Genomic DNA, 72,089 nt, shown 5'->3' on the forward strand with positions numbered 1-72,089 from the left:
ACAACAAACAAACAACATTAAACTTCACTGGCAGAGGTAATAAATGCACGATTTAAAACACACACGCACAAACACACACACATACATCATCTTTATCAAAAATGTAAATTGTCAGGATTAATAGTTACAATTTATCTGCATATTATATTTTCAAACACTGAAATGAATTAACAACTCACCTCTGTTTTGTCGTGAACGTTCTCTTTTGATGTTGTTTCTCAGTTGTAGCAGAATTTTATTCAAAACTGAGCGTCTTTGGTTAATGAAAATGCTTTTTAGGCGGTGCACTCTTTGTTTGCGTCTGTTCCTTCTGAGGTCTTGCTTCTTCTGGTCAACGTGAGTGATGTTCGAGCAAATAAATATTTCTTCTGTCCAACGTGCGTGACGTAAGAGCGAACTAACCGTTATTGTGATGACCCAGGGGTCAAGTTAATGTCCATTAGATGTTTATCATGCTTTTATTTTTGAATTTCCTGTCAACCCGGAAGTACATTGAAAGAGACGGTACCGGAATGTAACTTGACACAAGGTTTGAAAAAAAGGTGAACCAAGCGCGAGAAGAAAGATGACGGAGACGAAATGAGGAAAGTTTGTCAACAGGAGTATGTTGTAAATATGTATAGCGATAAGTTTTTGGTACAGAGAAGAATATTAAGTTAAAACACTGAAAACCTACATTGGTTTGATAACTGTAAGCAACTAATAAAGTCTTTAAATCATCAGTCCGGGCGAACTAAATTAGACTGGATGTTACAATTATGTTCAATTTGTATTTTGATCACATGGGTTAATTTTTTTTTTAAATAAACATATTATTGTTTAAATAATAAAGCATTTAAATATGTCATGAAATAAACAAAAAAACTTATTAAAGTCAAATAATTTTTTTTTTAAATAACAAATGTGACACTTAAGTCACAATATAGAGTTCACACAAAGGCACCAGTACAAAGAGTTGAGCAAAAAAAGAAGGAAAAAAAAAATATCTTTACAAAGGTAAGTTATTAAAGTCAGGTCATTTTTTTTTAAATAACAAACGTGACACTTAAGTCACAATATAGAGTTCACACAAAGGCACCAGTACAAAGGACTGAGTGAAAAAAAGGAGAAAAAAGTGATATTAAAAATAAACAGAATTGCTGTAATTCAATGCCAGAATATAAATGGTTTAAAGGGCAACAAATCAAACTTGACCTGCCAGCAGGTATGCATGGGTTCAAGCTCTCTTTGCAGGCAACCTCCAGAGCCACCACGAGGCCTATCCCAGCAAACATGTCCACATTAGCCCCATGTGGGTGCCAATGCAGTTTTTGTTCGAGGGCTCAACCTGGGGCCGAGCTGGTTGGAGGTGAGCTTGAGCTAGCTCTGTTGAGCCTCATGTGGTTAGCCAACTGGACTACATATAAAGGTAAGAGGTGATTGGGCAATGGATTAAGATGAATATTTTGTTAAATATGATAATCACAGCATCAGTCACTTCAAGGTGCTTCATGTGAATAAGGTTTAATTTGATCCATTCCTTCTGCAAGCACACTGGCAACAGTGGTCAGAAAAAAAACTTCCTCAAGCATTGTGATGACAGCAAGAAACCTGAACTGCAGGAACCTCACCACAAATTAATGAGTCCAAAAAGAACTACAATATTTACTGGTCCATGTTTGACACATCAAACAGGCAAAGTCACCCAAACCACTGATGATCTTAAAACCTTACAGGATTAAATCTATAGCAGACGTTTTGATAAACTCATCTTGATTAATTAATCAACTGTCCCAAAAAAAAAGGCAGCAGAAATGATTAAAAGCGTTCAAAAAACTATTTTTGGGAGAGGTGCAACTCATGTTCATTTTGAAATACCTCATAACAATAAATCTGTAAACATTTGCACATGAAAATTTGAGCAGATCATAAAGTCTGTTTTGGTGATCAATAAAGCGTCCCCATCAAAATCTGCTTTGATTTTGGAGTTCTGTCCATATGGTCTTTACATGATCGCGGTGAAGGTCTGATCGTGGATTGAATGTTAATTCTTCACAGACAGACGTACAGACTCCTTTCTTGTTGAGGTCCTGCCTTAATGTCACATAGTCTGATATTCTGATTTCACTATCAGTGACTTTCAAGATTCAAACAACTTTATTGATCCCTAAAAAGGCAATTCATCTTCACACCCAATTACCTCAAACAAAAATACAGCAATTAATCCACAATTATTACTATTTGAACTTAATAATGGCACACATCAGAATGAAAACAACCGCACATATACATTTGATCATCCAGTAAGAACTCTGGTGTTCCAATAACAGCCACCTTGGACTTGGAATCTGTGAGTCTCACCCCTTCAGTTTGACAGAGTGAACTCTGAGCTTTGAGGTGCACAATGAAGTCTCTTCCAACCAAAACACTCAAATCTTGACTCAGCTACCTTGGATGGTGAAGTGGGTCAAACAAAGTTCTCTTCATCATCCATGTCCAAGAACGTGGATCCCGGTCACATGGCAAGATGGCATTTGCCACTGGAACAGGATCCGGCGTCACCAGCAGCCACCCACTGGTCGGACTGAGCAACTGGAATGTCCGGACACTTGACATGGAACCAAACCTCACATCCATCATAGGTCAGGGCCTTGCTGTTGCTTCTAACTGCCTTCAGAAAGAAACCACATGGATATTTGATTTGTCTCAAACGTCTTTCATTCAGACACACCACCTCTCATCAACTGTTCAGGCTCCACGGATCGGAAGAATTTTTATTTCATCGATAACAACACTCATAATTAATTATGCACAAAGCTGAATCTGGAGCAAAGATTGTTATTGACAGGCTGCATTTATGACTCATGGCTGTGCAGGTGCACAGAAACCTTCACAGAGCTGCAGCTTTTACCGTGACTGCATCAAAATGAACAGTTTTCACTTAAAAATGAGTCATCATAACACAGTATCACACTTATGTAAACTTTGGAATTAATCTGTGCCTCCATTCTTAACGTTATCAGCTACATTCCATTAAAGCGCACGCTGGGACGCTTCTCGTAGCAACATCACTTGTCAGAAATACCCAAGTACTCACGAGTACTTTGTTTTCTGACGTCTCCATAGCTGTTTGCTGAGAATGCCGTATACTTTGAAACTGGTCACGGAAGAGCACAATGTAATCCCAGTGGATCACTGGATGGCCACTAACAGCCTAAATGTAAATTGTTATGACTCTGTTGCGACATGTCCTTTAAACGCAGCAATGGATGCATACACTGCATCCGGAATGTATTCACAGTGCATCACTATTTTCACATTTTGTTATGTTAGACTTATTCCAAAATGACTGAAATTAATTTTACCCCAAAATTCCAACCACAACACCCCATAATGACAACATGAAAAGTTTTAATTAAATGTTGCTAATTTATTAAAAAAAAAACTAAGCAATCACGTGTACATAAGTATTGACACCCTTTGCTCAATACTTTGTTGCTGCAGCTTTGGCAGCAATTACAACCTCAAGTCTTCTTTAATATAATGCTACAAGCTTGGTGCACCTAGCTTTTGGTAGTGTTATCCATTCTTCTTGGCTGCACGTCTCAAGCTCCGCCAGGTTGCATGGGGAGCGTCTGTGCACAGCCATTTTCAGATCTTTACAGAGATGTTAAGTCGGATTCAGGTCTGGGCTCTGGCTGGGCCGCTCAAGGACATTTACAGAGTTGTCTGGAAGCCACTCCTTTGATATCTGGGCTGTGTGCTTAGGGTCATTGACCTGCTGAAGTATGAGACATTGCCCCAGTCTGAGGTCACGAGCGCTCTGGAGCAAGTTTTCATCTCGGTTCTGACATGCACTGTCAACTGTGGGACTTGTATGTAGACAGGTGTGTGCCTTTCCAAATCATGTCTAATCAACTGAATGTAGCCCAGGTGGAATCCAATTAAGGTGTAGAAACATCTCAAGGATGATCAGTGGAAACAGGATGCACATGAGCTCAATTTTTGAGCTTCATGGCAAAGGCTGTAAATACTTATGTGATTTCTTAGGTTTTTTTAATTTTTAATGACTTGGCAAACGTAAAAAAAACTTTTTTCACATTGTCATTATGGGGTATATTGTGTGTGGAATTTTGAGAAAAAAATTATTTCATCCATTTTGGAATAAGGCTGTAATATAAGAAAATGTGGAAAAGTGAAGCACTGTGAATACTTTCTGGATGCACAGTATTAACAAATTAAATTTAACTTGCCACACAAAAAATGAAATAGCTTTCATTCAGACTGCTTCTGACTTCTGATTTGGGTTTGTAATAAAGCAGTATTTTTTTTTCATGTAAATACATTGACAGCACCTCTGAGGTGATTGTAGTCTTGAAAGTGGAATTGTCATACACCCATCCATTCTGACACGGCACCACAGGTGCATCAGCGCTGTTGGAGGAGTTGAGCAGATGATACTGAGATTCTGTGAACATGTAATGTGAGCTTGGAGTCTCATTTTCTTGGACTGGAATGCTAACGGTCCGTATTTCTGCAGCAGATAAATTTCGAAACATGCTTCCATCATTCAGAGAGCTGAAGTTGCAGAAGAGCGTACAGAAAAGCTTCTTTTGAAATGACAAAAAATTTAAATAGATGTTACACTCGCAAAAGTGTGAACTCAGAACACTATTTCCCCATTGTGGGGCTATTAAAGGATTATCTTATCTTATGACTGCAAATGTGCTTCTAAAACCACACAAGCCAATCTGTGACCTGTGTCAACCAATAACCACTGGGTTATTAATTTATTGCAGGTTGTTGAGATTTGCTTTCAGTTTGAGTTTAAGGAAGATCACTTTAGAATTTTTTTATTTTTCAGTGATGTAAACAAATTAAAATGTGTGAAATACCAAGTGTTCCAATGCCTTTGGAGGGCACTGTATGTATGTGTGATTTCTTAATTTTTTTATTTTTAATAAATTTGCTAAAGGTTCAGAAAAACTTGAATGTCATTATGGAGTGTTGTGAGCATAACTTTGAGGGAAAGAATTTACTCCATTTTGGAATAAGGCAATAACATACAATGTGGAAAAAGTTAAGTGCTGAAATCACAGATGCACTGTATCTGAAAGAATGTTCTCGAACACTGCAGCCTCCCACTGCCCAGACCTGGCGCCACGAGGGGGCGTTTGGGGGCGACGCCCTCTCACGTCATCAACCCTGCCCCCTCGGATTATCAAAAAATGAAAATAAAAAAAAAAAGAAAAAGAAATACTGGAAAATATAGCAAAATATTATTCAATAATATCACATATTTAACAAATAAACCAAATTAACTAAAGTAATTAATTTTAAAACAAACGGATATGGCATGTGTCTGTGTTCAAGCGATTTGATGGGTTGAGGGTTGCGCTTGTCAGTATGGCAGAGGGCAAGGATCCTGAGTCCAGCGATTATGGCAAGGTGGACGAACTAAAGCATGGTCGACTTATTCAGACAGTGTCAGAGCTGGAGTTCCTGGGATTCGTCAAGTCCACCAAGCAAAAGGCAGATCATGCAGCACGACTCACTTGGGGAGGGTGTTAATGCTGCATTTACACATAACGATGACAAGTCACGAATGCCACGAAGTACACATTCTTGGCTGCTGATCACGAATGTGATGATTCGGGGCAGAGGCGTCAGGTGTCCTCAGGAACTGCTGCAACCTGTTACCACACGTTACGATTAATGGCGCGTGTTGCTGGAGAATTATCAGGAACCATTACGCACAGTCAAGAATAGTGTTCCGTGTTGTTGCGCGCTATTGAGCATAACAGCGCGTCGTTAAGTTCTGTCACGTTGTGAACGAGGTGATTTGTCTGCACACACACACACACACACACCCATATTCATCCAACCAAATTCAAATCGCTCCAGTTTTTCAGAAGAACTTTGTGACTGCATGCGTAGTTGGGCTCTGTGCCACGGAGTGGCGCACATGCCCAATTGCGCTGTGTTTGCGCTTGTGATGGAGGGTTGTATGTGGGGTTAATATACTGTCTCGTGTCATTTTGCAGATCGGTTGTTGGTTTGGTTTTGTGGTATGCAGGAGATCACTTGACCGAGGGTCTATACATTCAAATAATAATTAAAAAATACTGTCATCACTCTTTACTCTTAGTCTCTTACAATGGTGTAGCCTAAATACATGAGCTTTCCAGGAGCGCACCCAATTCATTACGCACGCTCAGAGGCACGTACCCTCCGGTGCGCACTTTTTTTTTTGGGGGGGGGGGGGCGACCCCGCCCCCTGTGATAAACTCATCGCCTCTAATATTTTTTTCCTGGCGCCGGGCTTGCCACTGCCTACAGAAAAGCTTCTTGCAAACAATGGAAATACAATGTGTTATACTCTCAAAAAGCATGAACTACACACTGCTTGGATATAGTGTAATCTATCTACTGTGTATATACAACCCCAGTTCCAATGAAGTTGGGACGTTGTGTAAAATGTAAATAAAAACAGAATACAATGATTTGCAAATTCTCTTCAGCCTATATTCAATTGAATACACCACAAAGACAAGATATTTAATGTTCAAACTGATAAACTTTATTGATTTGTGCAAATATTTGCTCATTTTGAAATGGATGCCTGCAACATGTTTCAAAAAAGCTGGGGAAGTGGTATGTTTACCACTGTGTTACATCACCTTTACTTCTAACAACACTCAATAAGCATTTGGGAACTGAGGACACTAATTGTTGAAGCTTTGGAGGTGGAATTTGTTCCCATTCTTACTTGATGTACGACTTCAGTTGTTCAACAGTCCGGGGTCTCCATTGTTGTATTTTGCACCACACATTTTCAATGGGCGACAGGTCTGGACTGCAGGCAGGCCTGTGTAGTACTCACACTCTTTCACTACGAAGCCATGCTGTTGTAACACGTGCAGAATGTGGCTTGGCATTGTCTTGCTGAAATAAGCAGGGACGTCCCTGAAAGAGATGTTGCTTGGATGGCAGCATGTGTTGCTCCAAAACCTGCATGTACTTTTCAGCATTGATGGTGCCATCACAGATGTGCAAGTTGCCCATGTCATGGGCACTAACACACCTCAATACCATCACAGATGCTGGCTTTGCACTGGTAACAATCTGGATGGTGTTACAGTTAGGCGTTATGGCTGCTAACTGGAACCAGGACTAAGGCGGACAGAGTGGAACCCCAGGATGCAGTTCAGCTCAGACAGAGAGGGTGGCGTTAAAGCACAGTTTTATTAAACACAAATGAGAATAAACAGTCAAGGGCAGAGACAAAACAGGTGGAGGAAATCCTTTTCAGAAGCTGGTGCAGCCACACTGAAGGATCATCATGCCAGAGTGGTGGAGTTCAAACTTAGAAGTGTTCTTTCTTCAAGGGAGGCAAGTGCAAACAAAACAGGCTTAAACTTGAATTTTCTTCTTCTTCATAAAAGGAGTGCAAGCTGAGAAGTCTGTCTTCAGAGATGGGAATCAACTCAGGAATCTTCTTATGAAAGTGACAAACAAACTGGAGAAGCTGCTTCACAGTAAAACCTCGGCCTTCATACAACAAAAGAATGTCCTTTTCCTTTTAGGAGTAGAATACACACTCAAAGACAAGTTTTAACCAACATCTGTTCTTCTTAACCAAAAGTTCAAACCCAGAGAACAGAGTTAACTCAGAAAATCTTTTCTTCTTCATAATGAGTTCAACTCCAGAGTACAAAACCAAAATCATACTCACTAGCAAAACTGGTAAACAGGAAACAGCCTGGAAACGAAGCTGTTGCACTATTAGACACCATAAACATACACTCAAAAATGCAATGGACCCGCAACTAAGGCCAAACAGGAGTCACTATACAACCCCTGGCAATAATTATGGAATCACCGGCCTCGGAGGATGTTCATTCAGTTGTTTAATTTTGTAGAAAAAAAGCAGATCACAGACATGACACAAACCTAAAGTCATTTCAAATGGCAACTTTCTGGCTTTAAGAAACACTATAAGAAATCAGGAAAAAAAAATTGTGGCAGTCAGTAACGGTTACTTTTTTAGACCAAGCAGAGGGAAAAAAAAATATGGAATCACTCAATTCTGAGGAATAAATTATGGAATCACCCTGTAAATTTTCATCCCCAAAACTAACACCTGCATCAAATCAGATCTGCTCGTTAGTCTGCATCTAAAAAGAAGTGATCACACCTTGGAGAGCCGTTGCACCAAGTGGACTGACATAAATCATGGCTCCAACACGAGAGATGTCAATTGAAACAAAGGAGAGGATTATCAAACTCTTAAAAGAGGGTAAATCATCACGCAATGTTGCAAAAGATGTTGGTTGTTCACAGTCAGCTGTGTCTAAACTCTGGACCAAATACAAACAACATGGGAAGGTTGTTAAAGGCAAACATACTGGTAGACCAAGGAAGACATCAAAGCATCAAGACAGAAAACTTAAAGCAATATGTCTCAAAAATCAAAAATGCACAACAAAACAAATGAGGAACGAATGGGAGGAAACTGGAGTCAACGTCTGTGACTGAACTGTAAGAAACCGCCTAAAGGAAATGGGATTTACATACAGAAAAGCTAAACGAAAGCCATCATTAACACCTAAACAGAAAAAAACAAGGTTACAATGGGCTAAGGAAAAAAATCGTGGACTGTGGATGACTGGATGAAAGTCATATTTAGTGATGAATCTCGAATCTGCATTGGGCAAGGTGATGATGCTGGAACTTTTGTTTGGTGCCATTCCAATGAGATTTATAAAGATGACTGCCTGAAGAGAACATGTAAATTTCCAGTCATTGATGATATGGGGCTGCATGTCAGGTAAAGGCACTGGGGAGATGGCTGTCATTACATCATCAATAAATGCACAAGTTATGTTGATATTTTGGACACTTTTCTTATCCCATCAATCGAAAGGATGTTTGGGGATGATGAAATGATTTTTCAAGATGATAATGCATCTTGCCATAGAGCAAAAACTGTGAAAACATTCCTTGCAAAAAGACACATAGGGTCAATGTCATGGCCTGCAAATAGTCCGGATCTTAATCCAATTGAAAATCTTTGGTGGAAGTTGTAGAAAATGGTCCATGACAAGGCTCCAACCTGCAAAGCTGATCTGGCAACAGCAATCAGAGAACGTTGGAGCCAGATTGATGAAGAGTACTGTTTGTCACTCATTAAGTCCATGCCTCAGAGACTGCAAGCTGTTATAAAAGCCAGAGGTGGTGCAACAAAATACTAGTGATGTGTTGGAGCGTTCTTTTGTTTTTCATGATTCCATCATTTTTTCCTCAGAATTGAGTGATTCCATATTTTTTTTTTCCCTCTGCTTGGTCTAAAAAAATCACCGTTACTGACTGCCACAATTTTTTTTTCTTGATTTCTTATAGTGTTTCTTAAAGCCAGAAAGTTGCCATTTGAAATGACTTTACTTTTGTGTCATGTCTGCGAATCTGCTTTTTTTCTACAAAATTAAACAACCGAATGAACATCCTCCGAGGCCGGTGATTCCATAATTTTTGCCAGGGGTTGTATATAGCCTGCCTTAATTGTTGCAGGTGCACACTCAAGCAGGTGCAATTAATTAGAGACTGATGATGTGTAGGGAATTTAAGAGAACACCAGATGGCAGTAAACATTCAGACATTACCTGAAACTGAAGATAATAAAAGGGAACACCAGATGGCAGCAGATAGCCAGACATTGCTAGAAACTGAAGGAAATAGACAAATGCAGAGACTACTACTTGACAAGATAAAGGTGAAAAAACAAGATGTGATGACCTAACAAGGAGACCAGAACTGAAAGAAGATATGAGTAGATACTCTGGGATTAACTGTGAGGACATAACGAAATGAGTGCAGAAATAAGACAAGAGTAGATGGGAGGTGGGGACAGATGTGAGAAGAAGAGACAAAGAGGAGACAAGAGACTAAAACTGCAACACTGACAGAACCACAACAGATTGTCTTTGTCCTCTTTTGTCCGGAGGACACGACGTTCATGATTTCCAAAAACAATTTAAATTGTAGACTCATCAGACCACAGCACACGTTTCCACTTTGTGTCTGTTCATTTCAAATGAGCTCGGGTCCAGGCAAGGCAGCGGCGTTTCTGCATGTTGTTGATGTATGGCTTTCGCTTTGCGTGGTAGTTTTAACTTGCATTTGTAGATGTAGCGATGAACTGTGCTGAGCCCATGCGGTATGATCCTTTACACAATGCTGTTGGTTTTTAATGCAGTGCCGCCTGAGGAATCGAAGGTCACAAGCATTCAATGTTGGTTTTTGTCCTTGCCGCTTACATGTAGAAAGTTTTCCAGATTCTCTGAATCTTCTGATTATATTATGCACTGTAGATGATGGAATCCCTAAATTCCTTGCAATTGAACATTGAGAAACATTGTTCTTAAACTGTTGGACTATTTTTTCATGCAGTTGTTCACAAGTGGTTAGTGGTTGAAGAGGGCTTGCAAATCATTCTGTTTTTAATTTACATTTTCACACGTCACAACTTCATTGGAACTGGGGTTGTATATTGTTATTCCACACAGAACTTGACTTTTGGTATTTTGGTAATTATTTTTCTTTTACCTTATTTTTGCATACTTGCACTGTTGTTATGTAACTGTCCCTGTGCTGCTGTAACATCATAAATTTCCCCTTCGTGGGACTATTAAAGGATAATTTTATCTTGTGACTGCAAATGTGCTTCTAAAACCAGGCGAGTCAATCTGTGACCTCTGTTATCTAATAACTGAGTTGTTGGATGACAGATGAAGGTGTTAGCAGTTTTACCAGGGTAGTGTGAAGCGGCCAATGAAGCTGTTCGCAAGGATGATCATCTGAAATGTTCCAAATCCATTTATTGTATATCTGACAGAATGTTCTCAAAGTTCACTGTAGCCTCCTACTGCGTACAGAAAAGCTTCTTTTGAAATGACCAAACATGTTACACTCTCAAAAAGAATGCACGAAAAGCATGCAACTCCAAACGTGCTTCTGAACCCAGACGAGTCAGACTGTGACCTTTGTAATCCAGTCACCCAGTGGTATTCATAATGACAAGGTAGGACCCTTTATAATTAGGGAATACATTTTATTTAAGAAACAAATAGTCTATTTTTTATTCTCCAACACCAAGGACATCAGAAATAAGTGACATGATCACATTCATGTTTTAATACTTATAAAATAATGCTGCCAGAAGACAAACGATTACTTTTTTGTTGGCTGCACAATCAGTTCCTGTGCCTAATAATCCAAGTGACTGAGTTCAATTTTGTTTTGATAAACTGATGACGAGACAAAAATCTTGAAAAAGATGAACAGAAACAGTTAAGAACTCGACTTCTCATAACACATGGAGACTGATCTTCTCCTGAAACACACAAAAATATATCAAATTGTGAACATTTTAAATGACACTGCAAATGTTTGGGTGCTGTTCAGATTAAGACTTGGTACCTTGTCTGTTCCACATCCTCGATCATTTCTGGTATGCGGACGTTACAAGTCTCGGGGAGGAAAGAAGTCGCTAACCCACCACTCAAAGCCACCAGGGTGAAAAGGGAACTGGGCAGGTAGACCCAAACATCTTCAAGAAGCATGATCAAGGGAGCTACAGACACACCTGCACGTGCCAGAAAGGAACAGTACCCCATTCCATTTTGCCTGAATTATGAAAGGAAAAAATGCAAACTGAAGTTCAATGATTGTATTTATCCAACCTGGTCTCATGCCAAGTCGTGATCCTGCAGCATGAAATATATATTAACCTATTGGTTTGTGATATTGTGATGAAAAGTGCCACATTTTAATCACGGCAGCATGAATTCATTCTAATTCATTCCGTGATGGCTGCACGAAATTAAAAGTGAAGCGGGGGGGGGGGGGGGGGGGGGGGGGGGGGGGGTCGGGGTGGTTATGGTTAGGGTCTGGGGTAGAAGGGTTTGGAATAGTGAGTTAAAAAACACCCCGTCATGAAAATTTGACTCATTTCGTCATGGTAGCACGAAAGACAAAACAAAACAAAAACATGAGACTGGGCTGATTTATCAGGTAGCTCTTCCATTAGGCAAGATTTAACCAAAATAGCTGATACTACAAGCCCTTTAAATCTGGGTCTAAAACTACCAGGTCAAGGATTCCCAAAAGCACTTACCGAGTATATTTGTCTAATTTCTAGTCAAAATATCTATTTGGAATGCATAATACAAGATGAAATCACTAAAGTAAAATTTTAGTATGATATAAGGACTTTTTTTGAACCTTTTATAAATTAAAACACCTTTTAATAAAAATGGAAATAAGGTCTTGGGATTAACTTAGAAAACTGTAGGTGTAGATGTAGGTATTATCTCAAAAGAAGCAGGGGTGGTGGCCAGTTAGTGTTTTTTTTTTCCAGTGCAGAAGGTTCCCGGTTCAAACCCCACCCATGCCCATTCACCATGTAATGTGGAGTTGCGTCAGGAAGGACATCTGGTGTAAAATGTGTGCCAGTTCAACATGGATATCCAACTTGGACATGCTGTGGTGATCTGAAGTGAAAAACAAGGGAGAAACCGAAGGTACTTTCTAGGTATTAGCTAAAAAAAAAAAATCTTCAGATTGTAACGACAAACGGAATAAGGCAACACTGTATAATATATCACATGTACCATCCATTAGAAAGAAAGAATGCATATTTGAAGCAAAGTAGAGTCAAATATGTTTTAAAAACTGCTACTGTGGTAACGCACAGGAAAAGTAAAGACAACTTAGATATGTACCTCAGTTACAAATGATGAGAATGCACTCAAGTAGCATCATTTCTTCTGTTTCTCAATTAGAAATATATGTTGTGTTCCACCCCTTGTCCCTGTTGGCATCCTGTCAGTTAAATGCTGTTGGTCAGTTTATATTCCTTTGTCGTGTTTGAGTGGTCCTTTAGTTTACACTTCTCAGGTTTACGTGGTAGTCATTGTTGGCTTGTCGTAAGACACTCAACCAGGTTTCACTGTGGGTTCTTGTATACCTTAAGGTCCGGTCACATGGCACACGGCATTAGCTGAACAAAGGAAAACGTCACAAAGCCACAAATCGTCTAGAAAAAGTGGACGAATGAGCCTGCACTTCTCCCATCACCAAAAAGCCTGCGAGTGCAGAGCACATAAAAGACCAAAACAAATCCAAAACTAACGAAAGAAAAACAACGCGAATGGTGACCTTGCTGCTTTGCAGCTGTGAGAGCTAGTTGTCTTGAAAACAGGTCTGTCTTCCCGACAACAATGTGTGTGCGCACGTTGCAGCCAGAGACGGCTGCAATGTGCATAAATAGTTAAAGTAGTTGATCAAACGTTCTTGGCGCTATTGTTTCTGTATGAAAACATTACTTTTCATTCCACACATGGACGAGTCATGTTCAGCTCGTCGGATCTTTAGTTATTAATCCATTCAGATATCGGACTTAGGAGGTTGGACGAAGTTGCGTGACAATCAAACGGAACGCTGATGGTACTGGAACTATGCAAACGCTGAGGAACCATCAAGACAGACAGAGAAACGGAATACGGACAAATTGAGGTTGTCGTCAGGATTCGTTCACATTTTTCAACAGTTTGAAAATTCTGACGAAGCACCAGTTACAGAAATGAAGCTGGACGATGGTTAAACGATGTCTCTGAAAGTCAATGTAAGTCCAGATTTCTTGCTTCGTTTTGGCTTAGGTGACCTTCGTTAGTGCCGTGTGCCCGGGGCTTGAGCCTGTTTTGTAGTTCTCTTTTAGTTTTCATTTTACAGTTTTATCTTGTAGTTAATGTTTGTCTTTAGACACTCAGTCAGGTTTTGTTGTGGGTTCCTCTCTGCACTTTGTCTGTTGTCCTGTCTGATGTGTGATTGTAAAGAATGTATATTTCTTTCACTTCTCTGTGTGGTTCCCTTTTCTGCATTTTTGGGTTAATTTACTATTTTACCTGACAGAATATGCCAGCCAATCATGAACCCAGCAGACATGCACCTGGACATTAAAACCATCAAGGCACTCCTTTCCCAAATTAATTTATTTTTCAATTGTCACCACTCATGTTATTTTTTCATTTATATAGTGCCTGATCACAACAGAGTTACCTTAGTCGCTTCACACAAGTAAAGTCTAACCTTACCAACCCCCAGAGCAATAGTGGTAAGGAAAAACTCCCTCTGAGGAAGAAACCTCAAGCAGACCAGACTCAAAGGGGTGACTCTCTGCTTAGGCCATGCTACAGACATAAATTACATAACAATTCACAGGAAAATGTAGGAAATGCTGTTGGTGCACAGGACAGGAGGGTCTCCATCACAAATACCACACCCATCTCTGGATGGAGCTGCACCTTAAACAGAGAGGAAAAACAGAATCAGGCATCAGAAAGACAAGAAATACAGTATAATTTGTCAGCATTAAACAACAAGAAAAACAGGAAATACTAAGGTGATCGCCGGCCAGTAAGCTTCACTACAAGAGCCAGAATTTGGGTGAAGTTGAGGCCTCCGTCTCCTTATAAACACTCCAAAAAAGAACACCAGAAAAATATCTGCCATCAAGGCCTCTCATCCCTGAAACTGATCTGTACTGGTCTGATTCTGAGGAGAGATTCAAACGGACCCGGCGCCACGAGGAGGCGTTTGGGGGCTGCGCCCCCTCACGTCATCAACCTCGCCCCCTCGGATGTGAGAGTTATCAAAAATAAAAATAAAAAAGAAAAAGAAATACTGGAAAATATAGCGCCTCTCAGTTTCGCGGATTTTTTTTAGTCCAATTTTGCATGCCTTTTTTTTTTTTTACAGCGCATTGTGCTCTGCGTCCTCATCAAGCAGGCCGGTGTTCTGTCGAAATGACGGGACACCTGTTGCGGCACCGCGAAGGGAGAGTACGCACATTGTGTTCTGCATGTCTGTTTATAAGAATCTTCTCGCCCAGAAGAAAAAAGAGCGCCAACAACTACCCATAACTGTGTTCTTCACTCAGAAAAAGACACCTGCAGCGAGGTGTGAGTGGAAAAAAGCACGACAGTGGCACGGCGCCAGGACGAAGAGGCGTGATCAGAGGAACTGTGAAATACTGGTCAGTCACTATTAATACACTCAACAAAAATATAAACGCAACACTTTTGGTTTTGCTCCCATTTTGTATGAGATGAACTCAAAGATCTAAAACTTTTTCCACATACACAATATCACCATTTCCCTCAAATATTGTTCACAAACCAGTCTAAATCTGTGATAGTGAGCACTTCTCCTTTGCTGAGATAATCCATCCCACCTCACAGGTGTGCCATATCAAGATGCTGATTAGACACCATGATTAGTGCACAGGTGTGCCTTAGACTGTCCACAATAAAAGGCCACTCTGAAAGGTGCAGTTTTATCACACAGCACAATGCCACAGATGTCGCAAGATTTGAGGGAGCGTGCAATTGGCATGCTGACAGCAGGAATGTCAACCAGAGCTGTTGCTCGTGTATTGAGTGTTCATTTCTCTACCTTAAACCGTCTCCAAAGGTGTTTCAGAGAATTTGGCAGTACATCCAACCAGCCTCACAACCGCAGACCACGTGTAACCACACCAGCCCAGGACCTCCACATCCAGCATGTTCACCTCCAAGATCGTCTGAGACCAGCCACTCGGACAGCTGCTGAAACAATCGGTTTGCATAACCAAAGAATTTATGCACAAACTGTCAGAAACCGTCTCAGGGAAGCTCATCTGCATGCTCGTCATCCTCATCGGGGTCTCGACCTGACTCCAGTTCGTCGTCGTAACCGACTTGAGTGGGCAAATGCTCACATTCGTTGGCATTTGGCACGTTGGAGAGGTGTTCTCTTCACGGATGAATCCCGGTTCACACTGTTCAGGGCAGATGGCAGACAGCGTGTGTGGCGTCATGTGGGTGAGCGGTTTTCTGATGTCAATGTTGTGGATCGAGTGGCCCATGGTGGCGGTGGGGTTATGGTATGGGCAGGCGTCTGTTATGGACGAAGAACACAGGTGCATTTTATTGATGGCATTTTGAATGCACAGAGATACCGTGACGAGATCCTGAGGCTCATTGTTGTGCCATACATCCAAGAACATCACCTCATGTTGCAGCAGGATAATGCACGGCCCCATGTTGCAAGGATCTGTACACAATTCTTGGAAGCTGAAAATGTCCCAGTTCTTGTATGGCTGGCATACTCACCGGACATGTCACCCATTGAGCATGTTTGGGATGCTCTGGACCGGCGTATACGACAGCGTGTACCAGTTCCTGCCAATATCCAGCAACTTCGCACAGCCATTGAAGAGGAGTGGACCAACATTCCACAGGCCACAATTGACAACCTGATCAACTCTATGCGAAGGAGATGTGTTGCACTGCATGAGGCAAATGGTGGTCACACCAGATACTGACTGGTATCCCCCCCCCCCCCCCCCCCCAATAAAACAAAACTGCACCTTTCAGAGTGGCCTTTTATTGCGGGCAGTCTAAGGCACACCTGTGCACTAATCATGGTGTCTAATCAGCATCTTGATATGGCACACCTGTGAGGTGGGATGGATTTTCTCAGCAAAGGAGAAGTGCTCACTGACTGGTTTGTGAACAATATTTGAGGGAAATGGTGATATTGTGTATGTGGAAAAAGTTTTAGATCTTTGAGTTCATCTCATACAAAATGGGAGCAAAACCAAAAGTGTTGCGTTTATATTTTTGTTGAGTGTAATTTCTTATGTGTCCAACCTCATAGGTTGATCGTTAAAATGAAATTCGTTAGTTCTAAAAGCCATCATAATTGTTTATAGGAAAACGTTCTATTTTTATTTCTCAAACAAATGTTTGGGCCTGAAAACAGGTTGGTCTTATTTTTCTACTAAGGATTGAACTTTGAGAGTGTTTACACACGAGAGAAAAGTGAGAAAATGTTAATGCCTGTTTGAGAAAAGTGTATAAAGTGTGTAGTGAGGGGTTTTACAGCCTTAAAAGGTCTTTAATAATTGTAAAAATAACGCTGTCTACTTTGCAAATTTCGCCTATTGCGGGCTATTTTTAGAATGTAACTCCCGCGATAAACAAGGGACCACTGTATATCTACATGAAAGGTTTATCTTTGACCCGTTGTGTGACTGTCCAATTGCGCTGTGTTTGCGCTTGTGATGGAGGGCTGTATGTGGGGTTAATATACTGTCTTGTGTCGTTTCTCAGATCAGTTGTTGGTTTGGTTTTGTGGTATGCAGGAGATCACTTGACCGAGGGTCTATACGTTCAAATAATAATAAAAAAATACTGTCATCACTCTTTACTCTTACTCAGTCAGTCTCTTACAACGGTGTAGCCTAAATACACAAGCTTTCTAGGAGCGCACCCAATTCATTACGCACGCTCAGAGGCACGTACCCTCCGGTGCACACTTTTTTTTTGGGGGGGGGGGGGGGAGCAACCCCACCCCCTGTGATAAACTCTTCGCCCCCTTAATATTTTTTTTCTGGCGCCAGGCCTGGATTCAAATCAGGTGCTGAGGAAGATTTGTCGTCAGAGCCTGATGTACTGGACCTTCAAAATACAGCAGATGTTTTCTTTAAAATAAGAGACTTATACCAAAACTTTACAGAGAGTTCAATGAGTCGGGACAAGGACCCGATATTTGCAGCATTGGGCAAAATTATACAGACTGTGCTGAACATAGTGTCTGCCTACCCAGACATAAAAAACATAAAATCACTGTTTGCACAAAACAGGGTTCCTCCTTACATCAAGGACCCCATGGACTTCCTATATGAGCTGCAATCAGATGCTCCAGTCATCTACTCCTCCACCCTAGACACTTCTACTGTTCAGTCATGCACAGCACCTACTCTTATGGACACTCCCTCAGTTCAGTCTCTGGTTGTGTCCCAGCTGCAGCTTCCGCCAGCATTCCAGGTATCTCTACATCTACTTGACTCTTTGCCAGCTGCAGCCACTGACAAGAGTGAGGTCAACAGGAAGAGGAAATGTCGGCGTAAACCATGCAGAAGAGGGCAGAGGCCAACTCAGGAGGAAGCTGCAGTCCTTGAGCCAGCCCAGCAGGAAGCCACAGACTTTAAGCCAGCTCCAAAGGTTGCCCCTTCTGGTCCCCCAGCTATGGTCTCTCCAGTGTTGGTTCTTGCAGTGGTTGAAGACATGCACTTCCTCTTCAATCTTGTTGCTGGGGAACCGAAGAGCCCATGCTTTCTTCCTGCCCTGGCACAGAACACTCTTGGGCTTCACTGGCTGTCTGCAGGCCAGTTTGGTGACGGATCTACACTGTTGAGCCCACATAACATTCCTGATGACATCATTGCATGTGAGACACCATTGGGCTGCACTCCTGGCAACATCTGTGCTCCCAAGGGGTTGTCTGGCCACCCCTCAGATGTCATCAGTGCTCCCAAGGGACTGTAGATTTTTCCTGGCCACACGGCTGCCCCCTGACTCCGCCGTAGATTTCTGTTGCTCACACCGCCGACCACCTGACCACAACCTGACTGACCACTACCCTTTCCCGGAGCCTGTCCCTTGACTATGACCAGACTGATCACTGCGGTTCCTGGAGCCTATGCTTTGACCATGACCTGACTCACTGCTGCCATTCCCAACTCCCTAACATTGAACCGACTCACCGCTGCCATTCCCCGGCCTGACCGCCTGACATTTACATGACTGGCCGTTGTCAGCTGCATGGCCGACCCTCCAACTGTGACTCGCTCATCCTCTATGCTTTCCCAGGGGTATCTCCAGCTGCTCCCGGCCCTTCCAGCCCTCCAGAGCCCTTAGGTTGTTGAATCAGATGCTTTTGGATGTTCCTCGAACCTTCTTAAAAACTAGAGGAGAGCGAGTCTTTGCGGTTGTGGCTCCCACTCTGTGGAATGCGCTACCTTTCACTGTGTGGACTGCGAATAGCCTCTCCAGTTTTAAAATGCTACTTAAGTCTCAATTGTTCACTGAGTATAACCACCTGTATTGGGTCTTCATCTGGTTCATTTCACTGTATTATTGTTTTTGGCTTTAATTGTTTTTATTGCTTTTTATTACTTTTATTGTTGTGACTATTTTTTATTGTAAAGCACTTTGGGAGGCCATTGGCTGTTTTAAATGTGCTATATAAATAAAGCTGACACAGACAGTCCATCCCTTATTCTGTTGACAGCCGTGTTCCTCGACTCATCCATGCTGATCACAATCAGTCCGTTTGTCCTGGCTCATGCTCCATCCTCCTGACTTGTCCCGACCTGCTGCTGACTGGCTTTTCCTAGTATTTTCCCTGGTGTTGTCTCCAATCTTTGGTTTAGTCCTAACCTGTTCTCCTATAGTCTTCATTTCACAGTTGTATGGTGTAAATAATGTTTCCTTTAGACACTCACTCAGGTCTTGTTGTAGGTCCCTGTCTGCACTTTGTCTGTTGTCCTGTCTGATGTGTATTTGTAGGCTTGTCCTTGTCACCTGTGCTCCCTCAAAGCTGTTCCACATTCCAATCACACAACCTGTTGCTCATCTACACATCTCAGTGTCTCTATTTAAAGGCCCCCTGACATGAGCATGACTTTGATTCACGCACTTGCATGCCTGTCATCGTGATGATCCCACCCGCTGTGTTTCCAGCTGGATGCCGTTCTTTGTTCCACTGCCTGCCACGTGCTCTTCACTGGACGTTGTGTATATAAAATAATTATTTTGTGGCAGATTAATCATTTTCCCTGCAATTTGGCCACTGAAAACGGCTCTAATTGCTTCCTGAGTCACAGAGGAGCCTTCAGCTGGAGCCGTTCGTGCGTGCGCACCTAACAAGCTGCAGAAAACATTTGGAGAAAACATTTGGAGGTGTCTTAAAAGGTAATTATTTGTCATGTTTACATTGTCATGGCTTGGTAAAAGAGCTATGTGTTCTTTCCTTCTTGTGTGCAGCTGTTCAATATGTTTATAACAGATTTAACTTCTTGTTATAATCCTTCAAATGAGCTGCGCTCTGACGATCCGCTGACGTCACCACTCACTCTGTTCACTTCTTCTTTACTCCACTTGACAAGTTGCACATCGTGTTGGGATTAGACTGTGCTACGTAGCACGACATTTATGCATGGAAGATTTTTTTTTAACATTTCAAAATTCTCTTAAGTTGTTCACCACTGTTATGGCACTGCTGGGATAATTTTCCTCACACTCTGTGTTCTTGGTATCACCCCTTCTGTATCTCCTCACTCTCGCTGCGTTCCCTCCCATCACTCCTGCCACAGACATACCTGCCTCCCGTCACCTGACTGTTTTGGACTCCATCCCTGGACAGCTTTATCATTTCTCGTAACATAAAGTATTTTTCTTTCACTTCACTGTGTGGTTCATTTACTCATATACAACCCCTGGCAAAAATTATGGAATCACCGGCCTCAGAGGATGACACAAAACTAAAGTCATTTCAAATGGCAACTTTGTGGCTTTAAGAAACACTATAAGAAATCAAGAAAAAAAGATTGTGGCAGTCAGTAACGGTTACTTTTTTAGACCAAGCAGAAGAAAAAAAAATATGGAATCACTCAATTCTGAGGAATTGACAATTCTGTCTGTGATCTGCTTTTTTTCTACAAAATTAAACAACTGAATGAACATCCTCCGAGGCCGGTGATTCCATAATTTTTGCCAGGGGTTGTACCTGACAATATAAGAAAATGAAGTTTAAATGCTGCTCATGCAGACTTTTCAATTTTTTTATTTTATTGTTTTTCATTATGGATCCATGTCTGGGAACATGTCAGTGCTGCGCTGGATCCATGGCACCATGCAAGCACGTTGGGTCCTGGATGGCAGTCACCGAGGCACATATCTGGTCCATCCCTGTTGTGGTAAGTAACCGGGGACAAAAGGCATTTAGAACCCTAAGTGCAGGCAGTCAGACTCAGAGAGGCAAGTGTCAAAAACCCAGGTAATTTATTACTTCAAAAGTGAAAAAACAAAAACCATTAAGTTGAGTTGGAAAAACAGTGAGGGACTCAGGAATCAAAACTAACAAAAGGACAAAGCTCCAGAAACAGTGAGGCAGTCAGGACTCAAAAACTAATAAAAATACAGTGCTCCATGGGGGAAAGAATTACAATACTTACAGAAAGGAACGACAAACCTCTCAAACCAACAAACAGATGACAATGGACTCCCAAGAGGGAGACAAACGGACGTGGTATTAATAAGCAGGCTGAGCATCACAGGTGTAAATCATCAAGGCCAATCAAGACATGTGAGAACAAATAGAAGAGGGCAGCAAATCCAAAGCATCTCTAAATGAAAAAACAAAACAAAACCTAAGACAAAGACACTTAACCACTTAAAACACCTACAGAAAAATGAAAGCCTAAAGAGAAAAAACAAAAATACTCCACATGAAATAATCAAAGACACTGAAAAAGAACAGAACAGAAAATGGTGAATAAACCCACAACTGAGAATAAACACAAAGAGAACAATAAAAAGTCTAAAGATAAAACAAAACTACTCTACATAAATTAATCAGACACAGAGAAAGAACCTCAATGCATATTATGACAGAAAACTGTGAATAAACCCAAGACTAAAAATAAATAACTTGAAATGTTGGCTAGAATAAATTCTACACAGAAAAATAAGAAAACAACCACAGATGAACACATCACAAACGTATAAGAAAATCAAGAATACGTAAATCAAAGTCTGGACTACAAAAGCGATGAAAAACTAAGAATATCTAAATTACAACATAAAGCCAAGAGACACCCCATACTGACAGGAAGGAAATGCCCCCACAAGACAGAGACTAAAGGCCCGGTCACACGGCACTTACCGAAGGGCAACGAAGCCCAAACAAAACAAGAAATCTGGACTTTTGTTGGCATAATTTAAACTTCGTGTAGCGTCGTTCCTGCAACTGGTGCTTCATCAGGATTTTTAAACTGTCAAAAAATTTGAATAAATGCCGCCGAAATCTCAATTTGTGCGTATTTTATTTTGCTGTTGTTCTTGATGGTTTTTTTTATCGTTTGCTTAGTTTTTGTTATGTTGGCATTTAGTTTGACTTTGTTCGACTAGCTGAATGTTTTCATACAGTGCAGAAGCCAGGTTGTGAGCACTGCTACTGTCGGAAAATTACAGGGCGAACTCAGCCTGTTTGCTTGGATTTTTTTATGAGGGTGCTATGGGCTCATGTGTCACATCGGCTCTCTGCCACACTTTTGCATACACATAGCCACATTCTCATCTGCGACAGTCACTAAGGGCATACAGAAATCACGCACACAAACCTAGGCTACTGTTCAATACAAATATTCACAGATCTACATGTCACCTGTAGCCTCAGGGAAAAAATGTCAACAGCAGGCAGAGAGAAAATCTTTCACCTACCATTGATGTCTTCATAACAGCACAATGCGCCTGTTGTTGTGGTTAAGAGCAAAAGCATCAATGATTTGGTCGCTGTCCACACGCTGTATTCTCTGAGGGATAATTGCCAGGAGTCACTGGTGTGTCTGTGCCTACTGCTGTTATTTTGGTTTTAGTTCTTTCGGTGACACAAACCTCACTTCTTTTCAATTCCACTCATGGATATTTGGGCAGCAAAAACCGAACCATTTCAGCAACTTGAAAGTACACTCACGACAGTACGATGTCATCATTGATGCTGAAAAACTTGTCCATGCCTTTGTCTCCTCTAGGCTTGACTAGTGTAACTCCCTGCTGTTTGGGATCTCTGGAAAAAACCTTCAAAGGCTCCAATACATTCAAAACAGTGCAGCTAGAATTCTGATGAGAGTATGTAAACAGGAGCACATTACATCTATACTCCATAACCTTCACGGGCTCCCCACCACCTACAGAATCCATTTTAAGATTCCTCTCATCACCCACCAATGCATCCATGGCAATGCCCCCACATACCTCAAAGACCTCCTCACTCCCCACACATCCTCCCATTCCCTCCATGCATACAACACTAATCTTCTCCGTCCCCCTCGCACCAGACTTCACACCATGGGAGACAGGGCCTTGTTTTTCAGCTGTTCCTCATATTTGGAACTCCCTTCCTGACCATCTAAGGGCTCGACAGAATGTGGAAGCTTTTAAAAAAGCCTCAAGACATACCTGTTTAGACAGGCCTATTACAGAGCTCAATAATTTGAATCTGTTGCATCTTAGTCTTTTTTATTCTATTTTATTATTTTATTTTGGTTTTATTCTATTCTGCTGACTGTTTTACTTTAAGATATTCTGTTTTGATTCTCTTGTTTATCCTTGGTTTTATTTTTTATTTTCCTGTAGCACTTTGAGATTTTTATTAATGAAAGGTGCATGATAAATTAAATTTATTATTATTATTGTCATGACATTTTTGAACATGATGTCACTGAATGTCCCGTTACACTCATTCTGTGTAAAACAATCAGTTTTGTTGATGAATGTTCATTTTCTTTTATGAGTGGAATATTTATCTCATCATATAAATCTGAAAATGCCAGAAGTGTCTCACTGTTGAAAACTGAAAGGATAATTTCATTGCCCTGCCTCTGTAACATGTTGTTAACAGTGTAATTTAACAGTCTAATTTAGTGTATTATTATTTTTTTCTTCTTGTTGGTGGTGGGACAAAGCGCCAGTGTTCTGTTGAGATGTGCGGTCTTGTCGAATTGTGCGTCTCGTGACATAAATCAACAGTTCCACGTCCTGACAATATTGTGCTGTAAATACAGCATGCACATGCAAATTTTAAAATTCAAAAGACGCTTATTGCTGTTGTATTTTCATGTAAAGACAAAACTTATGTGTGTTTCCTTCAGTGGGGGAGCTCAACTCCACGTGTGACTGTTCTGTCCAGTTGAGCTGTCAAGTTGAGCGTCCCAACAATATTGTGCTCTAAATACAGTGTGCGCATGCAAATTTTAACTTTTTAAAATTGAAAAGACACTTATTGTTGTTGTATTTTCATTCCTCAGTCACTCGGTCGGGAGTTCAACATGGTAAAGAGAGGCACGTCAACCTGATGGGGGGAGGTGTGAAAGTCTGTGGAGAGAGAAAGAACTGCGCATGCGTGTGCATGTGCTGGCCTCTCAACAGGAGTGACATCTCATCAGAACACTGGCATCCTCCAGCTCAGTCTGAGAAACTCACCCAGAGCAGACAGACACTGGGGGACTTCTTTAAAAAAAACCTTTAAAAAAAAAACCCTTAACAAGTAACTTCCATCATAACAAATTAACACATTTCCAGGCATCATCTTCTAAAACAAGGGTGTCGTATGCAGAACAGTTTTCATCTGCGATGATGAATTCTGGCAACAGGTCAGATTAAAAGACGTTATTTAATATGTGTCCCGCCTTGTAAAGTTTAAGCATCCATTGCCATATTAGCCCCACGTCGTCTTCATTTTTTTTTTTTTGTAGAAGCGTTACTGTTATGGTCTGCCCCAGTCCTTTGTCTGTTTTTCCACCTGGTGGCGTGCTGCAGAGTCGAGAACACCTGTAACTCAACATCTCCTCACACCTGAAGCTTATGAGTGGCTCATCACGAGCAGGCTACTTAAACCCCAGTTTTAAGCTCAGTCTTTGCCGGCTTCTTCGTTTTCCATGCCATGAAGCCAGTTTGTTTTTTCCTGAGGCCAGGTTCTTCCAGGAGCTTCCTAGAGCTTCACTGAAATTCCATGACCTTGACCTCGTCTTTCCTGCCGCTTCCATGCACTCTGATGTTGGAGGTTTCCGCAGCTCGTTTCAAGGTAACCTGGCCAACTGTAATTCCTATATTAGAGCTCGTTGTTTTCCTCTGGTGTTTCCAGACACTCTCCTGCATGGCTTCCATGTCGCAAATGCTCCTGGCTCCACATATACCTGCACCACGACTCTCAGCTACAGCGCACATAGCTCTGCCATGCTTCCGTTAAGTTCCTTCATGTTCTGCAAGATTCCACTCTCGCGCAGCTCCAGTCAGTGACTGTGCATGACTAAGAACAGGTTCCAAGAACTAGTACCAAGAAATATTTCCGAGAACTGTTTTCCTGGAACTGTATGAACTCTGATATTGAACCGTTAAGAACTTTCCAAGTCGTTTCTAAAGTCAAGTCCTGCTTAATTGGAACTGCATCCAGACGTGCAACACTTGGCCCCTGAAGATACTCATGAACTGTGAATGATTCCTGAACAGCAAACTTCATTTTCTAGACTGTGAACATTATTTCCAGAACAGTGAACATTCTTCGAGTTCCCGTCCTCAGCTCTGTGCACCCATCTGGCTCTGGATCCAGTTCCCATATACCCCAGGATTCGTGCTTGTTCTCAGATTCCTAAGTCTGTATGTGTGTGCACTGGAGCTCCCAGATGTTCCACCACTACAAGCAGACCCTGTCTTGGCCCAGCAAGCCGTCTAACCAGTGCAGCATTGTTCATTGGTTTATGGTAAATAAATCTCTTCGTTTACAACCACTTCTGTTCCTTGCTCCCAGCGTTTAAGTCCATCACCTGTAACGGTCAGGTCTCATCCAGACCCCTAACCATAATATTTACAGAGTTACAGCACTACATACAGGACTGGCACGTGTACTACAACATTTTCACATGGTTTCACTGTATCTGTGAGAATGGAGACATTTCTTGAATGGGACACTTTTTGAAAATGACAAAGAAAAAGACTGTATAGTGGACGTTCTGTTTCAGTGTAGACAAGGTCTTAAAAACATGGGATTATATTAAAATAATTAATGAGGAATTATTTTCTTAGGGGTGCTATGGAGGTGCTATGACAAATCCAGGGGGAGCTATAGCACCCCTTAGCTGGCCCCACCCATAAGTGTTGATGATCTGTGTGAACAAAATATGCTTGCTGTGTATTTTAAAGCAAAAGATTGTGCTTTTTAAACATGTACGGTCTCAGTAGTGGAGCAGCCGTAACTCTGTTTGGTCCACTGGCACCATGCTTACATGAGTAATCAAAGCAGAGTGAATGGACACTTTTTTTTGTTGTTGAATTGTGTTTAAAATCATCCAATGCAATCAACCAAAACCAATAAAATAAAATAAAAAAGGCTTGATTGAGCTGATTCCAATCAGATTTGGACATCCATAATGGTGAGATTCAGAAATTTTTTTTTTTTCAGTTCATTTAACACAATTCTGAAGCTGATTTACGATTATTTTTATACTGATTTATTTCGTATTTGTATTTTGCTTGCAGAATTTTTTTTTTTTTTAACTGGAATTTCTCTCTGAGAACCTTGCACAAGAGCAACTTATGTCATGATTGGGCCTTGTGGGTTGTAGGGAGTTTTTATCTTTGCTGTATATTTGTTCATGATTGGGTTTTGTGTTTGGGATTTTTCTTGTCTGGTGTTTAGTATTTCCCTCCTGTCCTCCCTCTTGTTTGCCACGCCCCGTACCTGATCCTTCCACCACTCCTGTCTTGCATTTCCTCCTAATCACTCCCTCTTTATTAGTTGCACCTTTTCCTTCATCTGGTTGTGAGATTTTTGTGCCTCCGTGTGCATTTTCTTCAGAGTGTTTTTGATCTGCCTGCCTGTTTTTTGGACCCCGTTCTCTGCCAAATGCTTCAGATTCTTTAGCTTGTAATGGCCAGCCTTTTTGTGTACCGAAACCTGCTCAAACAACCATTGAACACTGTCAAACTTGAATCCTGTAGTTGTGTCCATGTTGCACCACAGAGCTGACACCTTAGTGATTTTGTGTTATCTAACCAGGGATTTGAACATATGGCCCATTAGATACAAGCACACTTCTGTAACATTTTGGCCTCTACTTAACCCTGATTTCTTCAACAAAAATTCCTTTATTTCTTTAAAATTTTTAAATTCTTTTAATGCACCAACCCAGGTCTATAAATGTACAAAACGTGCTTCACAGAAAAGATGATTTTGTTGAAAATATGCATACCGTAAGTGCCATAAACACATCGCTCACCTTAGTACAGTGGGATAAAGCTCCGCAGTATACAGAAAAACAGCTGTAAATGCCCCCTCTGTGAACATCTTCCCCAAAACTGCCACAGTTATCCGAAAGACCTGCATTTCTGAAAAAAAAAAACAAAACAAAAAACACCACCACCAACAACAACAACAAAAACAAACAAACAAACAAACAGATTGGCAAAGAAAATATTGGAAATTCAGTCCTGAATGTATCATAGATTTTTCAATCATATCTACAGACGCGTGACATATTGAAGGGAAAAACTGAATTGACCCTTACACTGAGGGCACATGGCATGTTTTGGGTCCACTTGTGCCTTCGGAAAGAAGGGCCACTGCAAATCAAATCAAAGCTATTTTGACCATTGTTCTATTGTATAATAATACGTTTCTGTCAGTGGGAGGGATCTCTTCCAGGATGATGCCTGGTTTGATGAGTATAAATTGATATGAAGCACACTATCCTTTCACACTTATCAGATCTCATCCCCAATGAACACCTATGGGAGATTTTAGTCAATGGTCTCCACCACCAACACCATCATCATCATCATCAGCAGCAGCAGCAGCAGCAGCAGCAGCAGCAGCAGCAGCATTAAAACACCAAATAATTGAATATCTTCTGTAACAATGGTGTTGCATGATTCCAGCAGAGTGTCACAGGCTAAAATCAATGTTAAGGGCATTAAAGATGTCCTGGTGGCATGTAGTGGCTCAGTGCCTTACAGATTTACTTTATGATGGGTTTTCTTTTGCAACACCAAATCAGAAAAAGTTGAGACAGTATGAAATACACAAATACTACTACTACTGCTACTACTAAAACCCCACAGTAATTCTCTGTTTACTTTAACTTCTGTTTCATTGCAGACAGTGTGAATCAAAGATATGCTTGTCTGGTTAACTTCATTTCATTTGTTAATATACATCCATTCCTGCATTTCAGGTCTGTAGAAAACTGTTGGGACAGGGGCAAGTTAGGGTAGCAATCAGGAAAAACAAACAGCTGAATTAGGTAATTCTATTAACCCTCTGGGGCCGATGCCGCCATATACGATGGCTGAGTACAAGTTTTACTAAATTATAAATAACTTTTTAATGATATGAGATAGAAACTTACTTTTTTTTTTTGCTGAAAAGTGAACTCCGCGGACTTTCGAGCCGGATGTCCACCATGTTTGTACTCTTCATAGAAGCTGTGTGATGATGTGTGCAATGTGAGTGTCCAATCGGAATTGGTTCACCGTCACATGGTTTTTCCAATATCCAATCATAGGGCAGAGCAGTCTCACATGGTATCCCAAAGATTTTTAGGAGCAGTGATATGTTACTCTTTGGGATGTGAATGCTGTTTGAACAGCCATCTGGCTGCTGGCTCCATGTGTAAAAGCGCAGTGCACATATGAATGAAGTGATCAGCATAAGAGGGTCTCATACAACCTCACGTGGTCGACCAAAGAGTGTCACTGCAAGCAATCCAAGAGGGAGTCAACTCCATAAAATTAAAAAGTTTGTGTAAGCCTTTGTGTAATAGCAGACAGAAATTGCTTTGAGATGTGGCATAAAGACAAACAAAATGCATGGACCATTTTGTATATACTGTTTAAAATGTGCATTTGTGTTTATTGTTAGAACATTTATTTTGTAAATTCTCTTTGTACAAGACCCCAAACTGCCTTTATAAAGTGTCAAAATAGCTGTTTATTATAGTTTGCTGTGTGTTTTGAATAAATGTGTGTGAAAATTATTTTTCGCTTTATTTTTTCCTTTCTTATTTCTGATTGTAAACCTTTATTACACTTATAAAAAACACCACTATAACATATATATTCTGAAAGTACAGGTTGTCCTGAAAAAAACAAACAAAACATAACACTTGATTGTGGGATGCAGGGTGAGCTGTTAACAGCAATAATAAATCATTTATGCCAGGTGAGTGAACTGTCCAAAAAAATGCCCTCGGACCCCAGAGGGTTAAATAAGCCATTTCTAACAGGTGATTCAACAGGTGACTGTAATCATGGCTTGCTACAAAAGCAGTATCCATGAAAGACTGCGTCTTTCAGAGCAAAGTTAATGGGAGGATCTCCATTTTGTCAATAAATGCATGAAAAGTTGAAATGTTTAAAAACAATGGTCCTTAAAGAAAGATTGGAAGGGATTTACAAATTTTCCCTCTACAGTACATAATATCATTAAATAATTCATCAAATGAAGCCTAAGGGGAACACCTGTCATCTCTAATTCCTCGGATGACACTGCATCAAGAACTGTCATTCATCAATAGCTGACATAATCACATGGGCAGGGTTTACTTTGAAAAACAGCTGTCAAGCAGTATATTATGGAATTACATTCACAAATGGCACATAAAACTTTACTGTGCAAAAAAAGAAGCCTGATGTCAACATTGTCCAGAAGCAATGTTGACTTTGTGATTTGTAAGCATCTGGGCTGGACCATCACACAGTGGAAATGTGTGTTGTGGTCAGAGAAATCAGTATTCCAGATCTTTTTTGCAACAACCAGATGATGGGTGTGCCATACCAAACACAAACTGGACCATCCAGACTGCTATCAGCAAGTCCAAAACCTGCCATGGTGTGGCATTGTGTCAGTGCCCTTGGCAAAGGTAATTTACACTTATCTGATGGCTGCATTAATGCAGAAAAGTACATTGATATTTTAGTCTCATATGTTGCCTTCAAGATGACATCTTTTCCAGGGATGTCCATGCATTTCAACCAAGACAACGCAAAACCACATTCTACACACATGAACAAAAGTATAGCTGCAGAAGTAGAGGGTGCAGATTCTGGACTGACCTGCCTATAGTCCTGACCTGTCCCCAACAGAGAACACGGGGAGAATAAGCAAAGTGCGCAACACATCTGCTCATGCGTGGGTGGGTCAAACGGGTCAAAAATTCCAGCCACCAAACACACACTGGTACCACTGAATTTCATATACGGTAGCGTTTGAGGACTGTGAAAGTGGAGGCTTACAGGGATTGTTTCAAAGGCTTTAAGCCTTAAGCGACACATACAATAATGACAGGTGCGCACTGTGCTGTTTTCAAATGCTCGAACGGAATTTATAGCCTTGAAAGGTGGCTGAAAACACACGATTGCAAAGCTCGGCCGAGTCCACCCAAAGGCGGAAAGAAGAAGAAATGTGGTTGTAATCCTCCATTCATTCTACACAATTTCCCCACAGAAAAGAAAGATCCAGACGGACGTAAAAGATGGACTAAAATTGTAAGTTTCTTCCACACATTTATTTTGTCAATATCCTGAAACAGAATTGCAATGCAGAATTACAATGTGGTTGATGGCGCCGTTTTCGTGCATCGGCTTATGATGCACGAAATAATATTACGCGCCACGTCATGCCATGAATGACGTGGCGCGTAATATTGTAATATTGACATGTTCTATAAACAAACTGCATGCATGCACATATCATTGTATGTCTGTCAACTTATCAAAACAAACATGACACCAAAGAGGTTATATGTGAGACCCACCTTCATTGTAGTCATTACGAAGCTGGTGGAGTAGCGATTTCTCATCCCTGCTTAGCAAATATTCTGCAATATCCACAGTTTCAGACCCTGGACTTCATCTAACCATCCGTCAGTTGCCTTCAAGGAGTCAAAAATTTCTTTGTCTCAAACTATCAACAAGGACCGGTAATCATTTTCAACCGCAGCTCTCTTTTTCTCCTTTTGTCGGCACCAATGGTAGTTTCTGTACCGATGCACCACACGCAAAGGGAGCCAGCTCTTCTTTCCATTTCTGTCTACTGCCGTACGCAGTCCTGGTTGTAACAGGCAATCCACGGAGCTTACAAACACGCGTTAAATCGTCAACTTTTCAGTGGTTGAAATGGTCCAAATCAAATCAAATTTAGCATACCCGTAATGCACTGCGTGGCCTGAGATGCGCACTTCGCTTATTTTGAAACATCAAAATGCAACGACAACCTCATATTATTGCACACCTTGTGATGTGTTTGAAGTAAGAATGGGACAAAATTGTTGTGAAGGTGTAGGAACACGGACCCACAACAGGGGGCGTTAAATGAACGGGCAATGGATAAGCCAAACAGTAACAATTTAATGTTGTAGTGCACAACAAAATACAGACAATCACAGTTTAGGTACCAACGAATTACAGATTTGAGTGATGTGTGGGCAGGTTTGAGGATAGGAGACATCCGTCCTGAGCTGAGCCGGATCCCACACGGCCCTCACCGCCAACGGATCTGAAGAACACCGGAGCCGCCAAGTCCTGTGTCCCCAGGTGGTCACCGTCTCCAGCTGTCAGACCTGGTACTGCTGGCAGAGAACAGAAACAGTGTTGACGAGTGTGAGTTTGCACACTCAGTAATCCCACAGTCTGTATTCTTTTGGGAGGGAGCACCTCCACCTCCAATCACACACTCGTGCAGCTCCTGTCTAACCACTTATCTGGTTGGAGTGTGAAGCGAAGCCGTCGCTGATCACACTTTACGCCAATCCCACAGATAATGAAACGCCACAGGAAAACGGCTGCAAAAACGTTCTGACTATACTCTCACTGCAGAGAAATTACCTCTTCTGATGTCTGATTTCTCGGCGGGGAGGTGGAGTTGCAGTCCGGCCTTTATGGTGGTGGTGATGTGGATGAGTGACAGCTGGTGCTGATGACGAGTGACAGCTGTCACTCCCGGTTGCTATGACGCCCTCTCATGCTTGAAGCCCGCACTTCAAGCAGGTCACCATCTGGTGGTGGTGCGCCAGCAGTACCTCCTCTTCAGCGGCCCACACAACAGGACCCCCCCCTCAACGGGCGCCTCCTGGCGCCCGACCAGGCTTGTCCGGGTGCCGGGCGTAGAAATCGGCCAGGAGGGCCGGGTCCAGGATGAAGCTCCTCTTCACCCAGGAGCGTTCTTCGGGTCCGTACCCCTCCCATGTCCACCAAATACTGGAATCCCTGGCCCTTGCGACGAACGTCCAGGAGCCGGCACACAGTCCAAGCCGGCTCCCCGTCGATGATCCGGGCAGGCGGCAGTGCCGGTCCAGGGGCACAGAGGGGAGAGGTGTGGCAGGGTTTGAGTCTGGAGACGTGGAATACCGGATGTATCCGCAGTGAAGCTGAAGGTGCCAGCTTCACTGCGGCTGGAATGAGGACCTTCACGATGGTGAAGGGTCCTATAAATCTGTCCTTTAGTTTCTGGGATTCCATTTGTAGAGGTATGTCTTTCGTAGATAGCCAAACCGCCTGCCCGGGCTGATACGTAGGGGCCGGGGCACGCCGGCGGTCCGCATGGGCCTTAGCCCTCGTCCGGGCTTTGAGCAGGGCAGAGTGGGCGGTACGCCACACCCGACGGCACCTCCTCAGATGGGCCTGGACCGAGGGCACCCCGACCTCTCCCTCCACTAGCGGGAACAATGGGGGCTGGTACCCCAAACATACCTCGAAAGGGGAGAGGCCGGTGGCAGAAGACACTTGGCTATTATGAGCGTACTTGATCCAGGCCAGATGGATCTCTCCAGGCCGACGGGTGCGCGGAGGTCACGCAGCGGAGGGCCTGCTCCAAATCCTGATTCGTCCGCTCTGCCTGCCCGTTCGTCTGGGGGTGGTACCCGGACGAGAGGCTTACGGTGGCCCCCAGTTCCCTGCAGAAACTCCTCCAGACCTGGGAGGAGAACTGAGGGCCACGATCCGAGACAATGTCCGATGGAATCCCATGCAGACGCACGACGTGGTGGACCAGGAGTTCTGCAGTCTCCTGGGCCGTCGGGAGCTTTGGGAGGGCCATGAAGTGGGCCGCCTTGGAGAACCGGTCCACTATCGTGAGGATGACAGTCTTGCCCTGGGACGGCGGGAGGCCCGTGACGAAGTCCAGGCCGATATGAGACCAGGGGCGATGAGGCACGGGCAGAGGCTGGAGGAGGCCTTGGGTCTTAAGATGATCTGCTTTGCCCCTGGTGCAGGTGGTGCAGGCCTGGACGTACTTCCGGACATTGGTTGCCAAAGACGCCCACCAGAAGCGCTGCCGAACGACTGCCACGGTTCTTCGTACCCCTGGGTGGCAGGAGAATTTGGAACCGTGGCAGAAGTCCAGAACTGCAGCCCTGGTGGGACGTACATTTTGTTTTTCGGGCCAGTTCCCAGGTCCGGGTTCCGTGTCAGGGCCTCCCGGACGGTCTTCTCCACGTCCCAGGTGAGGGCGAACACGACAGTGGACTCGGGAATGATGGTTTCCGTTGGGTCTGACAGCTCGGTCCTGACCTCCTCTTCGTGCACCCAGGACAGGGCATCAGACCATTGGTTCTTCGTCCCGGGGCGGTATGTGATCCGAAAGTCAAAATGCCCAAAGAACAGTGACCAGCGGGCTTGCCTGGGGTTCAGACACTTGGCGGTCCGAATGTACTCCAGGTTCCGATGGTCTGTGAAAACCATGAATGGCATCGAAGCTCCCTCCAACAGGTGTCTCCACTCCTCCAGAGCCTCCTTCACCGCAAGAAGTTCCCGGTTGCCGACGTCATAGTTCCTTTCTGCCTGGGTCAACCTGCGGGAAAAATAGGCACAAGGATGGAGAACCTTATTGGACTCCCCGCTCTGGGATAGCATGGCTCCTATCCCTGAGTCAGAGGCATCCATTTCAACAATAAATTGGCGAGTAGGATCGGGCTACACCAGAACTGGTGCAGTCGAGAACCGATGTTTCAACTCCCTAAACGCGGCTTCGCACCGATCCGACCAGGTGAAGGGGACTTTAGTGGAGGTTAGGGCTATCAGGGGGCTAACTACCTGACTATAGCCCTTGATGAACCTCCGGTAAAAATTAGCAAAACCGAGGAACTGCTGCAATTTCCTACGGTTTGTAGGTTGGGGCCAGTGTCTCACCGCCGCTACCTTGGCCGGATCAGGGGCGACGGAGTTGGAGGAGATGATAAACCCCAGGAAGGACAAAGAAGTGCAGTGGAAATCGCACTTCTCGCCCTTCACAAACAGCCGGTTCTCCCACAACCGCTGCAGAACCTGACGTACATGCGTAACATGGGTCTCAGGATCCGGGGAAAAGATGAGTATATCGTCCAGATATACGAAGACAAACCGATGCAGGAAGTCCCGCAAGACGTCATTTACCAAAGCTTGGAACGTCGTGGGGGCGTTAGTGAGGCCGAACGGCATGACCAGGTACTCAAAGTGACCTAACGGGGTGTTAAATGCTGTCTTCCATTTGTCTCCCTTCCGGATCCGAACCAGGTGGTAAGCATTCCTAAGATCCAGTTTTGTGAATATTTGGGTTCCATTCAAGGGCGTGAACACTGAATCTAACAGGGGCAGGGGGTATCGGTTGCGAACCGTGATCTCGTTCAGCCCCCTGTAATCAATGCATGGACGGAGGCCGCCGTCTTTCTTGCCCACAAAAAAGAAACCAGCACCCATCGGGGAGGTGGAGTTCCGGATCAGCCCGGCAGCTAATGAGTCCCAGATGTAGGTCTCCATTGATTCGCGCTCCGGATGTGAGAGGTTGTACAGCCTGCTGGATGGGTACTCAACGCCCGGGATCAAATCAATTGCACAATCGTACGGATGGTGCGGGGGAAGGGTGAGCGCCAGATCTTTGCTGAAAATGTCAGCAAGATCGTGGTACTCACTTGGCACCGCCGTCAGATTGGGGGGGACTTTAACCTCCTCACTAGCTGTCACACCAGGCGGAACCGAGGATCCGAGACACTCCCGGTGGCAGGTTTCACTCCACTGAGCCACAACCCCACACGGCCAATCAATCCGGGGATTGTGTTTTATCATCCAAGGATAACCCAAAATCACCCGGGAGGTGGAAGGTGTTACATAGAACACGATCTCCTCCCTGTGATTACCAGACACCACCAATGTCACTGGTTGTGTCTGGTGTGTGATTAATGGAAGAAGGGTGCCATCTAGTGCCCGTACCTTCATAGGTGAAGGTAGAGCCACTAGAGGGAGCCCGACTTCCCTTGCCCATCTGCTGTCCAGCAGATTCCCTTCCGACCCCGTGTCTACCAGTGCTGGGGCGTGAAGGGTCAGATCCCCACTCAGGATCGTGACTGGGATGCGTGCAGATTTACGGGGCTTCCCCGCGTGGGTATTATGATCCACCCTTAGCCCAGTCTCTAAGGACGAGTACTGCTGTTTTGACCGTTTGGGGCAGTTTTTCTGTGTGTGCTCGGTTGAGCTGCAGTGAAAACACTCCCCACAGACCAGCCTCCTTTGTCTCTGATCTGATTGCGTTTTGGCCCTGCTCGTTTCGATAGCAATGTCAACAGGGGGAGCTGTCGTCACGTGGAGTACCCTGGCTGTGGAGCGTGGGGAAGACGGCTCCCTTTCGGACCCGGGAGGAAGAGGGACGGCTTGTGCCTGACCACGCCCTTCGTCTCTCTCCCATCGGTGTTCTGTTAATCAGTTGTCTAACCGTATAACTAGGTCGATAAGCCCGTCTAAATCCCGCGGCTCGTCCTTCGCCACCAGGTGCTCCTTAAGGACCAGAGACAGTCCGTTTACAAAGTCGGCGCGGAGCGCAACAGCATTCCAGCCGGCTCACGCTGCCGCGATGCGGAAGTCAACTGCATACTTCGCTGCGCTCCGACGCCCCTGTCTTATCGACAGCAGCACGCTTGAAGCGGTCTCGCCTCTATGAGGGTGGTCGAACACCTGTCTGAACTCCCTCACAAACCCAGTATATGTCATTAGGAGCCATGAATTCTGCTCCCAGAGCGCCGTAGCCCAGGCGCGTGCCTCTCCTCAAAGCAGATTTATTACGTAAGCCACCCGGCTAGCGTCTGACGCATACATGACGGTACGCTGTGAAAAGACGAGCGAGCACCGCATTAAGAAGTCCGCGCACGTCTCGACACAGCCGCTGTACGGCTCCGGAGGGCTTATGTATGCTTCAGGGGACGGTGGGGGGGTTCGTTGAATGACCAGCGGAATGTCTGTTTCAGGCCTCCGGTCAGCAGGGGGAGGTGCTGTAGCAGCGCCCTGAGCCTGCGCTTCCACCTTGGCGGTGAGATCCTCCATCCTCCGATTGAGGATCACATTCTGCTCGGTGACTAAGTCCAGCCGAGCAGTGAAAGCGGTTAAGATTTGCTGCAGCTCACCTAACACGCCTCCTGCTAACGCCTGTGCACCTCGCTCTTCCATTGGCTGTTCAAGCGATGGTTGACGCCCCTCGGGATCCATGACGCTGGCCGAGAAATCCTGTTGTGAAGGTGTAGGAACACGGACCCACAACAGGGGGCGTTAAATGAACGGGCAATTGATAAGCCAAACAGTAACAATTTAATGTTGTAATCAATCAATCAACTTTTTTCTTATATAGCGCCAAATCACAACAAACAGTTGCCCCAAGGCGCTCCATATTGTAAGGCAAGGCCATACAATAATTATAAAAAACCCCAACGGTCAAAACGACCCCCTATGAGCAAGCACTTGGCAACAGTGGGAAGGAAAAACTCCCTTTTAACAGGAAGAAACCTCCAGCAGAACCAGGCTCAGGGAGGGGCAGTCTTCTGCTGAGACTGGTTGGGGCTGAGGGAAAAAACCAGGAAAAAGACATGCCGTGAAGGGGGGCAGAGATCGATCACTAATGATTAAATGCAGAGTGATGCATACGGAGCAAAAAGAGAAAGAAACAGTGCATCATGGGAACCCCCCCACAATCTACGTCTAAAGCAGCATAACCAAGGGATGGTCCAGGGTCACCCGATCCAGCCCTAACTATAAGCCTTAGCGAAAAGGAAAGTTTTAAGCCTAATCTTAAAAGTAGAGAGGGTATCTGTCTCCCTGATCTGAATTGGGAGCTGGTTCCACAGGAGAGGAGCCTGAAAGCTGAAGGCTCTGCCTCCCATTCTACTCTTACAAACCCTAGGAACTACAAGTAAGCCCGCAGTCTGAGAGCAAAGCGCTCTAATGGGGTAATATCTTACTATGAGGTCCCTAAGATAAGATGGGACCTGATTATTCAATGCACAACAAAATACAGACAATCACAGTTTAGGTACCACAGAATTACAGATTTGAGTGATGTGTGGGCAGGCTTGAGGATAGGAGACATCCGTCCTGAGCCGAGCCGGATCCCACACGGCCCTCACCGCCAACGGATCTGAAGAACACCGGAGCCGCCAAGTCCTGTGTCCCCAGGTGGTCACCGTCTCCAGCTGTCAGACCTGGTACTGCTGGCAGAGAACAGAAACAGTGTTGATGAGTGTGAGTTCGCACACTCAGTAATTCCACAGTCTGTATTCTTTTGGGAGGGAGCACCTCCACCTTCAATCACACACTCGTGCAGCTCCTGTCTAACCACTTATCTGGTTGGAGTGAAAGAGAAGCCGTCGCTGATCACACTTTACACCAATCCCACAGATAAGGAAACGCCACAGGAAAACGGCTGCAAAAACGTTCTGACTATACTCTCACTGCAGAGAAATTACCTCTTCTGATGGCTGATTTCTCGGCGGGGAGGTGGAGTTGCAGTCCGGCCTTTATGGTGGTGGTGATGTGGATGAGTGACAGCTGGTGCTGATGATGAGTGACAGCTGTCACTCCCGGTTGCTATGATGCCCTCTCATGCTTGAAGCCCGCACTTCAAGCAGGGCGCCATCTGGTGGTGGTGGGCCAGCAGTACCTCCTCTTCAGTGGCCCACACAACAAAAATAACACCTCAAACATTTCATCGCTTGATATCCACAATGAAAAAGCATCTTAAAAGCAGGAATGGATGTACTAACTAATGAAATGAGGTTGACCTGAGAAAACATGAAATATCGTGGGTTCATAGTGGCTGCAATAAAATAAAAGTCAATGTAAGAATCACTGCATTTTTAGTCATTACATTTTTGATAATGTCTAAACGTCATAATTTGGTTATAATTTGCTCTCTCTCTCTCTATCTTTCTCTCTCTCTCTCTCTGTAGTTAGTTATTTGTCTACTGCAGTTGATCCAACAGTATTATCATGACCTTTGTGCCTCATAGAAACTTGTGTAAATTGATCATTTACCTTGAGGAATAAATATGTTGCAAAATATGCACAATCCAGTCAGAACAAGTGTTCCAGCTTGACTTGGCCTTCGACCTAATTTATTCAAGGCGACAAGGACAAGGATTTTTGCTGGAATGTCGAATGTCCCATGGAGGAACTGTGTGAGATAAATGTTCACTCCAAATCCACTGATATTCAAGCTGATTCCATAGTAAGGACAAGCCACTGTAAACCTAGGAGGAAAAAAAATAAATAAATAAGGCATCAGTTTTTAAAAAAAATGAAGTTCAGCTGAGCTCAAGCAGTGATTTACAGCTAAGAAGGTCTGACTGATGTTTGAGCATCACAATGGTATCCTTCAAGATCACGCAACATGAACACCAAAAAACATAGACATTTGCATCCGTTGACAAGGTACTGCCCAAATTCTTTAGTCAGCATGTCAGGATAGCTAATTGGCATAAAACATGTGGCAAGTCTCAATGTGGCTCTTCACCAGCTTTGCTATGGTGACCCTGAGTAACTCGGGGTGGCCTTAAGCAAGCCAAAAAAAAAAAAAATACAAACAGTGCCTTAGGTAGGTTCATGGCACAGATACACTCTGCATGTATATACAAATGAAAACAACATTTTAACAAGATAAAATAAACTCTCATCTGCCACTATGCACACTATGCACAGATCCATGAACTCGTAAGAAAACGTCTCACTTAAGTCTGCAGTGCAGCCTAAATGGTAAATGGACTACATTTATATAGCGCATTTCCATCTGCATCAGATGAAAGTGATTTACAATAATGCTTCACATTCACCCCAATGTCAGGGTGCTGCCATACAAGGTACTCACTACACACCGGGAGCAACTAGAGGATTAAGGACCTTGCCCAAGGGCCCTTATTGATTTTCCAGTCAGGCTGGGATTTGAACCAAGGATCCTCTGGACTCAAGCCTAATGCTTAACCACGAGACCATCACCTCCCCAGCCTTGAAAATCTACATCCATGTTTGATCAAGAGACACTTGTGCATTGGTTTGTTTAACGTTAATGTTGTCGCCTCCCGATAAACACAGTCCTTGACAGGTCCTTCACCTGGTCCAACAGCTGGGAAATCCCAGATGATCGGGATCTGAGAATCTGCTGCAGGATTCACAGCCATTGTTAGTTCACAGCCATCACCTCATCCGCTTGATCCACCGTTGAGATCTTCTTGTTTCACCAGAGGCCCATTAGAAGTCTTGAATTCAGGGGTCCCAGTGGGCCTTCGTGGCTACTGTAGAGGCTACGGGGCACGCGATGTCTCCACCATATTTCTCTCCAACAGGCAATGCCCTACTTGACCCTTTATTCGGGTGTCATGGCGTAGACGAGAGGCTGAATTTTGATACCCTTACTTGAGTCCACTTTGAGTGCACCTTGTCCACTTGTCTTAAATGGGACAACAGTTGATGACACTGATTGTTTTAGTCTATGTTATGCTCAGAACACACATGATTAATGAAGAGGATAAATCCCATCCCTTTGCACCCTGCCCCTACTTTGCCCGCAGATTATTACATCCTGTGTGATGTTTGAAGATAGGGTGGCTCTCTTAGAGAGCTGTGTCCGTAAGTTAGAGCAGCTTCTTAGCTTAGTGGAGTTTGATGTTATGGGCACTCCAGATGAGGTTAGTGTTGGGCCGGATTGCGAGCCCATTCAATCAATCAATTCAATCAATTTTTTTTTTTATATAGCGCCAAATCACAACAAACAGTTGCCCCAAGGTGCTTTATATTGTAAGGCAAGGCCATACAATAATTATGTAAAACCCCAACGGTCAAAACGACCCCCTGTGAGCAAGCACTTGGCTACAGTGGGAAGGAAAAACTCCCTTTTAACAGGAAGAAACCTCCAGCAGAACCAGGCTCAGGGAGGGGCAGTCTTCTGCTGGGACTGGTTGGGGCTGAGGGAGAGAACCAGGAAAAAGACATGCTGTGGAGGAGAGCAGAGATCGATCACTAATGATTAAATGCAGAGTGGTGCATACAGAGCAAAAAGAGAAAGAAACAGTGCATCATGGGAACCCCCCAGCAGTCTACGTCTATAGCAGCATAACTAAGGGATGGTTCAGGGTCACCTGATCCAGCCCTAACTATAAGCTTTAGCAAAAAGGAAAGTTTTAAGCCTAATCTTAAAAGTAGTGAGGGTGTCTGTCTCCCTGATCTGAATTGGGAGCTGGTTCCACAGGAGAGGAGCCTGAAAGCTGAAGGCTCTGCCTCCCATTCTACTCTTACAAACCCTAGGAACTACAAGTAAGCCTGCAGTCTGAGAGCGAAGCGCTCTATTGGGGTGATATGGTACTACGAGGTCCCTAAGATAAGATGGGACCTGATTATTCAAAACCTTATAAGTAAGAAGAAGAATTTTAAATTCTATTCTAGAATTAACAGGAAGCCAATGAAGAGAGGCCAATATGGGTGAGATATGCTCTCTCCTTCTAGTCCCCGTTAGTACTCTAGCTGCAGCATTTTGAATTAACTGAAGGCTTTTTAGGGAACCTTTAGGACAACCTGATAATAATGAATTACAGTAGTCCAGCCTAGAGGAAATAAATGCATGAATTAGTTTTTCAGCATCACTCTGAGACAAGACCTTTCTAATTTTAGAGATATTGCGTAAATGCAAAAAAGCAGTCCTACATATTTGTTTAATATGCGCTTTGAATGACATATCCTGATCAAAAATGACTCCAAGATTTCTCACAGTATTACTAGAGGTCAGGGTAATGCCATCCAGAGTAAGGATCTGGTTAGACACCATGTTTCTAAGATTTGTGGGGCCAAGTACAATAACTTCAGTTTTATCTGAGTTTAAAAGCAGGAAATTAGAGGTCATCCATGTCTTTATGTCTGTAAGACAATCCTGCAGTTTAGCTAATTGGTCTGTGTCCTCTGGCTTCATGGATAGATAAAGCTGGGTATCATCTGCATAATACTGCCTAAGGGAAGCATGTATAAAGTGAATAAAATTGGTCCTAGCACAGAACCTTGTGGAACTCCATAATTAACTTTAGTCTGTGAAGAAGATTCCCCATTTACATGAACAAATTGTAATCTATTAGACAAATATGATTCAAACCACCGCAGCGCAGTGCCTTTAATACCTATGGCATGCTCTAATCTCTGTAATAAAATTTTATGGTCAACAGTATCAAAAGCAGCACTGAGGTCTAACAGAACAAGCACAGAGATGAGTCCACTGTCTGAGGCCATAAGAAGATCATTTGTAACCTTCACTAATGCTGTTTCTGTACTATGATGAATTCTAAAACCTGACTGAAACTCTTCAAATAGACCATTCCTCTGCAGATGATCAGTTAGCTGTTTTACAACTACCCTTTCAAGAATTTTTGAGAGAAAAGGAAGGTTGGAGATTGGCCTATAATTAGCTAAGATAGCTGGGTCAAGTGATGGCTTTTTAAGTAATGGTTTAATTACTGTCACCTTAAAAGCCTGTGGTACATAGCCAGCTAACAAAGATAGATTGATCATATTTAAGATCGAAGCATTAAATAATGGTAGGGCTTCCTTGAGCAGCCTGGTAGGAATGGGGTCTAATAAACATGTTGATGGTTTGGATGAAGTAACTAATGAAAATAACTCAGACAGAACAATCGGAGAGAAAGAGTCTAACCAAATACTGGCATCACTGAAAGCAGCCAAAGATAACGATACGTCTTTGGGATGGTTATGAGTAATTTTTTCTCTAATAGTTAAAATTTTGTTAGCAAAGAAAGTCATGAAGTCATTACTAGTTAAAGTTAATGGAATACTCAGCTCAATAGAGCTCTGACTCTTTGTCAGCCTGGCTACAGTGCTGAAAAGAAACCTGGGGTTGTTCTTATTTTCTTCAATTAGTGATGAGTGCCTTAACTCAGCCACTACACCCTGCTATTGAGGTGGGCGCCATTACTGAGGTGTTACCTAGATTTACAGAATTTCATAGTATCTCACTCGGCATGCTGACGTAGCTCGTTAACATCAACAAAAAGCACAACCTGTTTATTTGATCCTATACCAACAAAACTCTTTAAGGACCTGTGGCCCACTCTTGGGCCGACTGTGCTGGAAATTATTAATCTTTCTTTAACTTCTGGATCTGTTACTAAATGTTTCAAATCTGCAGTGATTAAACCATTACTTAAGATAATTAATCTTGACCCTAGTGTATTGAAAAACTATTGGCCGATATCAAATTTATCATTTTGCTCTAAAATTCTGGAAAAAAGTGGTGTCATAGCAGCTCGTGGACTATCTTACTGAGAATAATCTCTTTGAGCCACTGCAGTCTGATTTCAGAAAATATCATCCACAGAGACAGCTCTCACGAAAGTGGTGAATGATCTTCTGCTTACAATGGATTCGGACACCACTACGGTTCTGGTGCTGTTAGAACTCAGTGCTGCATTTGATACTGTGGATCATCATTTTCTACTTGATAGGCTGGAAAATCATTTTGGGATTACTGGGAGTGCCCTTGCATGGCTGACGTCATACTTGACCAGTTGTTCTCATTGTGTTTTATACAGTAACATTACCTCTAACCTTAGTGACATGAAATTTGGGGTTCCACGGGGGTTTGTCTTAGGCCCCCTGCTTTTCTCCCTTTATATAGCACCCCTTGGGCACATATTATGGCATTTTTATTATGGCATTATGGCATTTTGTGATTGCCGATAACATAAAATCCTTAGAAGTTGGATGTCTAGAAACGTCCTACTTTTAAACCCTGATAAGACTGAAATGATGGTTCTTGGTCCAGTGAGACATAGGCATCAATTTGACCAGTTAACGCTCAGCTTAGGCTTGTGTGTCATACATCACACTGACAATGTGAGGAACCTTGGGGTTATTTTTGATCCTACATTGTCCTTTGACCTCCACATTAGAAATATTACGAGGACTGCTTTCTGCCACCTGCAAAATATAGCAAAGATTTGTCCCATACTGTCTATGGCTGATGCTGAGACCCTGATCCATGCATTTATCTCTTCTAGAATGGACTACTGCAATGCTATATTTTCTGGTTTACTGCAGTCTATCATTAGGGCTCTCCAATTGGTTCAAAATGCTGTAGTCAGACTTTTGACACGAAGCAGAAAGTTTGACCAGATTGCACCCATTTTGGCATCCCTTCACTGGCTTCCTGTCCCAGTGAGATCAGATTTTAAGGCTCTGCTACTCGTCTATAAAATTGTTCACAGACTGGCATCTCCCTACTTAGCTGACCTAATTAAACCTTACGTACCGACCCGGGCTTTGCGTTCTCAGGGTGCAGGACTACTTTGTGTCCCTAGGGTGAATAAGAAGTCTGCAGGTCATAGAGCTTTCTCTTATCATGCCCCTGTTCTGTGGAATGATCTCCCTGCATCAATAAAACAGTCAGATTCTGTGGAGGCTGTCAAGTCCAGACTTAAGACGCACTTATTTTCCCCTTCATATGGCTACCATACTGGTATAGTTTTGTTTTGCGCTTTTTACTTTTTTCTTCTTCTTCTTCTTTGTCTTTCGGCTGTTCCCCTTAGGGGTCGCCACAGCAGATCAATCGTTTCCATCTCACCCTGTCCTCTGTATCTTCCTCTGTCACACCAACCACCTGCATGTCCTCTCTCAGCACATCCATGAACCTCCTCTTTGGTCTCCCTCTTCTCCTCCTGCCTGGTGGCTCCATCCTCAGCATCCTTCTCCCTGTATACCCTGGGTCCCTCCTCTGCACATGTCCAAACCATCTCAATCTCGCCTCTCTGACTTTGTCTCCAAACTGTCCCACCTGAGCTGTCCCTCTGATATGTTCATTCCTAATCTTGTCCATTCTTGTCACTCCCAAAGAGAATCTCAACATCTTCAGCTCTGCCACCTCCAGCTCTGCCTCCTGTCTTTTTGTTAGTGCCACTGTCTCTAAACCATACAACATAGCTGGTCTCACTACTGTTTTGTAAACTTTCCCCTTCACTCTTGCTGATATTCTTCGGTCACAAATCACTCCTGCCACCTTTCTCCACCCACTCCACCCTGCCTGCACTCTCTTCTTCACCTCTTTACCACACTCTCCATTACTTTGAACAGTTGACCCCAAATATTTAAACTCATCTACTTTCACCACTTCTACTCCTTGTAACTGCACTATTCCACTGGGCTCCCTCTCATTCACACACATGTACTCAGTCTTGCTTCTACTGACTTTCATTCCCCTTCTCTCCAAAGCATATCTCCACTTCTCCAGACTAGACTCAACTTGCTCTCTACTCTCACTACAGATCACAATGTCATCTGCAAACATCATAGTCCATGGGGACTCCTGTCTGATCTCATCTGTCAACCTGTCCATCACCACTGCAAACAAGAAAGGACTCAGAGCTGATCCTTGGTGTAATCCCATCTCCACCTTGAATGAGTCTGTCATTCCAACTGCGCATCTCACCGCTGTCACACTATTCTTGTACATGTCCTGCACTACCCTAACGTACTTCTCTGCACTACCCTAACGTACTCCAGACTTCCTCATACAATGCCACAACTCTTCTCTTGGCACCCTATCATAAGCTTTTTCTAAGTCCACAAACACACAATGTAACTCTTTCTGTCCTTCTCTGTACTTTTCCAACAGTATTCTCAGAGCAAACATTGCATCTGTAGTGCTCTTTCTCGGCATGAAACCATATTGCTGCTCACAGATCTTCACCTGTTTTCTAAGCCTAGCTTCTACTACTCTTTCCCATAACTTCATGCTGTGGCTGATCAGCTTTATGCCTCTGTAGTTACTGCAGCTCTGCACATCACCCTTGTTCTTGAAAATAGGAACCAGCACACTTCGTCTCCACTCCTCAGGCATCCTCTCACTTTCCAAGATTTTATTAAACAATCTGGTTAGAAACTCTATCTACTGCCATCTCTCCTAGACATTTCCATGCCTCCATTGGAATGTCATCTGGACCAACTGCCTTTCCACTCTTCATCCTCTTCATAGCAGCCCTCACTTCGTCCTTGCTAATCCCTTTTACTTCCTGATTTACTCTCACCACATAATCCAGCCTTTTCTCTCGCTCATTTTCTTTATTCATCAACTCTTCAAAATATTCCCTCCACCTTCTCAGCACACACTCCTCACTTGTCAGCACATTACCATGTGCATCTTTTACCACCATAACCTGCTGCACATTCTTTCCAGCTCTGTCCCTTTGTCTGTCCAATCGGTACAAGTCCTTTTCTCCTTCCTTACTATTCAACTTCTTGTACAGCTCGCAATATGCCTTTTCCTTTGCTTTTGCCACTTCTCTTCTCGCCTTACGCCGCATCTCCTTGTACTCCTGTCTACTTTCTTCATCTCTCCAACTATCCCAAAACTTTTTTGCCAACCTCTTTCTCCTTATGCTTTCCTGGACCTCTTCATTCCACCACCAAGTCTCCTTGTCTTCCTTCCACTGTCCAGATGTCATACCCAGTACTGCCCTAGCTGTCTCCCTCACCACATCTGCAGTACTTTTCCAGTTGTCCAAAATTGCTTCCCCTCCAACTAGTGCTTCTCTCACCTGCTCGCTAAATTTCACACAACAGTCTTCCTCCTTCAGCTTCCACCATCTGATCCTTTGTTGAGCTCTCACTCTCTTCTTCTTCTTTACCTCTAAAGTCATCCTACAAACAACCATCCTATGCTGTCTAGTGACACTCTCTCCTGCTACCACCTTACAGTCTGTGATTTCTTTTAGCTTGCATCTCCTATAAAGAATGTAGTCCACCTGTGTGCACCTTCCTCCACTCTTATATGTTACCCTGTGCTCCTCCCTTTTCTTAAAGTAGGTATTCACCACAGCCATTTCCATCCTTTTTGCAAAATCAACTACCATCTGTCCTTCCACATTCCTATCCTTGATACCATATCTACCCATTACTTCCTCATCACCTCTGTTCCCTTCACCAACATGCCCATTGAAGTCTGCTCCTATCACCACTCTTTCATGCTTGGGCACACTCTCCACCACCTCATCTAACACACTCCAGAAATCTTCTTTCCCCTTCATCTCACAACCTACCTGTGGGGCATATGCACTGATGATATTCATCATCACCCCTTCAATTTCCAACTTCACACTCATCACCCTGTCAGACACTCGCTTAACCTCCAACACACTTTTAACATACTCTTCCTTTAAAATGACCCCAACACCATTTCTCTTCCTGTCCTCACCATGGTACAACAACTTGTACCCACCGCTGATGCTCCTGCTCTTACTTCCCTTCCACTTGGTCTCTTGCACACACAATATGTCTACCTTTCTCCTCTCCATCATATCAGCCAGCTCTCTCCCTTTACCAGTCATACTACCAACATTCAAAGTCCCCACTCTCATTTCCACCCTTCTAGTTTTCTTCTTCTCCCGCTGTTCGTGGCAACGTTTTCCTCCTCTTCTTTGTCGTCTTCACCCAGCAGTAGCCCAATTTCCACCGGCACCCTGTTGGGCAATAGCACCGGTGGCGGACGTTGTTAACCCGGGCCGTGACCGATCCGGTATGGGAATTCGATTCTGAGTCTGCATAGTTGTGTTGGCTTGTTTTACGCCGGATGCCCTTCCTGACACAACCCTCCTCATTTATCCGGGCTTGGGACCAGCACTCAGAATGTACTGGCTGCACACCCCATGTGGCTGAGTTACGCTTTTTACTCTTTTAATTTATTTTATTAGTAAACGGAGCGTGCCGCGGCCTCAACTTTACCTAAACTCTGGGTCTTTTAGTGAAGCTTAGGGCTAGTGGCCGGCGATCACCTTAGTATTTCTTCTGTTTTTCTTGTTGATTAATGCTGGCAAATTATACAGTATTTCTTGTCTTTCTGATGCCTGATTCTGTTTTTTCTCTCTGTTTAAGGTGCAGCTCCATCCAGAGATGGGAGTTGTACTTGTGCTGGCAACCCTCCTGTCCAGTGCACCAGCAGCATTTCCTGTATATTCATTTTGTGAATTGTTCTGTGAATTGTTCTGTAATTTATGTCCGTAGCATGGCCCAAGCAGAGGGTTACCCCTTTGAGTCTGGTCTGCTTGAGGTTTCTGTTGGGAAAGTGTAGTGACATGGACCCACAACAGGGGGCGTAAATGAACGGACAATGGAAGGAGTCAAATTATAACACTTTACTGGTGTGAATGTCACAACCAAACACAGCAGAATCAGAATGTGCAACAGTCAATTAATAAAAGGTGTCGTGTGGGCAGGCTCAACGATAGGAGACGCCCGTCTGGAAACGAACCAGAACCACACGATTTCCACCGCCACCTGAACCCGAGGAATACTGGAGCCGCCATGTCCCGGAGTCCCCAGGTGGCCACCTTCCCGGCGTGTCGGATCTGGTACTGCTGGCAGAAAGCAAAAGACAGTCAAAGGGTGGGTGTGTGAACACCCAGTAACAATGGTGGGAATGCCACCTCCACCTCTCACTCAGCGCGTTGCAGCGGTCTCAGCTGAAAAGGAGCGCCGTCTTGCACAGCCTCCTCAAAAACGACCGGTTCTCCTGCAAACACTCACAATAATAGATTTATCGATCTCACAAAAGGGGCTGAGAGTATTACCTCCAGATGAAGATGATATCTCGGCAGTTTGGTGGAGGTGTCTTCCTGCTTTTATACCAGATGTGTTGATTAGTGACAGCTGTCACGGATGATGGGTGACAGCTGTCACCACGGCTTGTTCCTGAGGCGGCAGCGCCCTCTCGTGCCTGAAGCCCGCACTTCAGGCAGGGCGCCTTCTGGTGGTGGGCCAGCAGTACCTACTCTTCTGGCAGCCCACACAACAGTTTCTTCCTCAGAGGGAGTTTTTCCTTACCGGTATTGCTCTGGGGGTTATTAAGGTTAGACCTTACTTGTGTGAAGCGCCTTGAGGCAACTCTGTTGTGATTTGGCACTATATAAATGAAAATAAATTGAAATTGAAAATTGAAATAGATTACATGCTTTCTGAGTAGCACAGAAGAGTTAGACAGACCCCGAACTGATTTGTGCAATGTGCTTCAGTCTGTGTGCCAAGATAACACCATAATTGTCTGAATTCTTGAGCCTGAACAACTACACTGAACAAGAATATAAATGCAACACTTTTGTTTTGCTCCCATTTCTCATGAGCTAAACTCAAAGATCTAAAACATTTTCTATATACACAAAAGACCTATATATGTCAAATATTGTTCACAAATCTGTCTAAATCTGTGATAGTGAGCACTTCTCCTTTGCAGAGATAATCCATCCCACCTCACAGTTGTGGCATATCAAGATGCTGATTAGATAGCTTGATTATTGCACAGGTGTGCCTTAGGCTGGCCACAATAAAAGGCCACTTTAAAATGGTCAGTTTCATCACACAGCACAATGCCACAGATGTCGCAAGTTTTGAGGGAGCATGCAATTGGCATGCTGACTGCAGGAATGTCCACCAGAGCTGTTGCCCGTGAACTGAATGTTCATTTCTCTACCATTAGCCGTCTCTAAAAGGCGTTTTAGAGAATTTGGCAGTACATCCAACCGGCCTCACAACTGCAGACCATGTGTAACCACACCAGCCCAGGACCTCCACATCCAGCATGGTCACCTCCAAGATTGCCCGAGACCAGCCACTCGGACAGCTGCTGCAACAATCGATTTGCAGAACCAAAGAATTTCTGCACAAACTGTCAGAATCCGTCTCAGGGAAACTCATCTGCATGTTCATAGTCCTCATTGGGGTCTCGACCTGACTGCGTGTCATTGTCATAACTGACTTGAGCGGGCAAATGCTCACATTCGAGGGTGTCTGGCTGCTGATCAACTCTATGCAAAGGAGATGTGTTGCACTGCATGAGGCAAATGGTGGTCACACAATATTGACTTGTTTTCTGACTCACCCCAGTCCCCCTCCCCCAATAAAGCAAAACTGAACATTGCAGAATGACCTTTTATTGTGGCCAGCCTAAGACACACCTGTGCAATCAACATCTTGATATGCCACACCTGTGAGGTGGGATGGATTATCTCAGCAAAGAAGTGCTCAATAACACAGATAGACAGATTTGTGAACAATATTTGAGAGAAATAGGTCTTTTCTGTAAATATAAAATGTTTTAGATCTTTGAGTTCAGCTCATTAAAAAGTGGGAGCAAAAACAAAAGTGTTTATAATTTTGTTCAGTATATTTCCAAATGTTATAAAACTGTTCAATATGTGGTTTTAAAGTGAGTTAAAAAATGTTTTATAAATTGTCGGTTTTGTAGGTTTGTAAATGCTAGAAGTGGCTTTTGTTTAAGGCCTTAATGTGGGTACTTACCACAAAATACCAGTGAGCAGAGTCAGTCTCCTCATTCTCGGAGTCTTCACGAGGTCCAAATAAGAATATTTTTTGCTTTCGTTTTCAACAACTATAACCTTGGACAGAGTCTGTCGGGAAAAAGAAGTACATTTTATCTGAGAAAAGATGCACATTGGATCCTACTTTCTGGTTGAAATTTAATCCAATTTTTAGATGTCTGTACCTCAGGTTTTCGATCGGCCATGACCTGCTCTCTGTGGTTGATTTTTGCACAAATGCTCAAGTAGAAATGAGCGCGATGGACCTTTGCTTGACTTATTAGCCATCTGGCAGACTCAGGGAGCCACCTATAACAAAGTTAATATTTTGGGTGTGCTGCAAATAATTTTTCAATAAGAAAAAAAAAACAGTATTATATTATGTATATTATGTTGCTTCAACAAAGTGAATATAAGCCAGTTAAATTCCAGTTAGCATATTGCTTGCTGTTGCTGGTATTTGTCATAAAAATTTCCTTACCACCAAGTGAGCATTGCCAGAACCACAGGGGTGGTTGCTACGGCAGTGAGGTATCTCCAGTCATTTACCAAGTATGCGGCAAGACTAAGCAGAATGGTGCCAACGCTCCAGTCCAGGCTCAATAAAACACCCACAATGGTTCGGTGCTGAATATCTACCCATTCAACACCTGTAAAGACCAAATTGTCTTGATTCTCATGTTTCTTTTGGGGAGACAACCTGCATCAATCAAAACTCACAAAGGGCAAAGGTGATGATGCTGATTCCAGAGGTTCCAAGTCCAGTAAAGAACCGCATGATAGTAAACATTAGTAAATTATGCGCAAAAGCACTTGCAAATCCAAAGGTGACTGTTGTCATGTAGGCAATCTGAAGTGTTGTTTTCCTGCCAAACCTGCAAGACCAGTTAATAAAACATAAAACATTGCATTAATTTTCAGAATATGTAGAAGATCTGGATCGTGCGAATGTCTTCAATTAATAAGAGGATGCTTAGGCTTGTACAAGGTGGACAAACCAGTGTGGTTGACAGGGAAAGAATATAGGAGGTCTCTGCTGCATACGTATGCAGGAATTTTGCACTGTATCCCCTATATATGCTTTGAACTGAAGCATAAACCGATCTTCCATGTGGGGACACTGGCTCATAATGGAAACTTGGATAAATAACCTCAACTGTAATTCTTACATATTTGCTTTGGTTTTACTGGGCCTCATGTATCAACGTGCGTACGGTGATATTTGAGTGTATATGGGGTGTACGCCAAAAGGGCTGCGCCACTTGGCATTTATCAATGTGGTCGTTGGCGTATGCTGCGCTGAAAATATACACCAGGTCGAGAGGTGGTGTAAATTATACACCAAAATGAACCAGCACTGGAATCCACATAAAAATGAAAATGATCGGCCTGATAAACAGTGCTATCATACAAATCAATGCATATGTTACATAAATAACACTTTCCTGATTATACTACATAATAATCAATACAAATCCCGCTTTTGCGGGATTGCTGGTCTATTGAGCATGATCCGTGGCCACAGCGCTGACTGCAAAGAAAGCGCTGCGCGCCTTTTTCTCCAGACTTCGAGCCTGGAGCCAGAGCAGCGCTGAGCTTAACTTTATGTGGTGTGATCGTTTTAGACAATGAAATTGATAATTACAACTGTAGTGTTCTCATTCCCTTCACCCGTGCTGCAATCAGGTTTTGTCTTCTCCATTTGTTTGTCACAATAAAATAAATAAAGAAATACATTTTAAGAATAAAGAAATCTGAAAAATTAGGCGTGTCTTATTAATTGAGCGAGCAAATATCCACATGTCAAGAATTATTGACATGTGAAAAGAGAATACAGTGGTCCCTCGCTATAACGCGGTTCACCCTTCGCGGCCTCGTCGTTTCGCGGAGTTTTTAGTCCAATTTTGCATGCCTTTTTTTTTTACAGTGTTCTGTGTTCTGAGTGTCTGTTTATAAGAATCTTCTCGCGCAGAAGAAAAAAGAGCACCAAAAACTACTCATAACTGTGTTTGTCACTCGGAAACAGACACCTGCAGCAAGGTGTGAGTGGAAAAAGGCGCGGCGCCAGGACGAAGAGGCGCGATCTGTGAAATACTGGTCAGTCACTATTAATAATTTCTTATGTGTCCAACCTCGTAGGTTGATCATTAAAATTAAATTTGTTAGTTCTAAAAGCCTCGAGGAAGGAGTACTTCGAGGATCTCCTCAATCCCATCGTCACGTCTTCCGAAGAGGAAGCAGAGACTGGGGACTCAGAGGCGGACTCATCCATTACCCAGGCCGAAGTCACCGAGGTGGTTAGAAAGCTCTTCGGTGGCAAGGCTGCTGGGGTGGATGAAATCCGTCCTGAGTACCTTAAGTCTCTGGATGTTGTGGGGATGTCTTGGCTGACATGCTTCTGCAATATCGCGTGGCGATTGGGGACAGTGCCTCTGGATTGGCAGACCGGGGTGGTGGTCCCTCTGTTTAAGAAGGGGGAAGGGGGACCGGAGGGTGTGTTACAACTATAGGGGGATCACACTCCTCAGCCTCCCCGGTAAGGTCTATTCCAGAGTACTGGAAAGGAAAATTCGACCGATGGTCGAACCTCGTATTCAGGAGGAGCAGTGTGGTTTTTGTCCTGGTCACGGCACACTGGACCAGCTCTACACGCTCCATCGGATGCTCGAGGGTTCATGGGAGTTTGCCCAACCAGTCCACATGTGTTTTGTGGATCTGGAGAAGGCATTCGACCGTCTCCCTCGGGGCACCCTGTGGGGAGTGCTCCGGGAGTACGGGGTCCGGGGTCCTTTGTTAAGGGCTATCCGGTCCCTGTACAACCACAGCAGGAGCTTGGTTCGCATTGCTGGTAGTAAGTCAAACCTGTTTCCAGTGCACGTTGGCCTCCGCCAGGGCTGCCCTTTGTCACCGGTTCTGTTCATTATTTTTATGGACCCCGGGGAAGACCCAGGACACGCTGGAGGGACTACATCTCTCGGCTGGCTTGGGAATGCCTTGGGGTTCCCCCGGAGGAGCTGGGGGAGGTGTGTGTGGATAGGGAGGTCTGGGCAGCTTTGCTTGAGCTGCTGCCCCCGCGACCCGACTCCGGATAAAGTGGAAGAAAATGGATGGATGGATGGATGGATAGTTCTAAAAGCCATCATAATTATTTCTAGGAAAACATTCTATTTTTATTTCTCAAACAAATGTTTGGGCCTGAAAACAGTTTGGTCTTATTTTTCTACTAAGGTTTGAACTTTGAGAGTGTTTACACATGAGAGAAGAGTGAAAAAATGTTCATGCCTGATTGAGAAAGTGTATAAAGTGGTTTTACAGAGTTTTTACAGCTTTAAAACATCTATAATAATTGTAAAAAATAACGCTGTCTACTTTGTGGACTTCGCTTATTGCAGGCTATTTTTAGAACGTAACTCCCGCGATAAACGAGGGACCACTGTAACACTTTTTTGATTATACTACAAAACAACTGATACGACGGCCGCTTTTGATGCTCTATTGGCACACATCGTGATTGGTGGAGTTCTTTTTCTTTGCCGTCTTCCTGGCTTCCATGTCGTAAAATGAGGGTGTGTCTGAAGCGGAGTCTGAATATTTATGGACGTGTTTATTATAATTACGATTGTTTTCACCCGCCGCATTTATCAAGGTCGCGTCAGGCGTATGCCAGAAATGGGCAGGTGCGCACTGCTTGATACATGTCACGGTAACTTTGGTGTACTTCAAATTTACACCGTAAATTTACGCCACAAGTGCACAACTTTGATACATGAGGCCCACTGTGAGCAGTATGAACCCAAGATGTGTCATGTTTTCTCTGGTCAACTTCATGTACAGTGCATCCCGAAAGTATTTACACCACTTCACTTTTTCCACATTTTATGTTACAGCCTTATTGTAATAAGGATTAAATCATTTTTTTCTCAAAATTATACACATAATATCCCATAATGACAATGTGAAAATTGTCTGTAGACCTCCAAGACAGGATTGTCTCAAGGCACAAATCTGGGGAAGGACACAGAAACATTTCTCCTGCTTTGAAGTTCTTAATGAGCACAGTGGCCTCCATCATCCATAAATGGAAGAAGTTCAGATCCGCCAGGACTCTTCCTAGAGCTGGCCACTCGTCTAAACTGAGCAATCGGGGGAGAAGGGCCTAAGTCAAGAACCTGATGGTCACTCTGTCAGAACTCCATCTCTGTAGCAATCCACCAATCAGGCCTGTATGGTAGAGTGACCAGATGGAAGCCACTCCTTAGTAAAAGGCACATGACAGCCCACCTGGAGTTTGCCAAAAGGCACCTGAAAGACTCTCAGAGCATGAGAAATCAAATTCTCTGGTGTGATAAGACAAAGACTGAACTCTTTGGCGTGAATGCCAGGCGTCATGTTTGGAGAAAACCAGGCACCATCCTGACAGAGAAGCATCATTCTGTGAGACTTTTCTTTAGTGGCAGGAATTGGGAGACTAGTCAGGATTGATGGAAATATGAATGCAGCAATGTACAAAGACATCCTGGATGAAAACCTACTCCAGAGTGCTCTTGACCTCAGACATCATTCATCATCTTTCAGCAGGACAATGGCCATAAGAACACAACCAAGATATCAAAGGAGTGGCTTCAGGACAACTCTGTGAATGTCCTTGAGTGGCCCAGCCAGAGCCCAGAGCTGAATCTGAAGGAACATCTAGAGAGATCTGAAAATGGCTGTGCACCGGCGCTCCCCATCCAACCTGATGGGGCTTGAGTGGTGCTGCAAAGAGGAATGGACAAAACTGCCCAAAGATAGATGCACCAAGCTTCTGGCATCATATTCGAGAAGACTTGAAGCTGTAATTGTTGACAAAGGTGCATCAACAATGTATTGAGCAAAGTCTGTGAATACTTATGTACATGTCATTTCTTAGTTTTTATTTTTAATAATTTGCAAATATTAATTTTTTTCATGTTGTCATTATGGGGTGTTGTGAGTAGAATTTTGAGGGAAAAATTAATTTATTCCATTTTGGAATAGGTCTGTAAGATAACAAAATGTGGAAAAGTGAAGTGTACTGTAATTATACATCTGTTATTGCAGAGGTCTCAAACCGGTTCCAGAAAGGGCCAAAAGGGTGCAGGCTTTCTGTGCAACCACCCACTCCAGCAGGTGATTTCACTGATTAACTGATTCCACCTGCTCAAAGTGAGGTTAATCAGTGAAATCACCTGCTGGAGTGGGTGGTTGCACAGAAAGCCTGCACCCTCTTGGCCCTTTCTGGAACCGGTTTGAGACCTCTGCGTTATTGTATTTAAGAGATACAATGCATTCCAAAAACGTTGTAATGCTAAAGCATATACCATTTTGGAATGTTTAAAAGAGGTTTTGGCATTGAGGATACCACACAATGAAGCCTGTCAGGTGTCCCATTCTTCCATAGACTGTATATATATTGGACCATGCCTGTGTGATGCCACTCATAGGTTTTCTATATAGACCTTGTATAGCCAATATGAATGTTGCCATGTTGGCAGCAGTGGCAGTGTTGATAATGGCTACACTACAATGAACTCAGTGCATATCAAGACGGAGCATGGGTGACTCAGCATGTAATGAAAGAAGCCTGACCACATCCCTCTCTTCAAGTCCGAACCAGCTATGCTAACAGGCTAACCTTAGGTTCTGGTGTCTATTAGATCATAGTTTTGAGGACTGCATGATGGTTCTCATAACAATTAGCTTTAATGTGGACAAGAAAGGTTATTTTCTCATTAATCATGCATTAAAGGATCCCAACAGAATAGACTGTCATTAGCTCCTCAACCTTTTTGAAATGCAGGGATGGATGTGTGTTAAATAAGAGCAATCCAAGATTTCTGACATCCGCCAAGGGTTGATGAGATCTCAGAATAAAAGATATGTGATTCACATAGTGACCCGGATTTTACCTGGATCCGGATTCCACAACACAATGCTATAATTACATACTGATCCAGAATGGTCCAACTGATCAAGATGTTTCAATCTGATATTTAATTCATGAGCTGAAACAAAATAGTGTTTTCCTGATCTTGGTTTTACATTGTGACGTCGTATGTTTCTGAACCTGCATATTGATCCGGATTACTTCTGACATCCAACAGTAACAGGGTCTTCCTTTGTACATTAGCCACGTGTGATTTAAATTTTGTGAAGATTCATCAAGCAGATTTGAGATGTTCTTTCAAATGGTGATAATTTAAGAAATGATCTAGAATCGGGATCTTGATCCTGATCCACTCCGAAATTTAATGGTCTTCCATGGCCTAATATCTACCTGTGGTGACAGTTTTGTCAAAATCCGTGCATTAGTTTTGACGTAATCTTTAAAAGCCTATAAAGTGAAATTCTGAGCCAGAATCTGGATCACCTCCAAAATTCAGGAGAGTCTTCCATGACCTAATATCTATCTGTGGTGCAAATCTAGTGAGAATCTGTGAAGTAGATTTGAGGTAATCCTTCAAAGCCTATATAAAGTGTAATCTTGATCCAGAAATCTTGATCCAGAATCCGGTGTTGCAGACCGAATGGTCCCCCTTAAAATTTGGTCCACCCTGCCTTCACTGCGCATGCGTCATTTGGGACCACAGCACCTCGTCTGAGTCTCTACACCCAATCAAAGGGAATAATGTGATTACTAACCATCAGATGACAAAGTAAAACCTCTTAAATCATTCTAAAGTCAGTTTTAAGCAGAAACAAGGCGATAATCAGTGAGTCTCTCCTTAAGTTTTGAAATGACGGAGTCGCAGTGAACGCAGCAGCTTGTGTGGCTGTGGTGCTCTGATCGCTTCCCTGTCTTTTATTATGAAATAATGCTGAATTTATGTGGAAATGATAATTGAGCAAAAGCTTCAGATATCTGCCACTAGATGATGACTGAGTGCAGACTGAAGCACAAACGAGGTGATAATCGGTGAGCTGCGGCTGATGCACAGAAATGACGCATGTGCAATGAAGGCAGGGAGGACCAAATTTTAGGGGGTGGGAGGCTGTTCAGTCGGCAACACGAGATCCGAATCACCCCAAAATTGAATGGAGTCTTCCATGGCCTAATATCTATCTGTGGTGAAAATTTCTTCAAAATCTGCAGAATAGTTTTGACATATTTTATTTATATTCATTATCATCTTCAGTTCATACTGTCTGCAATGAAACAGAAGTCAAAGTAAATCAGTGTGATGTTTTTGTATTTTCTATACTGTCCCAACTTTTTCTGATTTGCTGTTGTAGTTTAAAAACAGAAATATTGGAATAAATCTCATTTGGCAGTTATGATACATATCTCTGATATCTACCATATTTGGAAATCTGACCTGTCACTCAGATATCCGAACACTGCAGCTCCAATCATCACCCCAGTGAAGAAGATAGTTGCTGTAGCTTTGTTCATTCTTTTCTTGTCACAAACTAGATCCCACTATCAGAAAAGCACAAACAAGAGACAAAATTCAGGACTAAATTTGGTAAGCACCACATTTGTATAAGTTCAACGCTTTGGAAAAGAAGCAAAACTCACTTGTGTGGCCAGAGTGGATGCAAAAGTGGAGTTGTCATACACCCATCCATTCTGGCACGGCACTATGAGTACGTCCGTCATGTTGGAGGAGTTGAGGAGCAGGTGATACTGAGGTTCTGCAAACATCTCGCAGGTCCTCGGTGTTCCATCCTCCTGGATGGGAATGCTGACAGCAAGTCTTTGAGCAAGAGATAGATTCCTAAAAACACCTCTGTGATCCACTCCACTAATGTCACAGTGGTGAGATGGAATGTCAGCAATGAAATTGTTCAGCAGAAAGTGAAAAGGCAAAGCGAATCGAGGAATCACCATCAGGACAATCATTCTGATTTGGAATCTTCCAAAACCATCAACATCTGCCAGGACATTCTCAAACTTCATCTTGACAACAGGTGTGCAAGATCCTTCCAAATTGTGCAAAGTTTGAAGAAAAGTACAGATCAGAAGAAGGACAGAGCACATGAAGCTTTCGTCTAATAACTAGTGTTGTTAATGGAAAGCTTGTGTGAATGTTTATAACACTGCAAACAGACAAAACATGTTCAGTCAACCATGAACGTGTACAAAAGTAACACTTTTTTGAATAGGACAGCAAGAGGTGGATTATTTACATGTAAAGAGTCACTTGGTTTTAATCACGTAATTGTAAATAATTTATGTGATATTACAGAGAGGAATTAATCTATAATCTCACAGAAAGTTAAAGCTATATGGCCTTTCAAATTTCACAAAACTGAGAAAATATAGTTTCTACTGAAATCAAATCAAATCAAATCAAATCAATTTCATTTATATAGCGCCAAATCACAACAAACAGTTGCCCCAAGGCGCTTCATATTGTAAGGCAAAGCCATACAATAATTACGGAAAAACCCCAACTGTCAAAACGACCCCCTGTGAGCAAGCACTTGGCGACAGTGGGAAGGAAAAACTCCCTTTTAACAGGAAGAAACCTCCAGCAGAACCAGGCTCAGGGAGGGGCAGTCTTCTGCTGGGACTGGTTGGGGCTGAGGGAGAGAACCAGGAAAAAGACATGCTGTGGAGGGGAGCAGAGATCAATCACTAATGATTAAATGCAGAGTAGTGCATACAGAGCAAAAAGAGAAAGAAACACTCAGTGCATCATGGGAACCCCCCAGCAGTCTAAGTCTATAGCAGCATAACTAGGATGGTTCAGGGTCACCCGATCCAGCCCTAACTATAAGCTTTAGCAAAAAGGAAAGTTTTAAGCCTAATCTTAAAAGTAGAGAGGGTGTCTGTCTCCCTGATCTGAATTGGGAGCTGGTTCCACAGGAGAGGAGCCTGAAAGCTGAAGGCTCTGCCTCTCATTCTACTCTTACAAAACCCTAGGAACTACAAGTAAGCCTGCAGTCTGAGAGCGAAGCGCTCTATTGGGGTGATATGGTACTATGAGGTCCCTAAGATAAGATGGGACCTGATTATTCAAAACCTTATAAGTAAGAAGAATAATTTTAAATTCTATTCTAGAATTAACAGGAAGCCAATGAAGAGAGGCCAATATGGGTGAGATATGCTCTCTCCTTCTAGTCCTTGTCAGTACTCTAGCTGCAGCATTTTGAATTAACTGAAGGCTTTTCAGGGAACTTTTAGGACAACCTGATAATAATGAATTACAATAGTCCAGCCTAGAGGAAATAAATGCATGAATTAGTTTTTCAGCATCACTCTGAGACAAGACCTTTCTGATTTTAGAGACATTGCGCAAATGCAAAAAAGCAGTCCTACATATTTGTTTAATATGCGCATTGAATGACATATCCTGATCAAAAATGACTCCAAGATTTCTCACAGTATTACTAGAGGTCAGGGTAATGCCATCCAGAGTAAGGATCTGGTTAGACACCATGTTTCTAAGATTTGTGGGGCCAAGTACAATAACTTCAGTTTTATCTGAGTTTAAAAGCAGGAAATTAGAGGTCATCCATGTCTTTATGTCTGTAAGACAATCCTGCAGTTTAGCTAACTGGTGTGTGTCCTCTGGCTTCATGGATAGATAAAGCTGAGTATCATCTGCGTAACAATGAAAATTTAAGCAATGCTGTCTAATAATACTGCCTAAGGGAAGCATGTATAAAGTGAATAAAATTGGTCCTAGCACAGAACCTTGTGGAACTCCATAATTAACCTTAGTCTGTGAAGAAGATTCCCCATTTACATGAACAAATTGTAATCTATTAGATAAATATGATCCAAACCCCCGCAGCGCCGTGCCTTTAATACCTATGGCATGCTCTAATCTCTGTAATAAAATTTTATGGTCAACAGTATCAAAAGCAGCACTGAGGTCTAACAGAACAAGCACAGAGATGAGTCCACTGTCTGAGGCCATAAGAAGATCATTTGTAACCTTCACTAATGCTGTTTCTGTACTATGATGAATTCTAAACCCTGACTGAAACTCTTCAAATAGACCATTCCTCTGCAGATGATCAGTTAGCTGTTTTACAACTACCCTTTCAAGAATTTTTGAGAGAAAAGGAAGGTTGGAGATTAGCTAAGATAGATGGGTCAAGTGATGGCTTTTTAAGTAATGGTTTAATTACTGCCACCTTAAAAGCCTGTGGTACATAGCCAACTAATAAAGACAGATTGATCATATTTAAGATCGAAGCATTAATTAATGGTAGGGCTTCCTTGAGCAGCCTGGTAGGATTGGGGTCTAATAGACATGTTGATGGTTTGGAGGAAGTAACTAATGAAAATAACTCAGACAGAACAATCGGAGAGAAAGAGTCTAACCAAATACCGGCATCACTGAAAGCAGCCAAAGAGAACGATATGTCTTTGGGATGGTTACGAGTAATTTTTTCTCTAATAGTTAAAATTTTATTAGCAAAGAAAGTCATGAAGTCATTACTAATTAACGTTAAAGGAATACTCGGCTCAATAGAGCTCTGACTCTTTGTCAGCCTGGCTACAGTGCTGAAAAGAAACCTGGGGTTGTTCTTATTTTCTTCAATTAGTGATGAGTAGTAAGATGTCCTAGCTTTACGGAGGGCTTTTTTATAGAGCAACAGACTCTTTTTCCAGGCTAAGTGAAGATCTTCTAAATTAGTGAGACGCCATTTCCTCTCCAACTTACGGGTTATTTGCTTTAAGCTGCGAGTTTGTGAGTTATACCACAGAGTCAGGCACTTCTGATTTAAGGCTCTCTTTTTCAGAGGAGCTACAGCATCCAAAGTTGTCCTCAATGAGGATATAAAACTATTGATGAGATAATCTATCTCACTCACAGAGTTTAGGTAGCTACTCTGCCCTGTGTTGGTATATGGCATTGGAGAACATAAAGAAGGAATCATATCCTTAAACCTAGTTACAGCGCTTTCTGAAAGACTTCTACTGTAATGAAACTTATTCCCCACTGGTGGGTAGTCCATCAGAGTAAATGTAAATGTTATTAAGAAATGATCAGACAGAAGGGGGTTTTCAGGGAATACTGTTAAGTCTTCAATTTCCATACCATAAGTCAGAACAAGATCTAAAGTATGGTTAAAGTGGTGGGTGGACTCATTTACATTTTGAGTGAAGCCAATTGAGTTTAATAATAGATTAGACTCGAGTGAACGCAGATTTTGAAGAAGTCGAGTGAACGGAGATTTTGTTCTTGGACGGAGGACCTGGAATTTTTTTCACCTGAAACGTAGAGCAATGCTCAATGTATGATTAAAGTGGTGGGTGGACTCATTTACATTTTGAGCAAAGCCAGTCGAGTCTAACAATAGATTAAATGTAGTGTTGAGGCTGTCATTCTCAGCATCTGTGTGGATGTTAAAATCGCCCACTATAATTATCTTATCTGAGCTAAGCACTAAGTCAGACAAAAGGTCCGAAAATTCACAGAGAAACTCACAGTAACGACCAGGTGGACGATAGATAACAACAAATAAAACTGTTTTTTGGGACTTCGAATTTGGATGGACAAGACTAAGAGACAAGCTTTCAAATGAATTAAAGCTCTGTCTGGGTTTTTGATTAATTAATAAACTGGAGTGGAAGATTGCTGCTAATCCTCCGCCTCGGCCCGTGCTACGAGTGTTCTGGCAGTTAGTGTGATTCGGGGGTGTTGACTCATTTAAACTAACATATTCATCCTGCTGTAACCAGGTTTCTGTAAGGCAGAATAAATCAATATGTTGATCAATTATTATATCATTTACTAACAGGGACTTAGAAGAGAGAGATCTAATGTTTAATAGACCACATTTAACTGTTTTAGTCTGTGGTGCAGTTAAAGGTGCTATATTATTTTTTCTTTTTTAATTTTTATGCTTAAATAGATTTTTGCTGGTTATTGGTGGTCTGGGAGCAGGCACCGTCTCTACGGGGATGGGGTAATGAGGGGATGGCAGGGGGAGAGTAGCTGCAGAGAGGTGTGTAAGACTACAACTCTGCTTCCTGGTCCCAACCCTGGATAGTCACGGTTTGGAGGATTTAAAAAAATTGGCCAGATTTCTAGAAATGAGAGCTGCTCCATCCAAAGTGGGATCCAAGCATTATAATGTAGGTTTACTTTTGTAACATGCTGCAAAGTTACAGCTCATTTTAATGAAGAGGATATTATATGGGGGGAAAATCCATAGTGAATGTTGTCTTTTCCTTCATCGCTGTCATACAGACTAACTACAGGAGGAAACACGTGTCTATATGCATAACGTTTTGAGATTATCTGTGAACCATCTTACATCAACATCTATAAGGGCCCCTTCACACATAACACGACTGAAGCCGCCTAGTGCACGAAGGAGGAATTGCATGCGAATCATGAAAAATTGCAGCCACCACCAATGCCTTGTACACCTGTCGCTACAACTGTTCGCGCACACCAGCGGGCGAAAGACAGAGAGCTCATTTGCTCCCTCTCGTGTCAGGCGTCGGCCAAATTCCAGGTGTCACACACGAACATCCAACACCACTTGCTAGCCGCTTAGAAAATGTGGTGCCATTCACGCTGTCAGCACGAAAATAGTGAACAGATGATCACTTTCGTGCTGACAGTGAAATTTGTCTAAGTACCCCCACGTGTTTGGCATTGCAAAGCAACACATATGTGGTGAGCCCATGCCTCCCCCCCACACACACGTGGCGTGCGGGGGAAGAACACACTTACATGACATGCTGATATGTATTTACTGACATGATCACATGGGAGCTGGACAGCCACGTCTGAGCGCACACAGCCGGGCTGCAGCAGCTGCACATAGCGCACGTTCGCAGGCTGCTGCATGTGAAACGGACTGTCCGATCAAGCAGCAGGTGATCTGAATTCTGCGCGTGCCCGGCCCGACACACGTCTGGCAGATCATGCACGTTGCAGGACTATGACAATATGACAAGCCAACAGCGCCATAAATACACCACTTTCAGTCATGTATCACCAAAAATGCACTGTAACAAACAACGTTTCGTTAGTTATTTTTCTCTTTTTTAGAAAAATATGTTTAACGCTTGATTTTAGCTATTTTACACTCATGTTATGAAGATAGTGATTGTGGCGCAGTGGTAAAGTTTCCTTTTGTTAATCAGAGCTTTTGTAAATTGCAGGTTCGAATCTCGTGAGTGGCACTTATTTTTTATATAACCAGTGTTATTAACTGCAGGGTTCTATATTGTGTCCCCTTTTATTTATTATTTATATCAACCCAGGGATATTCACTAATTATACAGCTGGTTTTTATTTTATTGTTCTCCACATCAGCGGTGTGATGTGGTGCACCTCATTCCAGCTGCTCAGACTGTGTTCGTGCACGCACGATGGTTTGTGGTTCCCCATTTCATGTTTGATTTGCAGATTTTCTTCCAGTTTCTGTTGTGTGTTGGGGGGGCGTGGCTGGCTGTGTTGGTGTTCTTTTCTTTTCTTTGCTCTCCAGGTGGCATGAGGGCTGATTTGTCTGTGGAGAAAGTGCTGGCTGAAGAGTCCTCACCCTTATTAGCGTCATGTGGAACACCTGTGGCAAGGGCTCACGTGCGGCCTTGAAGACTTGCAGCTGAAGCAGATAATTGGATGGCGTTCTGCATATAAGTCATGTGTGATTTGAGCAGAACTGCCGGGAACTCGACCTTGTGACGTTCGTTTGTGAGACGCTGAGGACCGCGCCTGGGTTTGACATATCGAGTCCGTGAAGCAGGGAAGGGTGAGGACACATGCTGTCAGCACACGCTAAAGGTAATTAAGTGATTAAGTAACTGTTGATAGTATCTTGGTGTTTTGTTACACAGTAAACTGAGATTGTGAAGAGAATTGTGCAGCTTGCTTCTCACTGCGGTGGCGTGCAGGATAAGTGATCCTCCACTTGTTGTGAGAGGCTGCTCATTTGTATAAAGTTAAAAAGAAACATTGACCTGAGTGTGTTGCTGATAGCGTGTGTTATGCGAAAGATAGAGTTGTATCTGCTGACTCACCTCACCTTCTCTTTGCCCCACAGAGAATCGGTTCGTCGTGTCCACCTGGGGGTGTTTGGCAGTGGTAGTGAGTCCAGGAGCGCCGGGCTTTAATCCTTGCGGGCGCTGGAGAACGTGCCAGTTATCACTCCACCAGAGGGACGCTTTTTATGTTTTACATTTGTAAGCACAGGTGAAAAATAAATTGTTTCTGTTGGGAACTGCCTTCTGGTTATCTTTACCGCTGGGTTCTGTCAGACGCAGGTCCGCTCCTCAAACCGCGTCGACACATAACAGTAGTTCCCGGCCATTCCATAATGGACCCAGCGGCAGAGGCGGTTCCTTTTGCCGAAAAGGTGCAAGAACACTTGGAGAAAATATGGGAGCAATTACAGCATCTCGCAAATCGACTTGAACAAACAGACGCCCGTGTTACGGAGCTTGCAGCGCAAGCCGTTCCGCTTCCTGCAGCTCCAGCTGTGGCATCATCGATACCGGGGCAGATAACTCCGTCACCCAGGGATTCGGTGTTCGAACCGGTTATTTGTCATCCGGAGCCTTATGCAGGAGACGCCGAAGCTTGCGCTTCGTTTCTGATGCAATGTTCTTTGGTCTTTACTCAGCGACCGGCTTCCTTCTGTTCCGATGGAAGTCGTGTTTCCTATGTAACAAATCTGCTCCGGGGCGACGCCTTGGCTTGGGTCACTGCGTTGTGGAGTAACAACTCGCCATTGTTAGGGTCCTTTAAGGATTTCTCCCGGGAGTTCCAATTGGTTTTTGACCATCCGGTGAAAACGAATACAGGTGCCCAACGGTTGCTGAATCTCAGGCAGGGGAGGCGGAGTGCGGTGGAGTATTCCGTGGATTTTCGGATTTTTTCTGCTCAATCCGGTTGGAATGCCGTAGCTTTACGGGGCGTGTTTGTAGACGGGTTAAATGAGGCACTAAAAGACGAGCTGGCGGTCCGTGATGAGCCAAACGATTTAGATGAGCTAATATCGTTGGTGATTCGTCTGGATGATCGGATGAGGGAGCATGGACGCGAGAGAGGACGCCCATCAGAGCGGTTTTTTTTGTCTCGGGGCTTTCCCCGACACAGGTCTGGGCCGCCTCTTCTTCGCCCCACTGAGGCTCCTCCGACGGGACCTCCAGCTCCTCCTGTTGACGAGCCCATGCAGCTCGGACGAGTAGAGATGTCTGTATTGCCCCGAAACGTAAGCGTCAAGAGAAATAACGGCGACGTAACTCCAAGTGTTCTGGGACAGGCAAAATAACACAATAAAAAAAAAAAAAATTCCAGCACAAGTAAACGTTTTGTTTTCTTTAATTAGGGGTTATGAGTGTTTGGGGAGTTAGGGGCGTATCTGGGGGGGAGTTGGCTTGGGACCGCCCAGCCATGTGTGACCAAGTCTGGGGTTCCGGGGTTGTGGGGTGGGTACCTCCTGGGGTTGATGGTACGGTCCCCTGGGGGGGGCGCCGTGTTGCTCCATGTGCACCTGGGGACCTCTGTTGGGCTTATGGTTTTGGCTGTTCCTCCTGGAACTGGCAATGAAGGCCTTCTGGGGGGGGGGGTTGGGCTCTGCAGGTCATTCTGGGGGGGTTGTTTGTTATTCTTCTTTTATGCATTTTCGTTTGTATTGTGTTTGAGGGACTGTGTTGGGGGTTTTGCGTTTGGGAGTTTTTCTTTTCTTCCCGGGGTTGATGGGACGGTCCCCTGGGGAGGTTGTTGGGTGGGTTTTTATGTTTTTTTTTTCTGTGTGAGTGACCTTGTTTTTGGGGAATGTTTTGGGGGCTTTTGTTGATTCCAGCCGGCCTTCCTGCTGCGGTGCCTGTCCTGCTTTCTGCCGTGGACCCTGGAGGGGGGTGCTGTTCTCGGGCCTGGTTGGTTCGGTCACCGAGAGGCTTCCCGTTGATGGGGGGGTACTGTTGTGTGTTGAGGGGGCGTGGCTGGCTGTGTTGGTGTTCTTTTCTTTTCTTTGCTCTCCAGGTGGCATGAGGGCTGATTTGTCTGTGGAGAAAGTGCTGGCTGAAGAGTCCTCACCCTTATTAGCGTCATGTGGAACACCTGTGGCAAGGGCTCACGTGCGGCCTTGAAGACTTGCAGCTGAAGCAGATAATTGGATGGCGTTCTGCATATAAGTCATGTGTGATTTGAGCAGAACTGCCGGGAACTCGACCTTGTGACGTTCGTTTGTGAGACGCTGAGGACCGCGCCTGGGTTTGACATATCGAGTCCGTGAAGCAGGGAAGGGTGAGGACACATGCTGTCAGCACACGCTAAAGGTAATTAAGTGATTAAGTAACTGTTGATAGTATCTTGGTGTTTTGTTACACAGTAAACTGAGATTGTGAAGAGAATTGTGCAGCTTGCTTCTCACTGCGGTGGCGTGCAGGATAAGTGATCCTCCACTTGTTGTGAGAGGCTGCTCATTTGTATAAAGTTAAAAAGAAACATTGACCTGAGTGTGTTGCTGATAGCGTGTGTTATGCGAAAGATAGAGTTGTATCTGCTGACTCACCTCACCTTCTCTTTGCCCCACAGAGAATCGGTTCGTCGTGTCCACCTGGGGGGTGTTTGGCGGTGGTAGTGAGTCCAGGAGCGCCGGGCTTTAATCCTTGCGGGTGCTGGAGAACGTGCCACTTATCACTCCACCAGAGGGACGCTTTTTATGTTTTACATTTGTAAGCACAGGTGAAAAATAAATTGTTTCTGTTGGGAACCGCCTTCTGGTTATCTTTACCGCTGGGTTCTGTCAGACGCAGGTCCGCTCCTCAAACCGCGTCGACACATAACAGTAGTTCCCGGCCATTCCATAATGGACCCAGCGGCAGAGGCGGTTCCTTTTGCCGAAAAGGTGCAAGAACACTTGGAGAAAATATGGGAGCAATTACAGCATCTCGCAAATCGACTTGAACAAACAGACGCCCGTGTTACGGAGCTTGCAGCGCAAGCCGTTCCGCTTCCTGCAGCTCCAGCTGTGGCATCATCGATACCGGGGCAGATAACTCCGTCACCCAGGGATTTGGTGTTCGAACCGGTTATTTGTCATCCGGAGCCTTATGCGGGAGACGCCGAAGCTTGCGCTTCGTTTCTGATGCAATGTTCTTTGGTCTTTACTCAGCGACCGGCTTCCTTCTGTTCCGATGGAAGTCGTGTTTCCTATGTAACAAATCTGCTCCGGGGCGACGCCTTGGCTTGGGTCACTGCGTTGTGGAGTAAAAACTCGCCATTGTTAGGGTCCTTTAAGGATTTCTCCCGGGAGTTCCAATTGGTTTTTGACCATCCGGTGAAAACGAATACCGGTGCCCAACGGTTGCTGAATCTCAGGCAGGGGAGGCGGAGTGCGGTGGAGTATTCCGTGGATTTTTGGATTTTTTCTGCTCAATCCGGTTGGAATGCCGTAGCTTTACGGGGCATGTTTGTAGACGGGTTAAATGAGGCACTAAAAGACGAGCTGGCGGTCCGTGATGAGCCAAATGATTTAGATGAGCTAATATCGTTGGTGATTCGTCTGGATGATCGGATGAGGGAGCATGGACGCGAGAGAGGACGCCCATCAGAGCGGTTTTTTTTGTCTCGGGGCTTTCCCCGACACAGGTCTGGGCCGCCTCTTCTTCGCCCCACTGAGGCTCCTCCGACGGGACCTCCAGCTCCTCCTGTTGACGAGCCCATGCAGCTCGGACGAGTAGAGATGTCTGTATTGCCCCGACACGTAAGCGTCAAGAGAAATAACGGCGACGTAACTCCAAGTGTTCTGGGACAGGCAAAATAACACAATAAAAAAAAAAAAAAATTCCAGCACAAGTAAACGTTTTGTTTTCTTTAATTAGGGGTTATGAGTGTTTGGGGAGTTAGGGGCGTATCTGGGGGGGAGTTGGCTTGGGACCGCCCAGCCATGTATGACCAAGTCTGGGGTTCCGGGGTTGTGGGGTGGGTACCTCCTGGGGTTGATGGTACGGTCCCCTGGGGGGGGCGCCGTGTTGCTCCATGTGCACCTGGGGACCTCTGTTGGGCTTATGGTTTTGGCTGTTCCTCCTGGAACTGGCAATGAAGGCCTTCTGGGGGGGGGGGGGTTGGGCTCTGCAGGTCATTCTGGGGGGGTTGTTTGTTATTCTTCTTTTATGCATTTTCGTTTGTATTGTGTTTGAGGGACTGTGTTGGGGGTTTTGCGTTTGGGAGTTTTTCTTTTCTTCCCGGGGTTGATGGGACGGTCCCCTGGGGAGGTTGTTGGGTGGGTTTTTATGTTTTTTTTTTCTGTGTGAGTGACCTTGTTTTTGGGGAATGTTTTGGGGGCTTTTGTTGATTCCAGCCGGCCTTCCTGCTGCGGTGCCTGTCCTGCTTTCTGCCGTGGACCCTGGAGGGGGGTGCTGTTCTCGGGCCTGGTTGGTTCGGTCGCCGAGAGGCTTCCCGTTGATGGGGGGGTACTGTTGTGTGTTGGGGGGGCGTGGCTGGCTGTGTTGGTGTTCTTTTCTTTTCTTTGCTCTCCAGGTGGCATGAGGGCTGATTTGTCTGTGGAGAAAGTGCTGGCTGAAGAGTCCTCACCCTTATTAGCGTCATGTGGAACACCTGTGGCAAGGGCTCACGTGCGGCCTTGAAGACTTGCAGCTGAAGCAGATAATTGGATGGCATTCTGCATATAAGTCATGTGTGATTTGAGCAGAACTGCCGGGAACTCGACCTTGTGACGTTCGTTTGTGAGACGCTGAGGACCGCGCCTGGGTTTGACATATCGAGTCCGTGAAGCAGGGAAGGGTGAGGACACATGCTGTCAGCACACGCTAAAGGTAATTAAGTGATTAAGTAACTGTTGATAGTATCTTGGTGTTTTGTTACACAGTAAACTGAGATTGTGAAGAGAATTGTGCAGCTTGCTTCTCACTGCGGTGGCGTGCAGGATAAGTGATCCTCCACTTGTTGTGAGAGGCTGCTCATTTGTATAAAGTTAAAAAGAAACATTGACCTGAGTGTGTTGCTGATAGCGTGTGTTATGCAAAAGATAGAGTTGTATCTGCTGACTCACCTCACCTTCTCTTTGCCCCACAGAGAATCGGTTCGTCGTGTCCACCTGGGGGGTGTTTGGCGGTGGTAGTGAGTCCAGGAGCGCCGGGCTTTAATCCTTGCGGGCGCTGGAGAACGTGCCACTTATCACTCCACCAGAGGGACGCTTTTTATGTTTTACATTTGTAAGCACAGGTGAAAAATAAATTGTTTCTGTTGGGAACCGCCTTCTGGTTATCTTTACCGCTGGGTTCTGTCAGACGCAGGTCCGCTCCTCAAACCGCGTCGACACATAACAGTTTCTTAATCTTTCGTGTTATGTGTGAGGGGGCCCTAAGAGTTCTTTCTAGACAGCATGAATTTTTATCTTTTTGGCAATATCAAATTATGAATCCCTTATCTAAATGCTAAGGAATAAAATTATAGTGGTGCCAAAGAAAATTCTTTTTATGACTTAAATCTTTAAAAAAAAACCCAGTGGCACTATACCTTTAACATTTTAAGCTGCCACCAGAGGGCTCGAGCTTCTTTTTGTAATTACAAGACTGCAAAATGCTGACACCACTCAGTGGAGTGAGACCTACCATAGTGGGTGCCTTCGATCTTCGGGTTCCGCCTGGCGTTACAGATAAGGAGTCAGTCAGTACACCTCCTGATTTGTCATACTCCTGAGTATCATGATCTCGCTGAGGTGTTCAGCAAGGATCATGCTCGGGCGCTTCATCCTCACCGTCCCTACGACTGCGCCATTGATTTACTCCCGGGCAGCAAGTTTCCCACCAGTCGTCTTTATAATTGCTCACGCCCGGAGAGGGAATCAATGGAGACCTATATCCGGGACTCCTTATCTGCTGGGTTGATCCATCCCTCGTTGTTACTTCTAGTGGCAGGTTTGTTCTTTGTTGGGTAAAAGGACAGCACGCTGTGCCCCTGCATTGATTTCCAGGGTCTGAATGCTATTATGGTCAGGAAAAGGTACCCAATCCCCCTCTTTGATTCTGCATTCTGTCCCCTGCAGAGGTCCTCTATTTTTACCAAACTGGATCTCAGAAACACCCCCCATCTGGTATGTGTCAGAGAGGGGGATGAGTGGACATGGCATTCAACACCGCCCTCGGTCACTTCGAGAACTTCGTCATGCCTTTTGGCCTGGCCAATGCTCCCGCCACCTTCCAAGCATTAGTTAATGACATCCTCAGAGACTACCTTAATCTACATTGATGATATCCTGTTTTTCTAACAGAACCCGGTTGAGCACACCCATCACATCAGGTTGATTCTCCAGCAGTTGTTGGAGAAACAGCTGTACGTTACGGCTGAGAACTGCGTATTCCATCAACAAATGTTGTCTTTTCTCTGTTTCATTCTTACCCAGAACTCCACTGAGCCAGATCCTAGCAAGATCACAGCAGTTACTGAATGGTCAGTTCCATCTTCCTGCAAACAGCTCCAGCAGTTGTTAGGTTTCGCAAATTTCTATCAAAGAAATTTCAATTAGGTTGCATCACCCCTTACCATGCTTACCTCTTCTCAGATCCCTTTTCATTGGTCTGCTCAAGTAGATGAGGCATCCCATCGCCTCAAATCCTGCTTCGCCACCGCTCCCATCCTTACTCAAGTGGACCCGGACCGCCTAGGTCGTTGTGGAGGTTGATGCCTCCGATTCTGGTGTCGGGGCTGTTCTATCACAGCAAGCAGTGTGAGATGATAAACTCCATCCCTGTGCCTTCTTTTCCAGGCATCTGACCCCTGTGGCGCGCAACTATGACATTCACAACCGGGAACTCCTGGCTGTGCAGGAGGCTCTGACAGAATGGAGACACTGGTTGAAGGGGGCCGCAGTTCTGTTTGTAGTGTGGACAGACCACAAAAACCTGGAATGCATCCAAACTGCAAAAAGTCTCAACTACAAAAAAGGCGGTTGGACGGTTCAACTTTCAGCTCTCTTCCCAAACAGGAACCAACAATAGGAAGCCTGACGCCCTGTCCCACCAGTTCGCCCCTCCAGATCATCCTGTCTCATCAGATTCCATCCTGCCTCAATCTATGGTCATGGGGGCCCTAACCTGGGATGTGGAGATAGTCGTCCGGGAGGTCCTGGATCACTATCCTGACCATGGAGGAGGACTCCCTGGGTAGTTTTTTGTATTGCCAGGAGCCCGATCTGCTGTTCTGCCATTCTTCAAAACTCACCTGCTATCCTGGAATCATCCGTACGCAGGATGTTGTTCATTGTCACTTCTGGTCGCCCACTCTCCAGGCAGACATGCACGCTTTCGTCCAGGCCTGCACCATCTGTGCCAGGGGAAAGACCCATCATCGTCCACCGGTGGGGCTTCTCCACCCTCTTCCCATGCTGGGCTGCCCCTGGTCCCACGTTGTCTGGACTTTGTTATGGGATTGCATCCATCCCAGGGGAACACAGTGGTCCTCACAATCATGGACAGATTCTCCAAGGGGAAACACTTTGTGGCCCTGCCGAAGTTACTAACAGCCTGGGCAACAGTTGACCAACCTGGTCCACCATGTGGTGCAGTTACATGGCATACCTCTGGACATAGTTTCTGACCAAGGACCCCAGTTCACGTCTCAGGTGTGGAGGAGTTCTTATTCAGCGCTTGGGGCCTCAGTCAGCTTGTCTTGTGGATACCACCTTCAGAGCAATGGACAGGCGGTACAGGCCAACCAGGGCTTGGAATCTACCCTGCGATGCATTACATTCTCCCATCCAGCAGACTGGTGTATTCATCTTCCCTGGATGGAATACACCCATAATTCCCAGGTCTCCTCAGTGACCAGTTTTTCCACGTTTGAAGTCTCCCTTGGCTATCAGCCACCCCTATTTCTGGCTCAGGCTGCTGAGGTTACTGTCCCTTCTATTTAACTCCACCTCAGATGATGCCATTGGATATGGAGGACTACCCATTACACCCTCCTCAAGTCGAAAGACTGGATGCAATGCCATGCTAAACGCTACCATGCCCCGGCCCCCAACTACCACCCCGGGCAGGAGGTTTGGCTCAAGGACATTCCCCTTCAATCTGACTCTGTCAAGCTGGCCCCTTGGCGTATTGGACCCTATGTGGTGCACCGGGTGGTTAACCCCACAGCTGTGTGCCCGCATCTACCCTGGTCACTCCAGATCCACCCACTGAATTGTGGAGTGGGCACAAACACCGAACCATCCACACACAGAGACCCAGATCACAGCTAAATATCTGATCACTACCGACCACTACGGCTGGCTGCGTGCATCAGATGGAAATGCATCGAGGATGCAGGGCCCCAGGAGAAACAAGGAGAAAAAAGACAGCGGAAGGGCACAGGGGCCAGGAAGGGCACCCACTAGAGCCACCAGGGCAGCCCAATGAACCACCAGGGGAAGAGCCCAGGTGGCACCCAAATGCACCCCCACATGACTCCCCACCCCCATGGAGGCACAGGAAGCAACCCCACACACCAGGGTAAGTATACATGGCCAAGAACCACACCACCCGGGCCACAGCCCCCAAAAGGAGGAGCGAGCGGCAGCGGGAACAAGGAGTCAAGGAGCCAGCACAACCAAACCCAAAGCCCGGGCAGGGACAACCAAGCCCAACAAGGGCGGGATCTGGCCCTCAGACAAGGGGCAGGACCAAATCCCCTGAGCCAGGAACCACATGAGGCTCCCCATCACCCAAGTCTCCCCTAACACAGCCAGCAGACCACACCCCAGCCCCCATCCACCCCCACAGGCCCCACCCCAAACACCAAAGCCCAAGATCGGGAGACCACCCAAGTGAGAGTGGGACAACACCCCACCCCACGGAGATCCTGGCCCCCATCCCCCCAGCAGCCGTCCACTCCCCCCAGTGTCATCACACACACCCTAC

The 72,089-nt window shown here is 44.3% G+C and overlaps 1 protein-coding gene across 1 annotated transcript; it reads right to left on the reverse strand.

The window, feature by feature from the left end:
* Positions 1-11,232: 11,232 nt before the first annotated feature.
* LOC117526134 (solute carrier family 22 member 7-like) lies at positions 11,233-57,284 on the reverse strand. Its single transcript, XM_034188163.1, has 10 exons — positions 56,820-57,284; positions 56,617-56,720; positions 50,003-50,157; positions 49,764-49,932; positions 49,468-49,591; positions 49,263-49,372; positions 37,965-38,179; positions 26,921-27,029; positions 11,458-11,664; positions 11,233-11,371 (listed from the first exon to the last, which is right to left on the reverse strand). The coding sequence occupies exons 1-10, from the start codon at positions 57,279-57,281 to the stop codon at positions 11,329-11,331; spliced, it is 1,698 nt and encodes a 565-aa protein (XP_034044054.1). The 5' UTR covers positions 57,282-57,284; the 3' UTR covers positions 11,233-11,328.
* Between the last annotated feature and the right edge of the window lie 14,805 nt (positions 57,285-72,089).

This window comes from Thalassophryne amazonica, chromosome 15 (genome assembly GCF_902500255.1).
Source record: "Thalassophryne amazonica chromosome 15, fThaAma1.1, whole genome shotgun sequence".
Taxonomy (NCBI): Eukaryota; Metazoa; Chordata; class Actinopteri; order Batrachoidiformes; family Batrachoididae; genus Thalassophryne; species Thalassophryne amazonica.

Excerpts from the sequence above, each read along its gene's own strand:
- LOC117526134 (XM_034188163.1), bottom strand. The coding sequence starts at position 57,281 with ATGTGCTCTGTCCTTCTTCTGATCTGTACTTTTCTTCAAACTTTGCAC. Across the intron at positions 56,721-56,819 it reads CATCCACTCTGGCCACACAA|TGGGATCTAGTTTGTGACAA; the intron begins GTGAGTTTTGCT and ends CTTTTCTGATAG. Across the intron at positions 11,665-26,920 it reads CTTTATCCCACTGTACTAAG|GCAAAATGGAATGGGGTACT; the intron begins GTGAGCGATGTG and ends TTCATAATTCAG.